This window comes from Lissotriton vulgaris, chromosome 2_1 (assembly GCF_964263255.1).
Source record: "Lissotriton vulgaris chromosome 2_1, aLisVul1.2, whole genome shotgun sequence".
Classification (NCBI taxonomy): Eukaryota; Metazoa; Chordata; class Amphibia; order Caudata; family Salamandridae; genus Lissotriton; species Lissotriton vulgaris.
The window spans coordinates 1,107,460,083-1,107,532,171 of record NC_141687.1 but is presented as its reverse complement, the minus strand read 5'-3'; the positions used below and the strand labels follow the sequence as shown (position 1 = coordinate 1,107,532,171).

Below are 72,089 nucleotides of genomic sequence, written 5' to 3'. Positions count from 1 at the left end.
GTTGTTTCTTCTCTGAGAAACAACCTCCATGCTATGGATTTGCAGGCTAGGGTAATGTGCACGAGCCCAGGTGAGACTGGAGGGCATATTTCCCAAACATATGGTGAAGCGCAGCACTACAAACCACCCTGCTGCGCCAAGCTGTGTCATTAGGAAAGTGTGGGGATTTGCTGTGTTTGTAACAATACAATGCATCCCTGTGCTTTCTTCTGTGGTGGTGCCCAATAGGCTGGCTAGCAGCAACCAACCAACCAATCAACCAAGGCTGCCTGCTTGGGCGGTTTGCTGATGTTTGTGCATCTGCACTGGCTGAAAGGACAGGAATCCACAATATCTTGTAGATATGGTGCATTCTGGAACCTTTTCTAATGTTGTAGGGCATCACAGCTAAAAGGCTTGCAGCACTGCCCTACTGCAAAATATTATCAAAATGCCCATTAGCCTTCCATTTATGTTATGTTTAACCATAGATAAGCCAGCATACAACCCTTTGGCATGCAGACAGTGGCACAGAGCACTGGGACATAGCTGCCTGAACTGCACGACATGACCTGGTTACCCACATTGCCCCTTATTGCAATTCACCCTGTTGCTGTTGTAGTTTGTCATAGCCAGCACTGTCCTGTCCCATAACTCCTACCACTGACTCCTCGGAGAGGACCACTGACACCTGATCCTCCAAGGGATCCAGCTGCTCTGGTGGCACTGGACTACCACCTTCTTTGGCACATCGCTCTGGCAAAACAGCTGTGAGTCAGTTCTTGTAAATATACCCCAAGGTCCATAATGACCTGGAGGGTTCTGGTCACGTTAGCTGGATCCTTACTCAGGCCACCCGACCCGAAAACTAGAGCATGGGCCAAAAAGCAGGGCAATTTTTGAGCCTCACAGAGTAGCAGCCATCTTGATGCATAGCAAGCCTTACCATGGACTGCATTTGATCGATAAAAATGTAAAACAGCTTTTGGAAAAATAATGATATTCACATTTCTTGGCAGCTAAAAGCTGTGAACTCGTCAATGCATTTAAATATCTGCATTATTCATGTAAACATTTTAAAGCGAAGTTAGGATCTTTTTCCCAGTCAACAAAGGGTGTTGGAGTCTGTGTTTTTCTGGTTTAATATGCTCTACGAAAAACGGGCTGGATAATTGGCTTGCTAGGTGAAATACAATTTGTTGAGAAGTGATTTAAGAACAAAATGCAGGTGGACAGGAATTTGCTATTTTAAGCAACAGGATAAAGCAAACAAGGAGATGCTGGAGTAGAAGGGACAGCTTCCTTCTGTAGCCCCTTCTCTGTTCCCTACCAACAGTCAAGACTGGTCCCTAATTTTGCAGCTGATGTTCGCACTGGTTGGTCACAACAGAAGCTTTCTTTTGTACTAGGGTTGAAATTCCCATATATCTCTACCCCTTCACAGTTCAATTGGGCTGGGGCATAATCTACATCATGCCAGAATATTTACTTTTGAAAGGTTGAAAGGACAAAGGCTGGGAAAAACATGCTGCAGTCTCTCTACTCATGAACAGGGGATGGACCTTACCTGAACAGTAGCATCTTTTCTATTTCTGATTTTAGACCTTGACCACCACGAGACATATGTCCCTAAGAGTGTCAAATTGCTCTGCTTCAAGTGTCAGACTCACATGTTTCCTTTCACTTTTACTTATGTGTGATAAGAGTGTAGAAAATTGGATTATTAGTTATGTTGCCTGCACAAGTAATAGGTTAACAATTCTCCTCACTATGTACCAAGCACTGCATTGTAGCATTTGACTTGCTCAGAGTAGTGAGGCAGAGCAATCCAAGTTTATTAAGACAAATATAAGTGCATATGAGGTTAGCTGCTACCTATGGATGTGAACCAGATAATTTGTTACTAGTCTATTTTTTGGGTTTTATTGATTAGACGTATATTCTACAGGCTCATTATTTTATAATATTCTTAAAGTTTAGGCTTTTACATGTTGTTACAAATGTAGGAACGATAGTACATTTTTGTATAGGATTGTGATTGTGAAGAGCTTTGATAGTTTTTTTGTATAAGCCAAATAAAAATATTTTACTACACAATAATTTACAAATAAGTACAACGGCAGATAGAAAATACCATAGATGACATTGCATAATCACCTTTGACCTCCTAAAGGGGGTCATGCAATCATATAAGTCTACTGGCTTGGTCAAAAGTTCAAGATAAACAAAAAACATGTTAAAGACATTTTTTGTACATAAATACAGTCATCAATTATAATCATCAGGTCAACAACAACAATTATCAGGTGAAAATGCACTTATTAATGTCACTAAAGCATATACACTTTGATCAATAATAAGTGTCAACATTATTATCTCGATAAACCTTTTTAAAATGAGCAAAAAAACTGTATCTGTTTACTTTTTATAAACTTGTCAACCATAAACTATTCTGCAAATGCGCCTCTTGGTGCGCTCTTTGTTGGGGGATGAAGTCCCCTTCCCTCTTGAGGACCCCTGGGAGCAAACTAACCCTCCTGTTACCTCCAGTAAACCCCACACAGCTGGATTGCTGAGAGGTGGTCAGAGGCCATGCCCCCTTTCTCCACTACTCTATGAACATGCCTCCTGGTGCAATGCTGCTTGGGCGATGAAGTCCAACTTTATTCCTGAGGTCCTCAGGACACAAGAGGACCTCATCACCCCACTAGCAGTTCGCAAAGAGGCGCATTTGCAGAGTGGTGAAAAAAGGTGCATGGCCTCGGACCACCCATCAGCAATCCCACTGTGCCACACCCATTTTTTTAACTGATTCAACCGAGTCACAAAATGGTTGCCAACACTTCCCTGTTTGAAGTGTTGGCACCCAATCGGATCTCAGGCACGAGATCGAGAGGGTTCACGGATCCTGTGTCCCTATTTCTATATCTGAGAAATTTTTACATTTTCCAGGAACTACTGAACGTATTTACACCATTTAATAAAAAGAGTGCTTCCAGAACCAAGAGCTACCTTTTTGCTAAATTTGGGGTGAATCCGTTCTGCAGCTCAGGCTGTAGCCGTGTCTAAAGTTTAATAAGGAAATTAACATGGAGATAACACATTTTGCGACTCTCCTTTTTTCTCACCCCCCCCCGCTTGACGAATCACCCAGAAACTTTCAACAAAGCAGCTAACCTGACCACACCATTAGTTTCGTCAAACGACAGCAAAGATATTGGCAATTCAAAAAATGCGTTTCCTATGTAAACTAGGTCCTAACTAATACTATATATATATCTTCAAGGTACGTAGATGAGGAGTTAAGAGTAGTAAGTTCAAATGTCCCTCTGTGCACTTATCTAATTTTAGCCCTAATTATTGCTAAAATCCAAAATGGCCAACAGGTAAGTAGCTCCGGCCGGGAGATCCCCAGTAAGGGATTGCCTTTTGGCATAAATCCCTGGGAAAAAAACGGAACACCTTACACCTTACAGCTCCATATCCATGGACTGCATTCCTGTGATTCTCTAAGGCCGATCGTCAGCTTTTGCCGATTGAGCTGAGGCTGGCCTTAGCAACTATGGAGAAGCCAGGAAAGACTGCCGCCAATAAAGCACAAGCATTATGACTGATGCATGGTTGAGCTGCTTCGGCAGCTGAGAGGAGATGGGCTGGGTAACACCCCTCCGGTGTTGTTCACGGCTGTCACCTACCTTCCGAGCATGGCCACGGTTGCGCAGCTTCCCGCTACGACTTCCTCTTTCTACGCCTACTGTGACTGCTGCTTTTTGCTCCGACCCACTTTCCTCAGGCAAAGCAGCGAGTGCTCGCCGTGATGCTGCCGCCTTTGCATCCCTGAGTGAATCCTTGATGACCCGGGAGAGAGCGGTGAGTTCCTGTCTTCCACCCTCTTGTTCCCCGTGGCTGCCCCCCCCATTGAATTCAGCAACCTGAAATTGACTTCCTCTCTGTTTGGTCTTTGGTGGATCTGAAACTCCTCCATTTTGTGCAGGAAGTCAATGTGACTGAGACCCGAGCCCTCCATCTTGGCGGAAATGATCGGATTCTGAGATCTACGCATGAGGCCGGTCTATCGCCTTTCGACGATCCCCCCTATCGGGTGACTATTTCCAATCGATAAGGATGATCCGTTCAAGATATCCACTTCACCCCTCTCTTTTGGCCCTCTCCACAACCAGGGTGCTCCAGTGCGATGGGCGAGACCGGCCCTGGTGCCGTGGATTATGCGTCCTCAAGCAATCATGTGGGTTTGTGGACATTGACTTTGGTGGAACTCCTGATGTTTAACCGTCTTCATTGCCTGTATGCCTGACTTGGTCTGATGTCCAGCTACGGCTCAATTCCCTTCCTCCAAGACCTTCTATGTTCCTTTTTGATGTGTTCTTGTGTTTTTTCTTTGTTCTCTTGTAACCAACTCAACTAATGTAAATGTATATTTTCTCCACATCTCTGTAAAGCACTCTGATACCTCTGGGTCTAGCTAGTGCTAAATTAAAATCTACAAATAAATACATTCTATATTTTGTTCCTTGTATGATGGTCATGATATTGTGACCCTTTTTACTTCTGGCTGTGTTACTCACTTCTAGGCTATTATGTGTGAGCTTTGCTGAGCAGAATACAGTGGCCTAGCCAGGGGGCAGGGGTGGCAGTCTGCCCCAGGTGGCACTGTTTTGGGGGCGGCAGAAGTCATGTCTGTCAACTACCACCACCCCCCTGCCCCCAAGAACAAGTCGTCTGTCAGCCACCAGCCCCCGAAAAAGTCATTGGCCGCCACATTCGGTATTACCTGGACGGCAAACTTAGGAGCCGTCCAAGATGACAGTATGTCTAGATACTCCATTCGCAGAATGTAACAGCGCCAGCAATAGAAACCTTGGTACCCAGCATCAAAGTCCCCCCACCAGGGTCTTGGAATCATGCCCACAAAAAGCCTAAAAAACGAGAGTCCCCTCCCCTAGGACCAAGATCCGTACATTGTCTGATATAAAACACCTGACCTCATGGCCCATTAGAACAGAAGCACCTATGTCAGACAACGAAGCAGCCATGCTAGCCTCCTCATACGACACTCCCTACGCAGACTTTCCTTAATCCAAAATCCAAGTGATCACAGGCCTCCGGAAAGACCTTCCCCGCACAATGCCCCTGAGATGCCCTGTCCTCACCGCCATAACTAGGGCGACCAAAATAAGGAACTGCCAGCAATCAAGAGCTTTTCACCAACTGCTTACTGATCAACTGCAGATCGGCCTCACTTAACGCAACGGAACTAACTGAGGCTATCCTCTCACAGGACATTGACATTGCATTCCTCCCAGAGACCTGGCTGAATAAGATAACTCCTCCTTGCCTAGATATGCTGGTACCACCCGGTTTCTCCCTTATCACCAAAGACAGGATAGATCAGGGAGGAAGAGGGGTTGCTATTATCCACAAGGATAGCTTGGTCATCTCGGAAACCACCTCTTTTGATTATGATTCATTTGAATGTCTCTCCTCCACCATCAAGACCAAAGATAGCGGTTCGCTATTGTGTCACCTGCTCTATCACCCCCCAGGTAGAAACGCCACATTTGGAGAACAACTATCCGACCTGATAGAGCAAGGTGCACTCGGAGATACCAACAATTTAATTCTCGGTGATCTGAATCTACGATGGAATGAGACAAACAATCCTCTAATTCAATTGCTATCCAGTCTCCTCTGTGATAACCTTATACAATACTGTACAGAGGAGACACATTACTAAGGAGCCACACTAGATGCCATCATTGCGCGAAAGAGCTCAATCACGGTCAACCACATACTTCCCGTCGACTGGTCAGATCACCAAATGATCCTATTTCATATCAATCACCCCACTCTCTCCCAACAACCCCCACAAGACCCCCATATGGATGAGAAACCTCTCCCAAGTGCCCCTGGATATCCTGGAAGATCAGATAAGTTCATTTCTCCCGGACAGCAAAGTCCACCTCTCCACCAATGACCTCACTGACTGGTACAATTCTGAGCTACTGTCCTTACTCGACAAATTAGCTCCACTAAAGCTCAAAAGAAGGAGAAAAATTCCATCCAGAACATGGTTCAACTCTGACCTCAACTCAGAAAGGAGAAACCTAAGAGCCAAAGAAAGAAAGTGAAGAAACAACTCGACCGCCATCCTTCGCGATCAACTGAAATCAGCCCGTAGAAAGTACAACAACCACATCAAAAACAAGAAATCCAGATTCTTCTGTGAGGCACTAGACAGTGCCAAAAAACAGACCGAAGGAGGTCTATAGCATCATTAGACAACAAACCTCCAAGCCAGTGTCCTCATCTGTAAAGGCGTCAAGATCGCAAAAATCGAACTATTATTAGACTTCAACAAATCACATCCCATGAAGAGCATCACTGCTGTACCTCCTGCTCTCTCTCCTGGCTCTTCTCCCATCCCCTAGCTTAGCTTTTGCCCCGTTTAGGAAACAGAGATAATCTTGTTGATCTCCACCTCCAAACCATCAGCGCATGTCTCAGACCCCATTCCTCCCCTACTAATAAAAAAAAATTAAACACGCTTTTGCGCCGCTATGGGGCAAAATCATAAATAGCTCCTTAAAAAATGGAGTGGTTCTTGATTGCCTTAAAATGGGGCAAGTCACCCCCCTGCTGAAAAAACCCGGTCTAGATTAGACAGATCTGAACAATTTCAGACCTGTATCAAACCTCCCCTTGCTCTCAAAAACACTAGAACAATGCGTACTTCATCAACTAACACAGCACCTGGACAACATAAACCTATTGGATCCACACCAGTCTGGTTTCAGAAAAGTTTGCAGCACAGAAACCGCGATTCTGAACATCATGGATGATATCCACGGATCACTAGACACTGACAAATGCTGCCTCCTCGTTTTCCTTGACCTCTTGGCAGCATTTGATACGGTGGACCACAAACTCCTCATCAGAGCCCTTCAAGAAAGATCTGGTCTCGGCGAGGTAGTTCTCAAGTGGTTTTCCTCCTTTATACACAATTGCATGCAAAAAATTAAAATCAAGAACCTCCGAAACCCAGCAAGTCAACAAGGGCGTCCCCCAAGGATCGGTGCTCTCTCCACAACTCTTTAACATTTACATGGAACCGCTCGCCAAACTACTCAGAATAGCCAACATCCGCTTCCACCTCTACGTGGACAATAAGCAGATCTATCTGGAAACTGCCTCTTTCAAAGACATCCAAAGACTAAAGGATGTCCTGAAAGATGTTCAAGAATGGCTGACAAACAACCACCTGAAACTAAATCCAGACAAGACCAAGACACTCCCCATCTTGAACAAGGAGGATAATCCTCAAATCACCGAATGGTTAAAGGCTAGTGATGCTCTCATAGGGAATCTTACTCTAGCAGACTCTGTCAAATCTCTAGGCATCACCTTAGACCCAAAACTGAACATGATGAAACACATTAAGAACTCGGCCAAAAGTGCATTCCTTAACCTTAGACTTCTGAGCAAAATCAAACCCTACATTCCAACCAAGCATCTCAAACTGGCCACACAATCTCTGGTACTGTCAAGACTGGACTATGGGAACACAGTCCTAACAGGAATTCCTAAATTGCACCTGGCACAGATAAAAACAATATTACATGCAGCAGCCAGAATGATCACTGGCATCAAAAAATCTGATCATATCTCCCCAGCACTCAAAGAACTCAAATGGCTTCCAGTAGAAATGCGAAGTATTTTCAGAACAGCCTGCCTAACCCACAAAGCCCTCCATACAGGCAAACCTGAATACCTGGCAAAAAACTCAAAAAAGCAGGCCAATCCAGGAATCTGAGAAGCTCTAACTTCCTCCTACTCATCCCACCTAAAACTAGAAGGAAAAGGACAGCGGATTGCTGTTTCACGGGAAACGCCCCCAAAATTTGGAATTCCATCCCCCCCCACACATCAGAACCATACCGTCCTTCGTGGAATTCAAAAGTCAACTCAAATCCCGGTTCCTCAACCGTTCCCTTGGTTGTAGATGACACGGGACAGCCAGCAACCACAGAGCTATGCAACCCCTAAGAATCTTTAAGCCAAAGAAGCTCTACACTACAATTACGCCGCTCTATACTCTTTCACTTGTTGATTGTTATATGGCTCATATGTCATGTTTCTGTTGATTTTATGCTATGTTACCGCTGTAAAGCGCTCTGATACCCTAGGGTCTTGACAGCGCTATAGAAAACTTCTTAAATAAATAAATAATGTCACCATTGTAATGTTGGAAAGTGGTGATGAAATTAAGGAGAATGTGAGCAAGCTTGAAAAGAAAGAGGTGAAGTGAGCACTGAAGTAAAAAGGTGTGAAGCCCTGAAACAGTATGCATGATGTTAGGATATCAGTGACCCTAAGCTGTCCTCTAACTGAGTTTAAGTGCTATTCAGAGCTTTTCTTTGACCATCTTGAGAAAAGGTAGTGGTTTTCTGAAACCATAAAGTGTTTCATTGCCCTTCTTCCCTTCCAAACTTTGAGTGCTGCAGGTTGTGAAATGGTCCTGAAGTACCTAATGATGTCATGAACTATCAGTGCACAGTTTGCAAGATTGAGGTAAGAAAGATATTTAACTTTTCTGATTTTGAAAGGTGACTGCCAGGGTGGACTAAGTGAAAGTGATGGATGGGTGTGCTCTGTGAAAGGAGGTTGAGAGTGGGCACATAATAGTAACCCTTATTATAACTTGCAAATAAGATAGACAATAAACCTTAAAATGGACTGGTTTCTGTAAAAGGACAGTAACTACAAAGTATTCACCACCATCATATACGAAAATAATTGAATGCATTGGAGTGAACAGCATTTATTTTGAATCAATTAAAGGGATGATGACTGTTGCATCTAGACTGCTGGCAACCCTGCTGGCATTCCAATAGTCATCTCCACTGGGTTCTAGGTTGTGGAACCACAGGGGCAGAGGGCAGGCGGTTGCCAGGGGTGCTGGGTCTCCCTTGAGTTGTTACTACCTATCATAATATGTGTATATCCTGCCTTGCTGATAAACTAGCCCATCCCCCTTGAGCTGTCTAGCTTTTCTATTTTTTGTTTCAGACTGTTGCTTTAGAGGAATATCGTCTAAAATAGTATAGCTCTTAACAGTGGCTTCTGGCAGGTTAAGGTCTTTTATCTCCTGCTCAACCACGGATATCTCCTGCTGAAACTTAGTAACTTTTCTATCAGCACTTTCTATTAAGATGTCTATTAGGGTAATGGAGTTGTGTGTTAGTGATTCTTCCCATTTCCCCACTTCCCCATGAGATCTGTATCCAGTTCATCATATGTGGGGAAGATTTGGCCTCCTAAACCCCTCTGTATTCTTTTAAGTCTCAAGTACTGTTTTAACGTGGTTCCGTCCCACCATTTTGCATTCTCTTGTTTTTTCAGTTTTTGTAGCTTTATGAACTTGTCTCTAAGACCCTCTTTGAGTGGAGGGTTAGTACTGGTGGTGGCTGTCTGGGTTGACATGCCTTTGGCCAAATTGTCGAACAATTCCTCTGCCGCTTAATGCCATAATGGATACCGCAACCTTTATTAGTGGTAGAAAAAAGAAAACAACTCAAGTACGAGAGTTTAGGAAGTGCTTGATTGACCTAAACAATGTTTCAGGCAGAAAGGTTTTTGTGTCAATGAAGTACTGGGCGCACAGCCTAATATAGGAGCACTGAGAAGCAATATCCGTGGTGAAAATGGGTAAGTGGAAAACATAATAACCACTCAAAAGTTAAACCAGAAAACTGGCAAAACACAACAATATACACACGAAGATACCCTATGCACACACAAAGTATTAATGTACACGTGGGTAGTTGTGCACGCAAAAGTAGACAAATGATGTGGCAGAGAAACGGTCCAATTCCTTAGTTCTTTAATATCCGCATGATTTACAACAGTCAGCCAACTCGTTTTTCATTGCTTACACAAATCTTCAGGAAACAACAAAATAATTATTTTTGAACATAAAAGTTTTATGCACACACATACCCGAAAATTGGATATCTATGCGGGGTCAGAGGTGACAGTTTAACTCTTTGCATGAATAACAGATTGGACGTTGTGTGCTCGTGATAATAAGGTGACACTGTGAAATTATGAAACGTCTCCTCAAAGATACATACTACAACACATATCTCAAAGTGGCTGCGTATATGCCGAAGGTCTATAGAGAGCAACAGTGTAAATAAAAAAAAGAAAAGAGACCAGAAAAGAAAAGGGAAGGTAAAAAGAGAAAGATAATAATGGTTGAGTTATTTGTAAAGTATTGGTCTTCTTTTATACTTTACAAAAAACTCAACCATTATTATCTTTCTCTTTTTCCCTTCGCTTTTCTTTTCCAGTCTCTTTTCTTTTTTTTATTCACCCCGCGTAGATATCCAATTTTCGGGTATGTGTGTGCATGCCATCACAATACGATCGGGCTCTGTGTGCCATTCTACACATACGTCTGTATTTACGAATTCACTGACACTTTTTTCTTCTTTTTTCGATCATTATAAATTCTAAAAACACCCTATGGCGTGCATGGGTCTCGGGATTTCTTTGGACACTCACCTTATGAACATTCAACCTTTTGGATCACCTTTTTAATGCTCGAACTTGTCATCACGTCACAAGTATGAACTTTTCTGGAATCATAATGTAAAAAAACTTTTATGTTCAAAAATAATTATTTTGTTGTTTCCAGCCCTGAAGATTCGAGTAAGAGATGAAACACGTGTCAGCTGGCTGTTGTAAATCATACGGATATTAAAGAACCAAGGAATTGGACCGTTTCTCTGCCACATCATTTGTCTACTTTTGCGTGTACTACTACCTACGTGTACATTAATACTTTGTGTGTGCATAGGGTATCTTCGTGTGTATATTGAACCGGAAGGGTATTGTGGGGGAAAACTGCCTATTTTGGGGCATTTCAAGTGTCAGTTATTCTTCAAAGACAGGAGTGCAAATTGAAAAGTGTATGTTGTGAACAAGGGAAGACCTTGTTGGGGTGGAAGTAACAAAAGGCGTTGGTAATAGTGCTGGATCCCAACCATCCTGACCAAGTATTATTAACTGCAGAATTTAATAGCACAATGTGGAGCAAGACATTTCTGGAGCTGTTCAGTGACAAGTTGGGTTGCTTGAAAAAATGTACGCACCGGATAATTTTGAAACCGAACTATGCACCTGTTGTACATAAGGTGAGGAATGTACCCTTTGTGTTGTGTGCTCAATTGAAAGATGAACTGGGAAGATTGTGCAAAGCAAATGTGATTGAGCCATTTGAAGCATCAGAATAGCTTATTCCAATCATTTTAGCGCACAAATCCGAAGGAAATTTAAGCATGTGTGTGGACTTGACGGATCTAAACCGAAACATTTGGGTAGACCGTCATCCCTTGCTGCGAATAAGTGAGATCTTGGCAAGTGTAAAACGGACAAAATATTTTTCTGCCATTGATTTGTTCCAGGCATATTATCAGAACCCGTTGCATGAAGAGTTGAAACACTTGACTTCATTTGTCACAGCCAAGGGGCGATTCCAATTCAGAAGCATGCCATTTGGATTAGCATATGCCTAAGCGGTCTTCCAGTGACTCATGTCCAGTATACTTGAGAAAACAGCAAATGTAATGGTGTCACAGGATGACATATTGGTGTGGGGTGCTGATATGGGGGCGCACAAGGAAATCTTGGATAAAGTTTTGGTCAAGCTGCAGGATGCTGGATTGACAGTAAGTGCAGACAAGTGTAAATTTGGAGTTTTACAAGTATATGACTTGGGACACACTTTGTCAGGCGAGGGTGTCAGACCAAAAAATAAATTGTTGTTTGTCATCGTAAATGCTCCTGCTCCTTCCAACAAGGTACAATTGCATTCCTTTTTAGGTTTAGCAAAATATTATTCAAAATTTGTGGCACATTTTGCTGACCAGGTCAACAGATTAAGGGCACTTATGAAGAAGGAAGTTCCTTTTGAGTGGTCCAACGATTGTAAAGTAGCTTTTAGCACCAAAATAATTTGGCATCATCAAAGCTGTGGTCCTCAAACTTTATGATCTGTGTGATAGAACTGTAAATATAGTGGATGCCAGTGCTTATAGGTTTGGAGCTGTTCTAATGCAGAAGAGGAACGGTTCTGAGCGCATTGTGTTATTTGCGTCACTCTCACTCAAAGGTGCGGAACCTACAAATTCTGTCATAGAGAATGGCATGCTGGTGGGGCATAAATAATTTCCAAACTTATGTGTGGGGAAACACATTTGAGTTGAAGTCTGATCGCAAACCTTTGATAGATATCTTCACAACAAAAGGCGCAGGTAGAGCCACACCAAGAATTGCTAAATGGCTATATCCTCTCAGGAGTACAATTTGCAGTTGGTATGTATGCCTGGACTCAAGAATTTGAATGTCAATTGTCTTTCACGGTTACCCTTGCAGGACCAAGAAGAGAATGACAAGATCTGCAAAGGTGAAGAGTGGTTGGTGGCAAGTGTAGTTGAAGCGTGTGAGACTGCAGTAAGTAAAGAGGAATGGAAACATTCTGTGTCTGAGGCCAACAAATTAAAACAAATGATCCAGGATTTAGTCAATAATTTCATGTGCCACGTAGAGGTCAAAAAGAAATATGATGAGTACAGTATGGTCTGAGTTGTCAGCAGTTGATGGTATTTTTAGGAGGTTTGATAGATTGGTTGTACCCACGAGCCTGCACACCAGATTGGTGGAAGTATTGCATAAGTTTCACAGTGGAATATCTGGAATCAAAAAACATGCTAGGGGTGAATTTTGGTGGCTGGGCATGGAGAGGGATATTGATAGGTATCTGCTAAACTGTGAGGCATGCATATGCAGTGATAAGTTCCACATGTCAGGAGAATCTCCCATCTTACCCACCAAATTGCCAGAAAGACCGTGGCAAAAAGTAGCTATGGATATATGTGGTCCCTTCAATATCATAGGAATCGAGGGCAAGTATGCAATTGTTTTAATGGCTTATTTTTCTAAATGGCCTGAAGTGGCATTTATGAGGCAAGTCAAAGCATTCGCCATTGTAGGATTTTGTGAGGAAGTGTGTCATAGAGAAGGTTATCCAGAATACGTGATAACTGATAATGATTTACTGCAGGTGAGTTCCAAAAATATTTATTATTTCAGGTGTACTGCTGTATAGAATCCCAGGGAAAATAGTTTAGTAGAGAGGTTCAACAGTGTTTTGAGAGAATGCTTGCAATTGGCTGAGGGATCTGTTAGCGTATTGCAGGGATGCGATTAAGGAGATGTTGTGGATTTATCGTGCTACACCTTATTCTGCCACAATGGAAACTCCTTTTGTTTTTATCAAAGGTCAGTAGACATGCACCTCGGTAATGCCTGCTTGGATGGGCAGGGCGATTTCGAGGCAAGTAGGCAAGGACAAGTTGGTTCACGGGATCAAGAACTATCAAAACAAATATGTGCGTAGGCATAATGATAAGCTTAAGAGAAAGATGAGAGAATTTAGGGTGGGTGACTGGCTGGGAACTTCGCTGTTGGAAGTCCAGAAAACTAACCTGTTAAAGTGGTCAAAGCCCAAATAAGTAGTGGGCGCAGTGGGAAGTTGTTTGTGCCTGGAGGATGGTACAAGATGGAATGTTCAGGGTGTTACGTTGTGTAATAAGTTGGAGCGGGAAAAGGACAAGATCATGGGGAGTGGTTCAACATCTGATGGTCAGACTGATTCCAGATGGGAATTCAACAGAGCGGAAGGCATTAAGTTCAAGCCAGTGTGGCAGAAAGATTTCATTTGCACTTAATGTCTTTTCACTTAATGTTAGTCAGTTCTAGTAATATGAAATATGTTTCTTGTTGGTTTGGTGTGTAAAAAACTTAAAGGGGGCAAATGTATGTTGCATCTAGACTCCTGGCAATCCTGCTGGCTTTCCAATTGTCATCAGCACTGGGTTCTAGGTTGCGTAACCACAGGGGCAGAGGACAGGCGGTTGCCGGAGTTGAAGAACAAAACTATGTGAAGATATACAAAGATGTCTTTGCCCTTTTTGCAGAAGGAAAACCTGAGGTATGTTTTATAAATCGGCAAAATGGAGGCACACATCCAAGGTAAGCTTATGCTGTATAATGATATACAAGGCTTTCAACTACAGGTAATAGTTGAACTTAAACGTTCAAGACGACTTAGCCTCTCGCAGCTAATAAAGTAAGACCTACTCTCCTGCTTTCACATCATAACACCAATGGGAAAAAAAGAAAGTCTCTTAATTTCTTGTGGTTACATGCCACATTAGCCATGTTAACCTTCATTCACCTGAAATCCAGGTTGTTCAACTTGAGAGATGAGACGCTAATTCTCTTCCCCCCTAAAAACCAATACTGGACCAACTGGATGTACAAATCAGTTTGTCAAGAATAGATTCCCAGGGGAAGGGGGAAAAATGGGACAAAATAATAAACAAAAAGGAAACACTCCCCTGGTTACGGTTCACGTTGATTAAACGTCACTCCTTTCTAGCTTAAAAGCCTTCAGCAAGTCTTACTTCTGGGAGCTGAAAAGTACATTTAAAACATAAGCAAATATGTTATCACACTACTCTTATAAAAGCCATGTCTTGTCTTTTTCTAAATATATGTTTATAACATTAGTCAAGAAGATACCTTTGTATAAAACGCGATTTTTCACCATGAGGAGTTTTTATGGCAAAATGCTATTATCCTTATCTTTAAATCTGTGGAAATAAAATGATAACAATCACTGACCTGCACAGTTATTCCAAATAGACTATATAGTATGACCTTTGCACTAACTTATTAAATATTAACTTCCAAAAACATGCGAACATATTCACAATGTTCACTGAGACTTAATATGCTCTCAATAAAGTTATTTTTCTCCTCTTGTGTTTTCTTTTTATGCTCAGATTTGTGATTGTGGGGACAGAAGAGTCCCGGATTATGCTCCGGGATTCAAAGGTAAGTAATCAGAAGTTTCATTAAGCACAAATATCTTTTCTTTCCGTTTTGTAGCTCCTTCGTTAATACCAAAGTCTTGATTCTGTAAACAATGTTCGGAAAATCAAAGAATACACACTCGCAAAATCAAATAGAGTTGGTAATTACCCTTTTTTCTTTATGCGCGCTTCTCTCTATGCAAGCGTTTTCAAAGATCTTACTTGATTTATGATTTCTATTTCTTTTGTTTCAGATCAGACAGGTTTTCCCTGGGGACCAGAAAGGAAGATTCACAGTGTTGGTGTCACCATGGAAACCCTGCAGAAGCTGGATCACCGCTGAAACCCTTCTCGCGCCTGGAAGGTGCCTTGAAGACTGCAGAGAAACGCACGGGACTGGAGCATCTCTGGAAATCAGGTGAGGAAGAGGATTCAACGATCACCAGCGTGTTATGTGGGGCCTTTTATACTATTTCTTTAGGTGGGGTTCTCCAGTTAGGGTGTGGTTAGACAAACATGGGAAGCATGCTTCAACTGCCATTAAGACAATGTGCTGAGTATGCAAATTAGCCCCTGAGCTCAAACCGAATATCCAGCTTATTCCTGCATCAGGTTGTGCAATGAGTATGCAAATGAGCCCCTGAGGTCAAACTGAATATCCAGTTTATTCCTGCATCGGTTGTACAAAAAATGTCACTTTGGCCTATGCTTGTGCAAAAGGAGCCAACTTGAAAACCCCTCATAGTAAAATATAAAACAAGGAAAATGATTCATGACAAAGTAAAAACAAAAGACACACAGGGCCAATCCTCATTACACAGTATGGGGCTGGGCTATGTTCTTAGTACAAACCCTAACAGTCTTTCCCCTCAAAGGTCACTCTATAGGGCGAGGTTTCTGTGGGAATCGCAAGTGAAATTGTTTTACCAATTTGGGAGAGTAAACAAATGAAGCTGGTTCCCAGGAATTTTCATCAGTAGAGTAACCTTTCCATCCTGTCAAATAATGAAGTTTTCCTTTTATTCTCTTAGCGTCTAAAACACCACGTACTTCATATTCCAAATGACCATCAATAGGGATCGGTGGGGGAGGAGGTTCTTGACTGGTTTCTGAATTATAAGGTTTCAACAGGGACACATGAAAGGTGGGATGCATGGAATAATTAGGAGGTAACTCTAATTGTACAGTAACTGGGTTTATGATCTTATTTATACAAAAATTTCCGATATAACGTCTTTGTAATTTTCGTGGACCTACTATGTTTAAATTCTTAGTGGATAGCCACAGTTTATCTTCTACTTGATAACTTGGAGCGTAGTTTCTGTGTTTGTCCGTTTGTCTTTTCATTATTTCTTTGTAATTATATACATGTTTTTTAGCCTTTTCTTGAATATCTAATAATTGATGGAGACGATCTGTGACTGCAGGTGTAAAGGATGAGTCTACTGATATTGGTAAGGCCTTAGGATGATAGCCATTTAAAAAATAGAAGGGTGTAAATTGTATAGCTGAGTGCACACTATTTTTATAAATGAATTCCGCTACAGGTAAAGGTTTATCCCATTTGCTAGTAAATTCAGCCATTAAACAAAGTAGCATTTGTAATAGTGTTTGATTTGTACTCTCTGTTTGACCATCGGTTTCCAGATGGAAGGCTGTAGACAAAGCTATGTCCATTCGTAAATATTTACGAAGGTTTGTCCAAAATTTAGAAGTGAATTGACTTCCCCTGTCACAATTTTAGTCAGCAGGCCATGCAGACGCACTATGTTTGCCATGAAAATGCTAGTAAATTCTGTTGCAGTCAGAATTTTTTGTAGTGGAATAAAATGTGCCATCTTGGATAAATATTCTACAGCTACCAAAATGGTCGTAAAATGATAGACTACTGGTAAATTCGTTATGAAATCTATGCTTATCGTATGACAAGGACTTGGGAGGGTTGGTAATGGTTGCAATACCCAGGCTGATGCTTTATGTGAAGATGTATCCCTGGCATAAATTGGAAAGGATGGCACGTATTTTTGAACGACTTTTCTCAAAGAAAGCCACCAAAAATGTTTCTTGCAATTATCTAGGGTTTTCAGATTACCAGGGTGACCTACTAAGGCTGAGTCATGATGCCAAGCTGAGACCTTTTCTTGTAACTCAATGGTTGGAATGAATAATAAAGAATTATGATAGAGTAAACCATCTTGAATAGAATTTTTGGGATTTTTTAACCATTCTTGTACATTTATATTCCGATGTTCCATCTTAACTAGCTTCATGAAGTTCGCGTGTACTATAGGACCCACTATTTTCTCTGTGGAAATAATGGGAGGACGTATTATATCTTTTTTAGATTCAGTAGTGTAGCCATATCTTGATAGAATGTCTGATTGGATTTGTTTTGACCCTGGTCTATATGTAATCACGATTTCAAATGCACTAAAGACATTTAACCATCCCATTTGACGAGGTGTGAGGGCCTTTACAGAACTACATTTTTTTAAATTCTTATGATCACTAAATATCATCACAGGATATTGGTTCCCATTAAATGATAGCGCCATTCAGTGAATACTAACTTTATTGCAAGCAATTCCCTCTCTGCCTCCATATAATTCTGTTTAGCAGGGAGTCATTTTTTAGAATAGAAGGCTACGGGATGTAACTGGCCATCCTGTTCATCTCTTTGCGAGAGAACTCCTCCCACTGCCATTTGTGAAGCATCCGCTTCCACAACGAAAGGAAGGTCAGGGTCTGGATGCCTTAACAAAGGTGCCAAAGTGATTTTTTCTTTTAGTTGAGAAAAAGCTTGAGCTGCCTTCTCTGTCCATGAAAATATTAGGCATGGGCGGAAAATCCGTTCCGCTCGCGGATTTTGCGGATTTTCGGGAAATCCGCAATCCGCGAGATTCGCGAATCTCCCGCAAAATCCGCAAATCCGCGAGCAGCGGATTTTGCTCGCACTGCTCGCACTGTTCGCGTGAGTTCGCGTGAGTTCGCGCCCCGCGAATAAGTGCAAAATTGCAGAAATACGATCTTAGCAAAACTGAAAGTAACTACTTACCAGGTTCAAAAGTTCAGGCTCATCATTAGTAGCCATTTCCTGTAGTGCTTCCTGAGGGGCCCCTCCAGAGTTCAGTTGCCAGTTGAAACTATTATGTGACCCTGCTCTGAACCTCAGAATAGTTACACATATGCCACAAAGGTCCTGAATTACAGCTAAGGGAGACAAGCAGGAGCCAGGCTGGAAGTTAAAATCCATTAATCAGCCCCTAATTCATTATTGTCAGTTGGGGCAGGGCAGGTGTTGTAACTAATTTTGCAACAATGAAAGCACTTAGCAAGTGCAAAAGATCACTAATCAGGGCGCACTAAGGAAGCAGGTGCCAGCTAAAAAAATATTCTGTGACACATTAATCAGCCCCAAATTAATTCAGGTCACTTGAGGCAGGGAAGGTGTGCTTTGCTTTGCCGAAAATAATGTACACTGGACAACCAGAGGGTGTGGTGATGAAACAGAGGGTGGCATGGGTGGGCCAGAGGGTGGCATGAGTAGTCAGAGAGTGGCAGTGGTGACAGAGAGTGGCAGTGATGAAGAAGAGTGTCCCAAACAGGCTGGACACGTAGAAACAACAAGTTCGCGAAACTTGCGACCCGACAGGTAAGTTCGCAATTTGCGAAAGTGTACAAACCCCTCGCGAACTGGCAGAAACACGGGCGAACACAAAAAAAAAAAAATCTGCAAATTCGCGGGAATTCGCGGATTTTGCGGATTGCGAATCCGCAAATCCGCAAAATTCACGAACGCGAGATCCGCAAAATTCGCTCATGCTTAGAAAATATTTGTCCCTTTTGAAGAAGTTTGATGATGGGTACAACTGTTTCTGCAAAGTGAGGTATAAAACGTCTATAGAAATTAGCAAAACCTAAAACTTTCTGTTCTTTTTTTACTGATGTGGGTTCTGGCCAATCTTCTATAGTGCTCACTTTTTAGGATCCATTATGATCCCTGCTGATGACAGACAATATCCTAAGAAATCAACAGTGTCAGTGTTAAAGACACATTTTTCTAATTTTGCGATCAGATGATTTTCTTGCACTTTGGCTAGTACTGCTTTCACTTGATGAATATGTTCTTCTCTATTTTTAGAATAAATGAATATATCATCAATGTATACAATAACACAGATATCAAGGAATTAATTCAATACTTCATTTAGAAAGTATTGAAAGGCCGCATGGGCATTACATAAGCCAGAATGCATGACTGTGTACTCAAATAAACCAAACTGGGTTTGAAAGGCTGTTTTCCATTCATCATGCTCTTTGACTCGGACAAGATGGTATGCCCCTTGTTGTACATCGATTCTTCATGTAATATGGTTGTCTTTTGTCTTAGTCCTTTCTTTGTGTTTTCTTGTTCTCTGTCTACCACAATGCCTATGTATGTTCTGACTTCTACCTGGAGAATTCCACTAGTGTCAGTTGGTGGTCTGGTCAGCTGGCGAGGTTTGTGTACTCGGCTGTGTCCTACAATAAATCTACATGTAATCAACTAGAAGTATCCTGTCATCTATGGCCATCTTATTTACAACATTTTGGCGACGAGGGTGGGATTCTGTGTTATTGGGGTTGGTGAGGAAAGTGTATTGAGAGTTGTTGTTGTACTTTCCTATGGCGCTGTTTTTTCCCATTGGTGTACCCTTCTTTGGGGAGGGGGTGGGGCCTGTTGGTACCCATGGTTTACCCTTTGTAGGGCATGTTGTAGGTTTGGTTTCAGGGTTTGAACTCTGTGTTGTACCCTTCTTTGGAGAAATAGTGTTGGAAGTTAGTCAATCTCCAAGTTAACCATCCTGTGCTGTCGTGTGGTGTAGCCTACTTTGGAGGGTGTGGAGTTGGTGAGCATTCAATACCTATATTAGTTCTCAGGTTGACTGGTTTAGTTTTTCTGAAATGGGTAGTAGTGTTAGTGCTGCTCTTATTAGTCATTGCCCATGTCAGTTCCCAGGTTGTCTATCCTGAGGTGTACCCTGTTTAAGGAAAGTTGTGCTATTACTTTCTTGGTGTATGTTGTGTTTCTCCCAAGGGTCTATGTTTATACCTACCTTTGTTAATAGGGTTTCTACCCGGTGTATCCGAGGGAGGGGGATGGAGTGTAATGATATTTCGGATACCTGGCATGGTTCTTAATTGGTGTTGTGTATCTTGTTATTGTACACCATGGGGTAGGTGTTGTCTGGTCGTTTGAGTGTTTTGTTTCACCTCACTCTTCATTCTTCATCCTGTGTCTCTGATTACTCTTTTGTCTTTGTGGTTGTCGTTGCAGTCTCTTGTATTGTAATCTTTGTTTTCCTTTATTTCTTTTCTTTTCTATAAAGGAGGGAGATGTGTTGTACATCGATTCTTCATGTAATATGGTTGTCTTTTGTCTTAGTCCTTTCTTTGTGTTTTCTTGTTCTCTGTCTACCACAATGCCTATGTATGTTCTGACTTCTACCTGGAGAATTCCACTAGTGTCAGTTGGTGGTCTGGTCAGCTGGCGAGGTTTGTGTACTCGGCTGTGTCCTACAATAAATCTACATGTAATCAACTAGAAGTATCCTGTCATCTATGGCCATCTTATTTACAACACCCCTCGTAAATCTAACTTATCTTAGATGGTGGAATTACGTAATTGGTCGAGAAAATTTGGAATTAGAGGCACAGGAATATTTATTTTTAACAGTGGCCTTATTTAATCTACGATAGTCAATACACACATGTAAGCCACTACCATCTCACTTAGGTATGAAACACAGTGGAGAAGAGACAGGAGATGTTGAGTGTCGAATGAATCCTGATGCTAATAACTCATCTAAATAAGTTCTTAAGTACTTAGTTTCTTCTTCAGACAAAGCATACACTCTAATGCTAGGGAGTGGAGCTCCAGGTATTAAGTCAATCTGGCAATCATACGAGCTATGTGGGGGTAGGGTACTTGCCTTTACTGGATCAAAAACATCTTTAAACTCTTGATATTCAGGAGGAATTATAGGAGGTGATGGCATGGTATTGGCACAATGTGAAACTGTCATAGAATCATTATGTGCTTCTTGATAACAATATGATTTGCAGTGAGAGGAATCTAACGTTACTGTCCTTAAAGTCCAATTTATTTTACAATTATATGGTGTTAACTAAGGTACACCTAAAATAAGACCAAACGTGGGTGTATCTATCAAGCCAAGACTTAAAACCTGAGTATAACCATTCTGACACACCATTGTAATGGGACAGGTTTGTTTTCTTATCAACCCAGAAGATAAAGCAGACCCATCAACAGCACAAACTGGTTCTGGTTGCTTTTAACATACTGTTGGAATTGTAAGATTTGAGCTAACTTAATATCCACAAAGTTACCTGTGGCTCCGGAGTCTGGTAAAACTGGAACTGAATATCTAAGTTGGGTGCTTATGATTAGAATGACCTGAATCAAAAAATGGTGAGGTATACGAGCCACTGTGTTAGATAGATGATGGGAGATCTGTGAATCATGATTTTTTGTACAAGTGACCTCCATTCTTGATGAGTTTCTTAGTTTTCCTGCTATCCTGAACTAGTTACTAACGCATTTATCTTTTTGGGTATTTTTGGCTTCATAGGACAGCCTTTAGTGAAATGTCCAGATCGAGCACAATATAAACATTAATTTAATTTTCGCCTCCTTTCTTTTTCTTCTGAGGTCAGAGGCCCTTAAACAGTTCCTATTTGCATAGACTCTGGTTCCGATGTCTTAGTATGTACCTCTTTCTTATCATGTTTTACTACAGAGAATCTAGCCTCCATTCTTGATTTATCCCCTTTTCGCTCTCCTAAACAATGGTTCAGTTTAACATCCAAATCCACAAAATCCAAATAATCATCCGGCAATTCCACAATAGGTGCCTGAGCATCTTTTAAATCATCTCGCTACCCTCTATAAAATAAGGAATTATGCTTTTCCTCTGGCCACTGAGTCTTGGTCAATAATCTATTAAACGTGGTTACATAGGGTAGCAGATCTTTGTTTCCTTGCTTTAAAACAACTTGTTGTCACTAGCTTGCACATATGTGTGTTTTGCAAATAGCTTAGTCATAGTTCTCTTAAATAACAGCCAACTATGGAAAATGGGATCATTCCTATCAATATATGGAATGGACAAATTGGCCACAGTACCTCCTAAATAGGACAGCACAAAAGCCACCTTGGTTGCATCGTTAGGGAATGACTGCGGTTTACAGATAAAATGTAATTGGCACTGACAGATAAAAATATTAAATTTCGAACTATCTCTATAAAATCGTTTTGGTGCATATAAAGGTACAAAATTAGGAACTGCCTCTGTGACTTGTACAGATGATGAAGTTGCATCAGATGTCATGAAACTGTGTGAGGTTTTCACCCTAACTTCTGTGTCTACAGAAGATTTTAAGGTTGAAGAAAAGGGGATGTCCCATAGAGATTGTCTTGGTTTATATCTTACTACCTCCTGACGTAATTCCATGTTTTCCTGTTTTAATTTGTTTATTTCTAGCTGCATTTGTTCCAACAATTGGGTTACTGAATTACCCATCTCTGAATCCTCATTAAGAGCCTGAGCCATGGCTTGGCCTTCTATTCTGTCATCCTGCAAGTCCTTATCCCTCAAGGAGAACTTAAATTGTTGTGAAGGCTTGTGCTTCTCTTAACCTTCACTCACCTGAAATCCAGGTTGTTTAACTTGAGAGATGCAATGTTAATTCTCTTCCGCCCCTAAAAACCTATACTGGCCCAACTGGATGTACAACTCAGTTTGACAAGAATAGATTCCCAGGGGAAGGGGGGAAAATGGGACAAAATAATAAACAAAAAGGAAACACTTATCTGGTTACGGCTCACTTGGATTAGATGTCACTCCTTTCTAGCTTAAAAGCCTTCAGCAAGTCTTACTCCTGGGAGTTGGCAAATACATCTAAAACTTATGCGAATATGTTATCACTCTTCTCTTAAAAAAACCATGTCTTGTCTTTTTCTCTATTTGTTTATAGCATTAGTCAAGAAGATACCTTTGTGTAAAACGTGATTCTGATTCACCATAAGGTGTTTTTATGACAAAATTCTATTATCCTTATCTTTAAATCTGTGGAAATAAAATGACAACAATCACTGACCGGCACTGTTATTCCAGTACACTATATAGTATGACCTTCGCACTAACTTACTAAATAATAACTTCCAAAAACATATGAATAGTATTCACAATGTTCACTGAGTCTTAACATGCTCTCAATAAAGTTCTTTCTCTCCTCTAGTGTTTTCTTTTTATGCTCAGATTTGTGATCGTGGCGACAGAAGAGTCCTGGATTATGTTATGTTATGTCATGTTAAGATAGTTTATAGCGCGCACAGCTGCCCCAGCAACGGGGCGTCCCGGCGCTTAAAAACAATACCACAAATACTGCATGAAAATCCCAGCACAGTTCAAAGACAGGGGACAGGGGCACCAAAGGAGCAAAGAAAGGAGAGCCCATAGTGAGACAAAATAGGTTTTTATCGCTTTCCCGAAGATCAGATAATTATCCATGCTCCGGATATGAGAAGGAAGGCCATTCCAGAGCTTGGACGCCAGTACCCGAAATGAGCGACCACCAGCGGGAACCCTCATCACGCGTGGTATTGAGGCCAGGTTTTTGCCAGCAGAGCACATTGAACCCCGGGAAATGTAAAGCGAAAGCAGGCCTGACACTATACCAGAGGAGGGAGATTTTGAAATCTTGAATGCAAATCAAAGGGATTTAAACTCCACCCGTCTCTCCACTGGTAGCCAATGTAGCCGCCAAATGATATTCGAGTTGGAACAATGACTTGGCATATCAAGGAGCATTCTTACGGTGACATTCTGAACCCTCTGTAGTCTTAATATCTTAGTCTTATTGACCCCGAGGTAGAGCACATTGGCATAATCTAAACTAGAAAGAACAGATGCTTCCACGATGGTCTGCTGAATAGAGGGATAAAAAAAACAGCATGGGTCTAAGGCAACGTAGAATGCCAAGACAGGTTGCCGCCACCTTCTTAGTTTGGGTTTGAAAACTCCATGTTGAGTCAACCCACACACCCAGGTTTTTCACCACTTTTTTGGAATAGGAGTGGGTCCCAGGGAGGAGAGCCACCAATGCCAGCTCCATAGCTCATGATCCTTTCCCACCAGCAAGACCTCCGTATTTCTGGCATTAAGTTGTAGACAGTTGGTCGTCAGCCACTCTGCTACAGCTGCTAAACCACTTTGAAACGTAGCAGCTTCGTCCTGGCAGCCATTGGAGAGAGTGACTACGAGCTGAGTATCATCAGCATATGACACAATCGTCAACCCTCTCCTTTTGGTTAGCAAGGCCAGCGGTAGAACGTACAGGTTAAACAGTGTAGGGCTTAGGCAGGGCCCTGGGGAACCTCCTGTTTGATGGAATGCAAAAAGGGGGAGCTGAAACTTGAAAGAACCTGTCTGAAAGAAAAGAAGAGAGCCAGGTCAGAGCGGCGCCCGTAATGCCAGCCTCCCACAGCCTTTGTATCAAGATTTGATGCGAAACCATATCAAAGGCGGCACTAAGATCCAGTACGATCAGTGCCGAAGACCGCCCTTCATCCATAGCAGCTCTCAGATGTTCGGATACGGCTAAAAGAGCTGATTCAGTACATAGATTGGGATGGAAGCCACACTGAGAGGAATCCAAGATGTGATTTTCCTCCAAATAGTTAGAGGGAATCGTGTTAACATGAGCCTCTGTGATTTTAGACATCCAGGGTAATAGAGATGGGACGAAAATTCTCCAACTTAGTTGGATCAAGAGTGGGCTTCTTTAACCCTTTCGATGCTGATGACGAGCTCAGCTCGTCATCACCCACGGGTGGCGTTTGCTGATGATGAGCTGAGCTCGTCATGTAACGCAGCTTTTAAAAAAAGCCGCACAGCGCAAAAATCGCCGCAGCAGCGATGCGGTTAAGAGCGGCCTAACAATAGCCTGCTTCCAAGCCCCGGGGACAATAGCCCTAGCCAGAGACAGGTTGATAACCTGGCCCAGCGATGTCAAAAGAGCAGGCAATATTCTCCTCAGGTGTTCCGGTTTCATGGGATCGGTAGGAGAGCCAGTTTCGATCTTCGTGCACAGTAAGACAAGTCCTTCCTTAGTAATAGGAGGAAAAGTGACTAATGCCTGAGCAGGAGGAGGTAGATCCTCACAGTCGCTAGCTAGGGTCGTTGATAGAAAGGTTTTATAGATGTTCTCCACTTTGTTCATAAAAAACATGGCTAGGTCCTTGCAGTGCTCACTAGAATTCACTATAGATGTCCTGGGTGTCCCTGCATTTTTCAAAGTAGTAATAATAGAAAAAACCTTCTTAGCAGGGTTCTGACTATTTCTAATCTCCTCCGAGTAGTAGGAGGCCCGTACTTTCTGAACCGCCCTGTGATTTTTCTTTATAGATTTATGATAATTGCCTTTCAAAACAATATCAAAATCACGCCTCCATTCCCGTTCCAGTCGTTTGCATGCTTTACGCATGGCCGGTAGGGTACCATTGTACAAAGGATTAGACTTGGTCATTCACCCCTTCGACCACTTAGCCGAAACCAACTCATCCAATGGAAGTTTAAGCGAGTTGGTAAAGGCATCATTGGTCCGATCAGGCTTGTCTGGCCAGCAAGGCAGACTCAATGAGAGGCATGTGCCAAGTTGATCAAAATTCAGTTTGTGCCAAGGACGACGGACAGTACAACACTGCTGGGGCCTACAGAGTGGCACCCCTACAAGTTCCATGGTGATCAAATAATGATCAGTCCAATCTAGAGGGGTAGGGGTTGAAACAGAGAGAACCGGAAGATTAGAAAAAACAGGGTCCAACAAATGGCCTGCAGAATGAGTAGGACCAGGGACCAATTGAAGCAGTTGGCAGGCTGCGAGGTCCATAATAAAGTTAACTGCATCCAGATCATGTGGATTGTCAAGGTGGAGATTTAAATCACCAAAGATCAAAAAGATGGCATATCTCATAGCCAGAGTACCTACTAAGTCTACCAACGCAGTACTTCCCTCCTTGGAGGGACCCGGAGGGCGATAGACTATCGGCCCAGACAGGGTAAAAATGGGGTTGAGAATAATCCCAAAGCGACCATATTCAGAGCCAACTACCTCTTCCTTGACCAATGAGCATAGGAGATGGGCTTTATAAACAACTGCCACCCCCTCCCCTGGACTCTCGGTTGATGGTGCAAATACTATAGCCAGAGGGAAGCGCAAAGCCTGGCTCAGCTAACGTATCAGCTGACAACCAGGTTTCTGTCAGGAAGAGAGCATCCAGAGACTCATCTTGAAGTAGATCAAACACATCTAAATAGCATTTCACCAATCATCTACAGTTAAGGCTAAGTATTTTAATGCTTTGTCCTGACCCCTACATTTGTGTAGGCAGGCTACTCATGATAACTTCCGAGTCATAGTCACCAATCCTACAGCAGAAAGAGCCCATAGGAGTAATAGGAGAACAAGGACAGACCGTATCCATTGAAGATTTTATCATCATGAGTTTATCACGGGAGTAAGAATAAACAGTTTCCCCAGAACCGGCAGGGTGGCTGGCAGCTGGCATTGTCCTGGCGCGGATGGGCGCAGACAGGCTTGCCTTTGGCGTGCCATCGGCGCGCCCGCTGCCCACGTCCGCTGCGCGTTCGGTCCAGCATGATCTTAAATAAGGCAGCAGTCAGCCACTAGACCGCGCAGCACCGGAAGTGGTTTCACGTGAAGAGAGCCTCAAAGTGAAACTAAAGAGGCACTCCCCACCGCACAAACGGTACAAACTGTGACCGACGGGGAAGCCTCACAAGAACATAGAGAGGTCAGCCCCCAAGAGGTAAGAACACACCGTTTGTTGAGCAATAGAATGTAAAGCAGAGCACAATTAAAAACAATGTTACTGACAAGGATTAAAAATACTGTAGCTGCAGATGGTATAGCTGCAAGAGATCACAGAACCAACCCCGTGCAGCAAGAGTCACAACCAGCATAAGTGTAGCATTTATGCTCAGGGAATCAAAGGTAAGTCATCGGAAGTTTCATTAGGCACAAATATCTGTTCTTTCAATGTTCGGAAAATCAAAGAATACACACTTGCAATAACAAATAGAGTTGGTAATTCCCTTTTTTCCTTTATGCGCACTTCTCTCTATGCGAGCATTTTCAAAGATCTTACTTCATTTATGATTTCTATTTCTTTTGTAGCAAGATCGGACAGGTTTTCCCTTGGGACTGGAAAGGAAGATTCGCTGTGTTAATGTCACCATGGAAACCCTGCCGAAGCTGGATCACCGCTGAAACACTTCTCGCGCTGGAAAGGTGCCTTGAAGATTGCAGAGGAACACACAGGACTGGTGCTGCTCTAGAAATCAGATGAGGAAAAGGAATCAACGAGCTCAAATTAGTTCTTTTGTAATGTGGGGCCTTTTATACTGTTTCTTTGGGTGGGGTTCTCCAGTTAGGGTGTGGTTAGAAAAACATGGGAAGCATGCTTTAACTGCCATTAAGACAATGTGCTGAGTATGCAAATGAGCCCCTGAGCTCAAACTGATTATCCAGTTTATTTCTCCATCAGGTTGTACAAAAAATGTCACTTTGGCCTTTGCTTGTGCAAAAGGAGCCAACTTGAAAACCCCTCAATGAAAAATATAAAACAAGGAACATTATTCATGACTAAGTAAAAACAAAAGACTAACCCTGGGCAAAGTACTACGCTATGCTTGCGTAGTTTACAAAGTTTGGGCTACAACACAATACGCGAATTGCACGTAGCACAGTGCAAATATGTTGTAGCACAGTGGTAATTTTTTGCTTGCTTGTGGTCCTCAACGTCAAGTTTGCGACCACAAGCGAGCAAAATGACTTTTTCCTCATTCGCAATCAGCAACATCAAGTTGCCGAGCGCGAGCGTGGAAAATAAACCTCCCAGCGAGATTCTTAACGTGAGGAGGTCAGGTTTCTCATTCCGAGTGGTTGCGTATGCTCGCAACCGCACGCGATGAGAAACTACCAGTTGAGGCAGCTGCCGCTCAAGTAGAAATCTACTAGAGCGGTAGAAAACAACTGCTTGCACTGTGCAAGATGCGGTTTACACTGATTGCACAGTGCGGACAAGCATCCGGCACTGTGCAATCAGAATGAACAGCATTTTGCACAGTGCACTACGCAGATCGCGTAACTCGTGTAGTGCGAAGTGCACTTCGCGTAGCTTCGCGTAGCTTCGCGTAGCACTACTATGCCCAGGGTTACAAAAGACACACAGGACCAATACTCATTACACAATATGCGGCTGGGCTATGTTCTTAGTACAAACCCTAACAAGCCAAGACCTTTTGAACTTACTCAAATATGTATAACATGCTAACATGTGGGGCCTTGCAACTAACTCTCTTCATCCATTGGTTTGTTCTTGTGTCATTTACATTTTGCTTCTGCCCACTACAGCATTCTCCTTAGATACATTGTATTAGATATTAAAAGGCATTCACATCATCTGAGTGAATAGGTTATTGCTGAAATAAACACGACATTACAAACCGATAGATTTTGACTGGCTTGAAATGCCTGAGTTTTAAATAGACTGTGACTGTGCTTACATTTTAGCACTAGAAAAAAAGCTTTCAAACAGCTGTGTTTAAGCTGTCTCACTGAAAAGAAGCTGTCTGACACAACAAACGGAGATTAAACCTTTTAAGACATTACAATGCAGCAAAGGGTTTTTCTTCTGAGCAGTCGTGGGAATTGACACCTGCTGGTCAGAGCACATCTGAGTTAATAACACATAGCTATTTCTGGTCAAGCCACACAGGAAAACTGCCGGGTCTACTAGATCTTAACTTAGTGCAAACCTAGTATAAAGGCATATTTTAAAGACTGCTGATTTTAAAAGTTAGAAAAAACAGTTTCATTATTTTGGATACCAGAGAAAAGGTGTAAACGTAGGGATTTCCTTTCTTGTTGCCTTTTTACATAAGCACATGTGTGGTTCTGATGTTAAATAATTACTGTCCTTTAAAAGTGACACTGACTTTTCATGTTTCAAGTAAGGCTTCTGTGCTTAGGGTTATAAATGAATACATTTAAAGGCGAACGGGAAGGAATGAGGCTTGCTTTTCATATGAGGAACAATCAAAAGGTATGGTGATCATTATTAAAAAAAAATATTTTTTTGACTATATGAGGACATTTTTGCTATTAAAAACAATTGAACTAAACATTGTTTTGGATCCTTATAATATCTAATACTCCTACTGTAAATAATATTGGACTCCTAGCATCACAGTTTGAATTTTAGCACCATTTTAACCACAATGTGGGGAATAAAATGTGAAATGTCACTTTACCCAGGCATACAAAACTCTTTTTATAAGGGTGTATCTTATACATTTCTGATCCCCCATCCTGGGATATCTAGAAGACACTCTGGGGGTCCCTAATATGCCAACACATTGTAGGGTATCCATTTTTAAGTGCCAAGTGCCCCTACCACCAAAGGGCAAAATAAACTTTTTAAAAGCAGTCCTGCCACTTAGAGCAGTTTTCAAACTGATCTCAGGCTTCAGTAATGCACACATGTAAGTATAGAATAAACAGCTGACCTCTATACTGCTAGACTTAACACCACACGCTGCACACAAATGAAAATAAGTATAAAAAAACAAGCAGAAGTGATTATCCTACCTTTAAATTATTGGCAAACAGGTACGGAACATGACTGCCCTTCAGCTGTGAGTCTCCATCGATGCTTTGAATTGGAAAGTCCGCCTGGCGTAGCCCTTCTCAGGCAGGGGATAACAGGTTTAAGGGTCAGAGGCCAAAGTCTATTTTTGGAACTAATCAACCCTACTGAACGTGCAATTTCCACATAGATAGCCACAGTGGCAGTATGTGATTTCTACATTACACTATGGAAGCTTGTAATGCTGAAGAGTAGTTTAATCAACTGATTTCTTTGTATTACTTAAATATCCTGATTCTCACACTATAGGGTAAAGCAATATAAGTAATGTTATAGGTAACATTAGCTAAAGGAAATATTGCATATTCTGTTAGGAGCACTTGGGGATATCACTGTTTTCTTGAGACATAATACAAGTGTAGGAGATATGCAGGTGGGGTTTATTCTATTGAATAACATTATCAAGGGATAGCAGCGTTTGTATATGCAGAGAATAGCTCTGCCATGTATATAGCACTAATGATTTTAGTTTAAAGATTACTGTGTAAGGCTACAATAAGGAGGCAATGGGATTTAGTTTGCATTCATGCGCCCTCATGTTACACTAGCACAATTGCTAAAGGAATTGGTGGTTGGTTATTAATGTTTTCTAACTAGCTCAATGTACTATTTACCTCCTACAAGTTTGCTTGTGCCAGCTGCCAAAACTAGGGGTAGATAGTGTCGACAGAAGGTAAACCTGTTTCAGGTTTCCTACTGTTGAAATGGGGGAAGGAGGCTAGCTCCGCTGCAAATTAAGGGTAGGCAAAATTATGTTTTCTCTCTCTTTTTCTCACTCTCTTTGGAGCCTGTCTAAGATGTCTGGGAATTGGCCATGAGACATTTAATTGGCAATTCAGTAATACTGTTTTAAAATTAATTGGTAGCATTAATAAAATGAATACATAAATATGCCATGTTACTGCCCATCCTGTCTGATGAAATTATGAAAGGATGAGTAGTCTAGGTTGCTGTTCCCTTATTTGACCTATAAGGGGAACTAGATGTGGAGTAGTTTTTGTTCTAAAATTCTCAGGTGATAACACCATTATTGTTTATGTTATTCTCATGCTACATACAGTTTTGCAAGGGGATTGCTAGTCTTTCTATTAGCTAGTCTGTGTAAATAAGTTGACAGCCCTTATTAGAGCTGGTAAATAGTTTTTTTATTCCTTAAAGATAATGTTGCTAAGTCCAGTGGTGAAAAGTAGAATGTAAAAATGTCATAATGTCAGGAAAGACACCCACGTGATCCTATGCAAAGATGTTTTAAGGAAAATATTGTTTTATAGGAGTTTATTTGTCACAACATGTTCTGCTGGAGAAGTTTATGTTGAGTTTTGTTAGTTATTTATATAATGTTAAATTAGCAGTTTTAGATTTTCCAGCTGCGCCTATAACATGAGAGCATGGTCTAAAGTGTACAATGTAGGAGTCGTCATGTAAGAAAAAGTAATGCAAGGTTTATGAGTAAAAGTGTAGAACATTTCCCTTTTTCTTGAGGTTCTTCAGATGAATAATATAGGAACACACAAATGAAAGGATTTGGAGTAAGCACTGGGATGTGAAGTGTGTACCCCTGCCACTGTCTTGGGCGAAATACGGGGTCACAAATCAGAAAGGAGAAGTCGTGGATAAAGTTTTTGATGCCCAGCTGAGAGTCACAGACCAACCAGAATGGCAAGGAGGCTTTTGCTTGAGGTGACCCCCTTTGAAATAAGGGTTGCTTCAGGTAATTCAGCATCACACCTCTGAATCCTGGTCTTAAAGTGAATGCAAGTCTGCACTTTTGTTTGTTGGTCAAGAGATACCTGGGCACACTGGATACAATCTTTGACCCCAACAAAAGAGCAGTGCGTCAGGGGAGCAATACAGGAGTTAGAGAAGAGCTTGAGTTCAGGGTACAGGTGCTGTGCCCTTGGTGCCTGTTAGATTAAAGTGAAGACAACTGGTGCACTGCCTGATACACCGGACAGGATCCAAGAGGATCCTGAAAGAAAGACTTTTTCTTATCAAACTGGGCCTTGACTGTTTTTCTTGAGTTGCGAGTTGTGCATCTCCATCGTGGGAACAACAATACCCTTTCTGTGAGGCTCAAATGGAGACAGGGAGAAGACTCCCCTCTGGCTGGTTGTACAGTAGCTTCAATTTCCCAAGGACTTCTTTTTGTTAGTAATGTACCCTTTTAGTCGTTCCATTTTTGAGGAGGAGCAGCCCTTTGCGGCTACTCGTCCTAATTCTCATGGCCCTGTGTGGTCCTCCTAGTCCCTGCAGCCTGGATTGTTTTTGTAATAATGCTTTAATATTTGCATCAGCAATAATGTTTATTCTGCAAGAGAAACGTTCTTCTGAGCAGTTGACAAATGCTACTTTGCCCTTTCCTTGAGTATAATAATTGATTCTCTAACCCTCATAAAAGGAACACTGGAATAGTCTATTGAATTTTTTTTTATTAGATATGTGCAGTTGGCTATTCTGAAATTGAAATAGATGGTCACTGAAATACATAGGAGCCCTGAAAATGTATTTTTACATAGAATTGTACTAGATGGTTTTGGGATTTACTTTCTGCTTAGGGTTGGGAAAATATTGATGGTTCTGTAGCCATTACTGTTTCCCTTGTACTCCTGCTTATACCTTATCATACCAAGCTTAATGACATGTTTCGACTGTATTTGCCCACCTAGCAATGGATTAGAATATTGATGAATTTATGAGAATAAATGTGCAAAAAAAATTCTATGTTCATTCTAGATCATAGGAATGTCTTTAGCTCATGCTAAAAGGACTATCTGTTAAAGATTGGAGGAAACACTGTTAGCATGAGCTGAAAGCCATTATGTTCTTGGCAGCCATTTTAGTTAGCCTTGTGCTGGCCATGTGCTTTCTCCCTCTTCCAGAGCCTTGCACATGCTCAGAAAGACCTGTAGCTGCCAGAATGCTCTTAGTGTGTAACTGTCAGGCTATTCTTACTGATAAGCAGTTTAGTTCCTCCTCCCACTTTGTTGAGCAAGCAAATTTTTTATACCCATATTAGTCAAATAGTGTACTTGAATGTGCCAGGACCTCCCCTTGGTTTTATGCTGACTGTATAACAGATGCATATATAAGGCCCCTGTTCTCAGTACTCCTTAGACTGTCTCCTACAGTGGCATGAGGGTACTGTATGACGCAGTCTCCCTTATGTGAGGTTAATAAATATGTTCCTTTGATATTACAGCTTCTGTGCCAATCTCTTCTTTGTTGGTTTTAAGGACCAGGTGTATCAGTGAACCCCTAAAAAGGTTTTTCATTTCTACACTTCTTTCTTTGTTCCTTATTTTCTTCTCTCTTCCCTTCTCTCTTTCTTTCTGCATCTCTTTCTTTTTTGGTCTTTTTTCCTTCTGTCTTTATTTGCCCCTCTTTCTTTCCTTCTCTCTTTCCTTCACCCTTCCTTCACCTTTCTTTCTTTCTTTCTTTCTTTCTTTCTTTCTTTCTTTCTTTCTTTCTTTCTTTCTTTCTTTCTTTCTTTTTTCTTTCTTTCTTTCTCTCTTTACTTCTTTCCTGTTTCCTACTTTCTCTCTTTCCCTCTCACTTTCCTTCTCCCTTTCTTTCTCTTCCTGTCTCTCTTCTTTCTCTCTTTCTTTCTTTCTTTCTTTTTCTATCTTTTTTCATTTCCTCCTCCCTTTCTTGGTCTCTTTCCTTCTCTCTTTCTTCCCCTTCTTCTTTCATTCTCTTTCTTTCCCTCTCTCTCTTTTTCTATCCTTCTTCCTCTTTCTTTTTTCCTTCTCCTTTCTTTCTTTCATTCTTGCCTTTTTCATTCTTTCTTTCTCTCTTCCTTCTTTCTTTCTTTCTCTCTTTCTTTCTTTCTTCCCCCCTCTCTCTCACACACACACTCTTACCCCTCTCTATCTCTCTAAAAGGCAAGAGGCTTGCAGCCAATACCAAATTGACTGACGTTTTAAGTTGTTCCTTATTGTGGCTGGGAGTTCTATGGTAATGTGTGTGTTTTTTAGACCAAAACATTTTTTGGGCCTGTAGAAAATATTTTTTTTTAGATTGATGGGGGCTCCGCATGTTCCTAAACAACATAGTTTTGCAAAAATCATGACAATTCAAAACAAGAATTGCCGGAAGGCTGGCGGTCAATGCTGGATCTATTGGTTTTGCCAGTGCTTGTTTTTGATCTGAATCACTGGAATTGGCATAATCTAACCTTAAGTGAAACATATTTAACTATAGGCAAACGCACCAAGCCCAAATGCTGCATAAAAGCTGCATGGGGTGGAAGAAGTGATCTCAAGAGATGGAGTATTTTCTAACAACAAAATCCACACAATGAAAAGGAGTCCATAAAAAGATCAAGCACTGTGAGTCAATAGAAAAGAAAGCCACAAGAATTCCCAAATGCTGCATTGTTGTCACTTCTTTACATACAAGCACTCTGAACTATAGCCGTGGCATATGCAAACATGTAACAGTATGGCCATAGCAAATTCTATGTATTATGAATTTGCTGCACTCCCCTATTACACTGTCTGTTACATAATTTGCCAACGTTAACAAATTGAAAACATTTCAAACTCAGATGTATCAAAAGTTATTACAATTTGCTGCATGTGGGGATTAAGCATGTGTCAGACACTAAAGTTAATTGGCCGCCTTAGGCTGCTGTTTGATAAATCAGCCCTTTGAACAAGTCACAATGTAGTCAAGAATGCCTAAACATCACTGCTGAATGCACTGGGGGCAACCTTTTGTCTGTGTCAAGATACACAAACATGTAGTTCATAAATTGAATTTGAATAGGGAGGATAGATGTATTCCTTTCTGTCACATTTTTTGCTTTATCTTCACTAATACCACAAGTCCAGATCCACATCTGGCACTGTTATCAAAGTGCCTCCTATTGAGGCACAGACATATTTGATATAAAATGTACTAGACGGTTCAGTATAGTTTTTTAATGGAATGAGAGGCTGCCTTGGTGTGGCAATATTTTCCCTTCCTTGCGTTATAATTTAGCCAACACTGCCACCTTATTTGGTCCTCCATTGGCACCTAATTTCACTAGATCTGAGAATAAGCAATCACCAATTTAGTGTACACCACTAGGAGTCGTAGAACTAAAAACGTATTTACTATTTCACAGTTTTATATTGAGGCTGTTGCTCCCAGCCTTTAAAATAAAATGCTTGGCGAACTGTTACACAATAACTTAGCAGCATGCTCATTATGGTCTGGCTTGACAGCGCAGCTGTCACCAGACAATTATGTGAGCATCACTAGAAAGGGTATTTGGCTCCATCCACATGTTGGGAGCCAGGAGGTCATGTTTTGATTGGGCCGAGGTAGTGTGCTTCCACAAAAAGGTGCTTGCCCTCCAAACAGACTTGATCATTCTGTTTATCCAGCTGCCTAAGCTTGAAATTTCAGGGGCACTCACACGACTTTGGAATGCTGTTAAAGTGTCTTAGATAACTATTATGTTCTTTTTATTTGGCAACAGCACAGATAGGAGAAGGACAGTCATTAACCTACATGTATTTTTAGGTCTGGATTCACAGTGCAACTGTCACCTGACTGTGTAACTTACACCAATGTTATTCAAAGTCCTTTGCTTCCACACAAATTCTCTATATTCCTTTGTTGTTTACTTGTAACGCTCCTTATTATCATACAACATTCCTTGAAAGCAAGACCTATTGGCATTGTGTTTTATTTGACAACCTTAGGTTGGTCTTCCTTCTACCTTTCTTGTCTTCTTTATCCACTTTTTCTAACCTCATTTTGCGGGGATTGGAACTCTGCGCACTTTACCACTGCTAACCACTGCTAAAGGGATTGTGCTCTCTCTCCCTTAAACATGGTAATATCAGTTCATCCCCAATTGACATACCTAATTTACTTATAAATTCCTCGTAAAGTGGTACTCCCTGTACCTAAGGCCTGCAAATTAAATGCTATTAGTGAACCTGCTGGACTGATTGTGCCACCCACTTAACTAACCCTTTCACCATTTCTCAGGTCTGCCATTGCAGAGCCTGTGTATGAAGTTTTAAACTGCTATGTTAACTTGGCAAAAAAACATTTTGCCAGGCCCAAACCTTCGCTTTTATACATATGACACCCCCCTAAGGTAGGTCCTGGACATCACAGAGGGTAGGGTGTGATTAATTTAAAAGGCAGGACGAGTGCTTTTATGTTTTACATGTCCTGGTAGTGAAAAACACTTACATTTGTTTTTTCACTATAGCAAGGCTTATATTTCCCATAGGATAACATTGGAATTACTTTATTTTTTTTGTGTCATAATATTTTATTGGAGTTCAAAGATAGGCAATTTCATAGGTTACAAAACAATATAGTAAATATAAATCAGTATGTGACAAATAATATACACCTGTAATATATTAAGGAAGATGAAAAAAGGAGGGAAAGGATAAAAGGAGAAGGGAAAAAGCTATATATAGGGAGGGAAAGAAAAGAGAATTAGAATTTCAGGAATCGCACAGAAAGAGGGTCCGCACCTGCTGGAATATTTGTTCTTGGTCTTGTATTTATTTATTTATGTATGAGCTTGTACCGCGCTGGAATCGACTCCCGAAGGAGTATCTCCGCGCCAAGACAAGAAAACAGCTTAGAGATGGAAGAACTGGAGAGCTAGAGGAGGTGCTAAGATCGGAATAAGAATGTTTTTAACAGTTTCCTAAATGTCAAATGATTGGTGCACAGCCTAAGGGAGTCAGGGAGTTTATTCCAAAGGCATGGGCCCAGATAGGAGAGTGCTTTTCCACCCTGTCTAGCCCTTCTAATGGTTGGAATTTGAAGAAGGGGCTGGTTGCTGGAACAAAGGTTGCGCACTGGGTTGTGGGGAACAAACCTACCAGCCAGATATGCAGGGCCCAAACCATGTAGGCCCTTGCTGACAACACAGCAGGTCTTAAATTTGATCCTTTGACAGATTGGCAGCCAATGGAGTTTTTCCAGCAACGGTCGTGAGGGGGATCTAGGCGGTGCGTTTAGAACTAACCTAGCGGCAGTATTTTGTACCACCTGGAGCCTACTAAATAGGCTATCATTTGCTGAAAGCAACAGTCCGTTGCAATAATCCAGGCGGCTGAGCATGAGGGCCTGAACAAGGGTCTTTATAGCAGTATCTGGTAAAAGAGGAAACACTGTACGAGGAAGTCCTATTACGTGAAAACAGGACCCAGCTGTTTGATTTACGTGTTCCTTTAGTGAAAGACCCTGGTCTATCCACACACCAAGGTTCTTAATAAATTAAATATAAATTACCTGTTCATAGGATGCTGTCTGTATCATCGCAACCATCCAGTCCTCTTTGGAGGGAGGGCTAGGTGATAATACAGCCTTAAAACACATAGTTTAGCAGCAGTAAGTGAGCGTGTAAGAGTCGACTTTGAGGTTGTGAAATAGTAGGAAAACTTCTAAAGTCATGTAGCAAAATAGTGGCAGGTGTGAAAGGGAATGAAAGAGGAATAGTTTCTAGTAATGTAGATCCTATTTGCTGCCGAAATAGTTTTATAAAAGGACATTCAAAAATTATATGCAGGAGGTCACAATTAGCTTCAGAGCATCTCCAACACCTAGAATACGATGATAATCCAGCTTGATGCAACTTTAAGGGAGTCCAATGCCAATCATGTAAAGTTTTAAAAACACAGAACTTTATTCGTGCTTCACGAGTGCCCTTATCCAGAGCTTCAAATATGTCTGGCCAGGTATCTTCGTCTATGGTGATATGAAGCCGTTCCTGCCATTTATCACGGAGAGAAGCAAGAAGTGGCTGCAAATATAAATGGTTAATCAGAGATCTATATAAACCTGAAATGACACCTTTCCATGGGATTACTTTATTACATTTAATGAGTGATAACGTTTGTATGGGAGCAGGTATGCTTTTCATGTTTGGTGTCTGAAGAGGTGTACTTTAAAACCCTCCTTAATGGTAAAGACTTTAGGAATGTTGGCTTTTTCTGGTACTAACCATTTGCTGTACAGCCTGTTACTTGGTCACATGACTATGTGTAGTTCGCAGTAGGCCTCTGTGCATTTCTCCTAGACAGCATCACAATAAAGAGTCTGGATGTTGGCAGGATGGGCCATATAGCTTAATGGGGCCAGAGCTGTCACCTACCACACTTGCACTTCAAAGGTACTGACCTAGTTCACAAAAAGGGCTTCACGCTAGCATATTGTGCCCCCAGACTGACTGCAACTAGGTCAGGGAGACAGTACATTTCAGACACCCGTGTAGGGGAAAACCCCAGACGCTTTTACTTCATCAAAGAGACCCCCAGACCCACTCTTCAGTACACTCCTGGACCTGTGGCTACTACAGAAGAATGATGCCCTGCTGTCCTGCTGCTTGAGGCCAGCCTGCTTGCTGAGGAAGAAGACTGGACCTGCACCCATCATCCAAGGTGGAAGTGACTTCTAGGAATAGCTGACTGACCTCTTGTTCTACACTCCAGGGACTAATCAAGCTCTAGGGGCCTCCCTGCAACTACCCAGCTGATAATGCTGCACTGAACCTGCCCCATGACCGGCCTGAGTCTGCTGGCCGTTGCTGGAGTGCACTGCTTATCCCTCATAGGTCCAGGACACTTGGTGTGGTATGGGTTGAGCTCCTCCTTGAACAACAGATGAAATCCTGATGTTTTGAGCTCTTCGCAACCACAAACAGGCTAGTCCACGCCAAGATCTTGCCGCCCCTGCTGACCGCCAGCATGAAACTCCGGTGACTTTGACTCTTTGTGCTACAGTGACTGCCAGAGATGCCTGGCAATGCGAGATCTACGCTTTGTGCTACAGCATCGAGAGCCCGGGATGACCACTGATGTGAAGCTCCAGTAATGACCATCTGTGAATCCCGAGGGGATACCTGAGCTACAGCAATGACTGTTTGTGACGCCCAGCATGTTGTTTGCTATACATTGAAGACCGTCCGCAAAGCTCTCACTGCTCCCCAAGACCCCCTCCACCACGAACTGGTCTCTTTGTGCTAGACCAATTCCCTGCATCCAGCCCATGCTCCATTGTGGTCGGCCCTGTAATGCATTAAATGTTACTCTATTTTTCTCAGTTTTGTGTGAGGATTCTTGTGTTCTGTTTTAACTTGATTATTATTTGAGTGCTGCATCAATACTGCAAATATTGCATTTAAGTTAAGGCTTTGTGCCAAGCTACGAGAGGTTTAAGCATAGTTTAATTTAGTGACTTTTTATGGTTCACACTGACAAGGATTGTGGTTGTTGCTTGAGAGGGGTTAACAATCCCCTCAACCAATAACCCAATTTATCACAGTTATTATCAGTGATCTCATTCTCTACTACAAGAGTTTGCATGAGGGACTTAAGTGCTGAGTCTATCATATCTGACTCTTATGAACTATGCTGTTAGAAAAAGAAGAGAAGTCAAGCGGGCGAAATCAACGGGCATTATTTCAAAAGGCACTTCCACTTGCAGTGTTCAAATTAAAACAAGTTACATTTCTGCTCTCAGAATATATAAGCAGCCATGCCAATGTCTGAGGCATGTCTCACAGACAGATCAGCTGATTACACAGGCAGTAAGTGGAAGGACAACAAACACTGGCAAAGCCAATAGGTATCACCTTTGGAGAGGTTATTTTTTTGTTTTCTCTATTAAACTGTACTTATGTGGTAGTTATGTAGTTACAGTAGTAACTTTATGAAACACTTCCTACAAAACTGATTGGCCACACATGTGCCTCAGTGTCCGCTTTTACTAGGGCTAGATTTCTCAGGACGTGGTGATGGCAGATTGCACTACTCTGCCCCGTTTATGGCATCTCAGAGGGTAGGCAAGCGAGCTAGTCTCTGTGCTGGCCCGCCACCGTTGTGAAAAAACGTGCCTTTCGGAAGAGGCGTGATGCTTTATAATATTCCAGTCACACTGGCCGCCATTTTCTGTGACTCTGAATGATATAATGCATTCCTGAAACGTGAATATTTTATTATTGCTGCACAAATCAGAGCAGGATATTACCGCACTTCAGATATATTCTTTTTTTTCTATTGCAATTGAACAAATATTGCTTGTAATGTCCTTTTCCAGTGTAGAATATAGTTGTTCCTTAGAGTGAGTGCACAAAGTAAAATGCATTAACAACCTGTCTACAGAGTCGGGCAAAACCAGTAAATGAGTAAACGAGCATTTGCAATGTAATAGGTCTCGCATTTGCGAGAGATAGAGCTATTGGCGTTGTAATTGGCAATGTCATTTACCCATGTGTTTTTGTTTGCAGTGTAGGGGACGCATAAAAAAGAAGACGACTGTTCTCCAACCTGAGCCTGGTAATAACAGTCAGCCTTGTCCATGACTTTAGGATCTTTAAGAAGAGACTAGTGGGCAGAGTACAACACCAGGCAAAGGCATATTTACGTCTTTGCAGTTGTTACTAGCTGGTGGAGTGGCATGCACACAAGTGAAAGTGAGTCACAGTGCCATAAAGAGAATTTTGGCTTAATAGCTAGTCAATCAGATGCTTTTAAGGGACTAAATGATGAGCCATTAGAACACTTGTGGCTTAGGGGATCCCACTTTCACGCAATAAAGCATACCTCTCAAATAGTTGGCTCGCGAAAGAGCATGAAGCCGATTTTTAAAGTGGTGGTTCCATGTAAGTAAATGAAGGAAAATGGTTAGAGGGCGATATGGGATGGAAGAGGGTGACCCTCCCAAACCCTAAGGAAGCACATTGCTATAAGATGAGCCAATTTTATTGAAAAGACGTACACCCTTCAAGCGAATGTGTGATAACAGGTATGAAAAGTTACCCCTGGTCATGATGAGATAACTCTCTGCATGTTCTCTTTACTGTCCAAAGGTGGCAGTGTCGTGTATACACACAGAGGAGCTGCAAATTAGCAAGTCCTGAAGACTCTCTGAGTGGTTGTAGGTGGTGAATTCTGGCCAAATCACTTAATCTCCCCATGCCTAAAAAATTAATAAATTAATGAGAGAGTGAAAAACTTTGTGTAATGTAACTGTCAGTTGCTCATGTAAATTGCTATAGCACCTACTGTAATATTGGAACGTGTTAATGCAGTATATGTTGGAATGGCTCCTCAAATTTTATTACAGTAGGGCCTACGCACAAGTGACTGCCCTGAGTCCCTCCCCAACCCTGGGGAACTGTGTTTAATTGACTGAAAATCCAGCACAGCCGTCCTGTTTGAGGACTGCGCTATTACTTTGGATTCAATTCATCTCCTGGCCACTCTGCATATATGCCTTTTTCGAAATGCAAGTCTATAAGTAAAGTATACAGTACTGTCGGACACCTGTTGCCGTCATGCATAACAATACTGAACTGACCTAATACTCAACCCAGTTGGGCAGAGACCAGGCCAGTGGCAGAAACTGGTATGGCGTACGAAACCAAACGGGTCATATGCCCAATCCTGTTGTGTCATTGCTGCGTCATTCGCTTACAGTCACAGCTATTAGTATGTTTCTGTTTCCCTGCAATGTTGCTAGTCCACTACACAGCAAATGGAAACTAATGACCGACAAAAGACACATTTGCTTTTAGCACCTGTTTGACCACACCAGCCACACAAATTAATGCTAGCATGGCTTCGATCAGGGCCTTGATAAAACCACAGACAAACATGACAACTTGTATACATTAACTTAACTCACGCCATTAATATAAAGTGTTAAACTGAGCTAAGCAAGCCATGCTCTGGCTTGTGCCTCCCATCTATTAGGACTAACACAGTGTACTCAATTGCGTGTAGATCTAAAGATTTAACTAACTGTATGAAAGTAAACGCACAACTAAATAACATCACAGTTATAAAATTGACCTGCATGGAACCATACTACCACAAACTAAATTCGAATTCGAAGGTGAACAGAAAGACTAAAGGAGTGTAAATTACCCTGCAACTTCTAGTAACGTGACAAACCCAGTGGGTAGTCAGAAATTCAGTAACCCGTTTTTCCATAAAGGGCAAAAGAAAATATGCGTTTGTAAAAGGGTATTGTATTACGGCAGTTATTGTGTCCACTTGAAACAGATATAGAAAAGTTGTCATTTCAATTTCAAATCCAATGCCATTTTCAATTGTTCAAACTTTCTGCTAAGATCCATCATCGGGGAGGTACATGATGTGGAATTATAAGCCAATTATGTTGTGCCCATCAGCACTAATGTTCTCATCAGCCAGCACTCTCAGCTGAAGAGGAGCCAGGTGCAGTCAGCCATGGAAGCAACAAAGGAACAATTAGTCGAGGAGGGAGAAGGGTGTGTGTGGCTCAGAAGTCATGGAAACGGACACATCCCGTAGACAGCAAGAGGATTTGCATGGTTTCTGTAAACACTGGCAATGCCACTGCTAGCTTTGAGATTGCAGAACAGTAGCAGGCAAGGGCACAGAGACTCTGTTTATTCCTGTTCGAATGCTACATTAAAATGCAAGCAGCTACGGGTGCTAAAGTTGAACAGTAACACAAGCAGGAAACCAAGAAAAAAATGGTCCCCCAAATGACAGATAAATAAACAAAGTATAAAGATACAGAACTTGGTCCCTGCTCCGTGATAGGAAATGAAAAGCACAAAGGAGGGACAAAGAGGAAAGATTTTGGACGGACAATACATGTAACAAATTCAAAGCAATAGTTGTGATGAAAGCCCACAAACTGTATACAACAGGTCTCGAAGGATCAACCTCAAAATAGATATTTGGAAGCACAAAAAATAGGAGCAAATATGGAGAGATGGGTTTTTGGGGAAGGGAAGCAGCCCATGTGTCAGGGAGCTAGAAAACACATGCACTAAAATTTTGTGCGGAAAGGAATAGAAAGAACGTAGGGGCATATTATCAAGGACAGGCGATACAGTATCGCCGCTTTTATCGGCAGGAAACTGCCGATAAAGCGGTGATAATGGCCTTGATAATATGCTCTATGAATTCCAATCGAAACCCATGTTAGATGTGAACACATCTAACATGGGCTTCGATTGGAATTGATAGAGCATATTATCAAGACCATTATCGCTGCTTTATTGGCAGTTTCCTGCCGATAAAAGCGTCAATACTGTATCACCTGTCCTTGATAATTTGCCCCGTAGTTCTCTAAATGTGATCAGTGGAAGTATAAAAGCAATCCAATCAGCATGATGTTAAACAGGCTATACTCCAAGAGATTGAAAAGAAGAAGAAAGAGAATGCAAGCCATTAAATAAGAATCAAGCAATTGAGAGGAACAATAAAGCCAACCAATGGTAAGCGATGGATGGGCTATAAGTCCATTGTACACTTTTGGTAAGGCCACAAAATGTTTTCAGTTACCTGATGACTTTCACTGTCTGGTAGGCAGGACCTAAAAATAACCTCTCACACACAAATGGAGCCATGGATTTAAGGCCTGGACAGAGAAAGCCTATGAACAATCTGGGCACAGCTTTAGATAGTTGATGAGAAAAAGGAATTGAGGGAGCAATACATTGAACATTAAACTGCTGACACAAATGGAAATACATAGCAGTAATAAAAATAATGAAGTACAAAACAAGGGTCAGAGAGGACTACACACTGTGGCAGTAGAATAAACAATGACTGCAGTGCCACAAACATACCATTTACCGTGTCCCCAGAGAGCACAGGTGGTGAGTCCAGTGAAGAGCTGGGTAAGTAGGTGGTCGGCGGGTCTAGTTTGTATTATCCTTGTAAAGTTATCTTAGACTTGTAGTTGTTATTATTAGTGATAGTAGTAATACCAGTAGTACTAGAAGTTGTCTTTACAGTGGTAGTATTAGTCATGTCTAGTAGTAGTTTAGTATGTAGTAGTAGCATTATTAGGTAGTAGTAGAATTACTAGCATTGACATAGAAGTAATAATAGCAGTTACTGTAGTGTCAACCGCAGTAGCAGTTGTAGTAGTAGTAGTAATAATAGTAGTGGTAGGAGTAGTCAAATTAGCAGTAGTATTACTAAAAAGAGTATTATTAGAAGTTGTGAAGCTGATGGTTGTGTTGGTAATAGTAGTAATAGTCGAAGTAGTAGTGTTCATGTCAATTATGGTACTAATAATAGAAGTAGTAGTGGTAGTGCCAATAGCGGTAGTAGCAGTAGTGGTGGTGGTGGTAGTGGTAATGGTATCAGTGGTTTTAGCAGTATCACTAAGTCTTGTCAACCGTGCAGCAGGATTTCTGATTTCTGCTTCTGCACATTGTTGTTACACTCACAGTGTCACAGTGTCAAAGTCCTGAAGGAAACTATGATTGCTACACACGGAAGAGTACACTGGACACACTTGGAGGGGTGGATCAGCTATCCTGAAGTTGCGGAACTGGCATAGGAAGGTTGTATTCTCGGTGCAGTGTCTTGTACACAGTTCCTGTGTTATCCCCAATGGAATGTGGATTACCTCTTTGGAATGTAGCTCATTCCATCATCCTCACCAGTGTAGTTGTCCATCATTTTTCCCAATCAGAATAATAAAGCGAATTGAATAACAACGCAGTGCAATCCGTGGAGCTTGCCTCACTCCCGCAGGCTCCATGGACTGTGACAGAGCCTTATATTACGGAGCTTACGCGAATTACTTGCATGTTTAAAAGTAGAACCTCCTTGAGGGGCTTATTTATGGGCCCTTGCATCACTTATGCACCGCCGGTGCGTCTCTTATTCTGACGCACCAGTGGTGTAAAAAGTGATCCATGTTGCTCCATATTTACAAAGTGACCACCTAGGTAGAAGCGTCACTTTGTAAACTCCTTCGCCACATTATACCTGCACCAGGTATAATGTATGCAGGGGGGCATTCCAACGCAGGAAAGGGTCGTAGAAGTGCAGCAGTGAAATCTATGAGAGTTCACTGCACCACTTCTAGGACGCAAATGTGTCAATATCATACGCCTTGCTCATGAAAGGCGTAAGACTGACGCAGGCACATTTACCATGGGACTTGCCCATGTGTAAATGACCTATTGTTGAAGTTGCGTCACTTTCGGGACACACACAAGCAATGCGTCATTTTCGCGTCTACAGATACGTAAGAAATACTGACATATCTGTAACTCCTTGCATCCTGATGCGTCACACTGTAAATATGATGAATCATTGGTGTCGCAAGAAGGATGCAATGAAAAGTGATGCATCGCTGTTTTCTCGGAGCGATGCATCACTTTTCATAAGTGAGGACCTCAGTTTTCTATCACAGGCCTCATGTGTGTCAATAAACCCTCATATAATTGTATAGTACTGGCCTCGATCCCTAATGCCTCACTCGTATGTATATCACTTGCCTCGTGCGTGTCAACACTCCTTTCCTCGTCATTAGTCGTCAGTCAGCCGTTGGAACTGAGAAGTGATAGGGCAGGGAACCAAAGCAGATTAATAGAATGCTAATAAATATTAACCACACACTCTGATATTTAATAAGCATAAAATTGCTGCTTGTGTCACCAGGGCTAGGCAGCAGGAAACCTGATGAGGTAATTCCAAGGAGGCACCGCTCTGTATTGACAAAACGTGTGGGTCGGAGACCGTCACCCGGATTGGGCAATGACATTGTTGCTGTACCAGCATGCCCTTGATTATGGGATGCAAACTGTGGGGTGCCGGTACCTGTCGTGTCGCCATGCCTGACTCTGTCTGTGATTTCCGAGTCAGGCATGGCAAGAAGCGGAAGGGAGGAGCGAGGTGCAGGGGCACCAGTTGCAGTGAGGCGAGATAAAATAAAGAAGTGTATAACTCCAGCTCGTGTACGCGTATCATTTGAGCGTGGGACACGAAAACTGGCAAGATGGAAGGACACACCTCAGAAGCACACGAAGAAAAGAAACGCTGTTCGTGAGGTGTTGCAGCCCCTAAAAAAATAGCGTTACCATCAGAGTAAGCGTGCATGGTAATTCAGCACACATTCCGGCCCACAACGAGAGCGCCCTGTGGAACAAACCCCCGGAGCCCATCTACATGAACAGTGCACAGAATTGGGGTAAGAACATTGATTCCCCACCAGCAAAGTTGGCATGCAGAGATTGGTTCGGCGGCCATTTTGAGGTCAGTCATACCTCCTAGGGAAGCATTGCCACCAGCCTGGCGACCATTTTAAGGTCAGGCAAAGAACAAAAAGTCCCCCTGGACCCGCCAAAAATATATTTTGAAGTCTTGTAGACGCTGCTGTGAGTTGTCAGGGTGGGCAGTGAAGCCAACAGTACTTGATCATGACCACTCAGCCTGATTCCTCATCTGACGCACTGCCAGGTCCAGCTCAAGCCATGCCACACGGATCTATATTAATGAGGGTATCATTCCTGCATCTCCCCAAACCTCTGATGCTGACCTCTGGAAACAACATGGGTCCTAAGTGGAAGAGCTGGTTAGAAGACTTTGAAGACTTCATGAAGGGCTCGCAAGTCAGTGACCCTGACCATCAACTCATAGCCCTACGGAACCTGGTGGGTAAAGACATCAGACAAATTATCCAAGAACTACCTCCAGGAAATGCTGCATCGTACACAGATGTGAGAGATGTCTTAAACACAATGGGCCCGATTCACAGAATGAACTTAAGACTCAATCCTAAACTTACTACTATTTTGGTATTCACAGAATGCACTTACTCATTTCGGTATTCACAGAATGCACTTACTCATTTCGGTATTCACAGAAGGCACTTACTCATTTCGCTACACACAGAAGTTAGTAGTCCTAACTTTAGGACTCCTAAATGCCTTATGTGAATACCGAAAGTCTTAAAATTAGGATTTTTCTCAGTTTAGTAGAAGTAAAGTTAGGACTCCTAACTTTAGGACTCCTAAATGTGTTTTGTGAATACCGAAAATCTTAAAATTAGGATTATTCTCAATTTAGTAGTAGTAAAGTTAGGACTCCTAACTTTAAGACTCCTAAATGCCTTCTGTGAATACCGAAAGTCCTAAAATTAGGATTTTTCTCAATTTAGTAGTAGTAAAGTTAGGACTCCTAACTTTAGGACTCCTAAACTGAGAAAAATCCTAATTTTAAGACTTTCAGTATTCACAGAAGGCTTTTAGGAGTCGTAAAGTTAGGAGTCCTAACTTTACTACTACTAAACTGAGAAAAATCCTAACTTTAAGACTTTCGGTATTCACAGAAGGCGTTTAGGAGACCTAAAGTTAGGAGTCCTAAATTTACTACTACTGAACTGAGAAAAATCCTAATTTTAAGACTTTCGGTATTCACAGAAGGCATTTAGAAGTCCTAAAGTTAGGACTACTAACTTCTGTGAATACCGAAATGAGTAAGTGCCTTCTGTGAATACCGAAATGAGTAAGTGCATTCTGTGAATACCAAAATAGTAGTAAGTTTAGGATTGAGTCTTAAATTCATTCTGTGAATCGGGCCCAATATCACAAGACAGTGACGAATGTGCGTGCATGGTGGCAGACCCACACCGGCTAAAGAAATATCCCCAGTTACACATTCAAATGGGATCATTCTGCCAAATTTGTTCTAGACACAGGAGCATCTCTCAACTACATCTGCACGACTGAATACGAGAGGCTGTAGCCGAAGCTAGAACCAGCCGCAGTGCGCGTCTACACATGGATGTCCAATGAACCACTGCCATGCTTAGGATGATTCCCCATATCATTGACCTACAAAGACAGAACAATTCAGGCTCAAATTCACATAATAGAAGGCCCTTAAGATGCTGACTGCCTTCTCAGCTTACCTACAGCAGAACGTCTGAAGCTTGTAGAGATTCTATTCAAAGTTAACGACTCGCCCAACATAATAAACAAGTTCCCAAAACTATTTTCGGGCCTAGGAAAACTAACCCATGTCAAAGTCAAACTACGCATCAACGAACAAGTCATGACCCTAGCTCAGCATCACAGGAAAGTACCATTCCATCTCCAAAAGGCAGTTGATGACGAACTCCAAGACCTGCTGACAGCGGACATCATAGAAAGGTTAACCGGACCTACTCCATGGGTGTCTCCAGTAGTAGTTGTACCCAAACGAAGACAAGAGAACAAAGTACGCCTGTGTGTGGACATGCAATCCCCGAACACAACCATCGAATGAGAGAGGCATCAAGGATCTCACATCAGTGGCATGATCACTCATTTGAATGGAGCGACAGTTTTTTCGACAATGGATCTCAATAAAGGGTATCATCAGCTCGAGCTCAACGAAAAATCCAGGTACATAACCATGTTTACCACACATCAAGGGTTCTTCAGGTACAAGCACCTCAATTTTGGTAACTCTTCAGCGGCCTTTCAAGAGGCCATCCGGCGAGTAATCCATCACATCCCAAACTCATTCAACTTCAGTGACAACATCCTTGTATTTGGCGCAACACGCGAGGACCATGAAAAAGCCCTGGATTGCGTGTGCCATGCGCTTCCAATGCCAACCTCACACTCAACTGAGACAAATGTGAATTCCATAAGTCAACTCTCAAGTTCTATGGTCACATTTTCTCCAAAGACGGCATGAGACCTGATCCTGAAAGTCTCTGCATTGGCCGACACTTCGCAACCCCATGACGCCAGCGACATTCCATCTTTCCTGGGCATGTCCAGTTACTGCGCCCGATATATCAAGGACTATGCGACCATCAGCTACCCGCTGCGACACTCAAAAGACAAGCCAAAATTTCCACTGGTCCAATGCATGCGAGCGTGCCTTCAATAAGATCAAAAACGCTGTGAGCTCTGCCGTCTACATGGCATACTTCAACCCTAGACGAAAGACTGAGATTACAGTAAACGCCAGCCCCGTCAGACTTGGTGCCATTCTAGCTCAGTATGATTATGAAAAAGATCAGCGTCATATTGTGGCCTATTCCAGCCGCAGCCACACTGACACAGAGGAAGCATACTTGCAGCCTGAAAAGGAAAGCCTGGCATTTGTGTTGGCATGTGAGCACTTCCATCTGTTCGTATATGGGAAACACTTCATGATCATCATCGACCATCAGGCCCTAATAACCATATTAGGCAACCCACGTGCGAAGATGTCTCCACGGATCGAGAGGTGGGGGATTTGATTGCAAGACTATAAGTATACCATCATTCACAAACCGAGAAAGGCTGAGAACCCTGCGGACTACATATCACCCCCATCCCCAAGCGCTGACGCAGACACATGACTCTCTAGCCGATGAATACCTTCATGTTGTTATCGATCCAGCATGTCCACCTGCTCTCCCACTGGATGCCATCATAGAGGTCACTTCCAAGGACTCCACACTTCAAGATGTCATGCAACGTATCTGCACAGATTCCTGGAGACATTTGGATGATAAACACACCAAAATTGCCATCAATATGCAAGAACTCTCATCTTTCAGATACGTCAAGGATGATCTCATGATCAGTGCAGACGGGTTACTGTTGAGAGACAGAAGGATCATCATTCCTCACCAACTAAGACAAGGGACCGTCAATCTAGCACACGAAGGTCACAGAGGTGTAGTGGCCACAAATAAAGCACTGCGAGAGAGTCTGATTCCCATCCCTCGACAAGATGTTAGATGCCACACTTCAAGATTGCCCACAATGTTAACTTGTAGGGCGAGAAGAACCACATGCCCCACTACAGATGTCTCAAATCCCAGACAGTGTGTGACAGCAAGTGGCTGTGGACTTCTTCGGCCCGCTGAAATCCAGAAAATATGTCATCATCATCATGGACAAATATTCCTGATTTCCTATCGCACACCAGATTTCATCCCCAAAAGCATCCGCCGTCATACCTGTCATCGATGAAGCATTCGCAGCATGGGGAAATCCCAAGGTGGTGAAGACAAACAATTGGCCACCCTTCAATGGGTATGAGTTCCCAGAATTCGCAAACCACCTGAATTTCAAACATCGGAAAATCACTCCCTTGTGGCCCCAAGCCAATGGGATGGTTGAGCGTTTCATGGTCACCCTAAAGAAAACTATACAATAAGCTCAACTGACTCAACGTGACATCCAACCAGCACTCAATGAAGTAATGCGAGCTTATAGGACCACACCGCACAGCACTGCCAACAGATGTCCTGCCACCCTGATGCTCTAAAGAACCCCGCGCACCAGGATACCGACCTCGGAAGCAGTCACACACTCCAAACTCCCGACCTCGGACCATGAGACACTGGTGAATCTCGACAAGACCAAGAAAGCAAAAATCAAGGAATATGCTGACAACCGTCGACATGCCAAGGTGTCCGACATCTGAGAAGGAGACTGGGTACTGGTGAGGCAAGAGCGGAAAACCAAAGCTGACAGTCGCTATTATGCCCACCCGCTCCGAGTAATGAAGAAAAAAGCTCACAGCTGCCACTGGATCCAAGAGGACCACGAGAAATGTGTTGCACTTCAACAAGTGCATTCCAGCTGCATACGCTCGAGAAGACGAAGCTGACTGGGATACAGACATATCGAGCCCAGAAACAGACAATCAAGAAGAACATCATTGTGTGACTGACACAAATGAAGTGAGAGAGAGGCGTCTCTCTCTCTCTCTGACAGCAGAGAATCATCCGGAGACCAGCTCGACTCATTGAGGAACTCAAAGAAGGCCCATGGGACAGTTGACAAATCAAAAAAGGGGAGATGTTGTGTCACCATGCTTGACTCTGTCCGCAATTTCCGAGTCAGGTATGGCAGGAAGCGTAAGGGAGGGGTGAGGTGCAGGGGCGTCAGTGAGGCAAGATAAAATAAAGAAGTGTATAACTCCAGCTCGTGTCCGCGTATCATTTAAGTGCGGGACACGAAAGTACCCACTGTTAAGTACTGCATCTGCAGCGTTTAAGTTTAGTGTGTCAAGGCATCAACAATGGTGGAGGCGGTGGCGGGCGAGGGTTCTGTGAAATAGGCAAAATAATTCTGATATTAAGAGGATGACTACTCTGCGACCCCCCCACGCAGACGAGGCAATGTTCCAGTTTGATTTTGAATCATTTTACATTGGTTGTGTGTCTGTGCTTGCCTGTGTGTATGTACGCGTGTTCACAGGTGTGTGCCTTTATGTATCTGAACTTTTGTATCGATATGCATTGGGTGTGTGCGTCTTTATGTAGCAGTGTGTATGTTTACGTTTATTGATATGTGCATGTTTTGTGTTGATGTGTATGACTTTCTGATTTTGTCTATGAGTGTGTGTAGTAATATATGTGCATGAGTGTGTCGATGTATATGACTGGGTGTGTATGTGTGTTTGTGTGTATGTGTGTGTGTGTGTGTATGACAGTCAGCCGGCCGGGTCAGGTGGCTTAGTGGCCTAATGCATCCACTATAGGGCCCTGTGTCCCAACTCATAGTCACAGGGTAAAATCCCAGTGGGTCCACGCAACCTTTTTGAGCTGGGTAACAATAAACATCTGTTATTCTGCACCAAGATACCCTTCTGGGTGACCGTGCATTTTACAAAATACACATGTTATGTGTGTGTGGTCCTACCCATTGGCCCTAGGACATTCACAGATGAGGAGGGAAAGCAGATATGCTCCCACAGCAGAGCCCTAGTCTGACCTTCATCTCCCCAGTTGCCCTACTGCCTGACTTTGCCCCACAAACCTCTTCATAGTCCCTGCACCTATTTACAACCTGGGGTGAAGATTGGGGGCCTGGTAGGGAAAGGGGGAAAACCTGCATTTTTGGACCAATTAAATCTAGGTCAACGTGTCATTTCCCATTTTAGGATTCATGTCTCAGAATAATTAAATGCAGGTGTGTCTGCAACAACTGGAAATTATAAATCTGACCTACAATATACCAGCATCTAAATCCAGCTTATTTGTAAGGAGGTTCTAAGGGTCAAATTATCTTTAGATGGCACATTCACCAAGATGTAACATTCAAAAGATTGTAAACGATCATGAAAGGGGTGAAAGCTTTGAAAAACAATGAAAGATTGGGTACCTTGGTGGTTTGTAATTTATTAAGGGTTTTGGTCAAATTTCGACAATAGGCCTGAGGACTGTTTCTCTTTTGGTTGAGATTTGTACCTGGTCTAAGGTCATTGATTTTGTGGTTCTTCCACGCCACGACAGCGACCATAATGCCCTGGTACTTGATTTAGGCTTCCCTGAAATGGGCATTAATCAGGGTGAAAGAGTGACCAATTGGGAGACCCCAATAATATCTAATAATAGAAGAAGGCTTAAATGACCATCCATCAAAAAATCCCCTGAACTTATGAGTTCATTGTACCAAGCCGTTCTACGGGCACTTGATGATCTAAGTGGTCTGTTAGAACAGGGGCAGGAACCACCTCCTAAACAAATTCATAACATTCATACAGGCTTAGTAATGACCCTCACATGATTACTTAATCCCCCTATGGGCAAATTAAGGAAAAATAGGAAGACTAGCTCATGGTTCGATGCCAACTGTAAGGTAGCCAAGGTGGCACTCCTGGCTGCCATTAAAGCTAAGAACAGATCATTCATCCAAACTAAGAGGCTCGAGTATAACAAAGTACAGTCTGATACCAAACAGACTTGGGAGAATTCCAAATGGACTGCTATTAAAAATGCCCTTGGATCCAGGGATATGAGGGAATTTTGGTCCATCGTTCGCTCTGGTAGCAAGGATGGTCGAAAGGTTGATGTTTTTAATATTGCACCAGAGAGTTGAGTTGAACGTTATCAAAAGTTGTACGCCCCTCCGACTGAAGACAGTTCCCTAGTGGATGCTCCTGCACAGATACTTTCCCATAGTCTCTTTCAACTGCGAATCCATAGAGTCTAAAATCACACTGAAGGAGCTTGAAACTGCTATAAAAAGGCTCCCAGCTGGCAAGGCGCCTGGTCTTGATAAAATTCCCGGCGATCTTTTTAAAGATAAAATAGGGGTCTGGGTCCCTTATCTGTATATCCTATATTACAGGGCTCTATTCTACTCACTACTTGGGTAGGAGCTAAGATCATACCGGTGTTTAAAAAAGGTTCCCCACTTCTCCCGGTTAATTACCGTCCAATCAGTCTAATCGACGTAAGTCAAAAATAATTTGCACGTATTATTCTCGATCAGCTTCAGATTTGGATGGAGGAACATCAGATCCTCAGCCCTCTCCAGGCCGGTTTTAGGGAAAAGACTTCCACGGTCGACCAGTTACTAAGACTCCAACCCCCAGATTCATCAAAGGGCCGTTTTGCGAGTCCTTAATCGCGATTTTTAAGGAATCGCTATTAAAGACTCGCAAAACGGGATGCATGTAGAAATCGCAATATTTTTTGTGATTTCTACTGCTTCCTTATTTGCGATTCGGTAATTGCTAATCGCAAATAAGGAATGGCTTTCCCATTCATTCCTATGGGCCTAAAGGCCCGTAGGAATGAATGGGGAGTCATTCCTTATTTGCGATTAGCAATTACCGAATCGCAAATAAGGAAGCGATTTCAAGGGTGCCAGGGTGTCCAAAGGACACCCTGTAGCACCCCTGAAATGCAAATGTACACTGGTGTTGCGCACACACATGTCCAAAGGACATGTGTGTGTGTGTAACATACAACTTAGAACAAGCATTGGAAATGCAATAGGTCTCACACCATTAGAGTTAGTGCTTTTAGAATTGTTTATGGGGTTTTTTTTGTAAATGTTTAGCATTTTTGTTTCCTGTAGCCAATGCTAAAGAATTACAAATAAAAAAAGCCATAAACATTTTTTAAAGCTCTAACTGAAATGGTCTGAGACCTATTGCACTGTGTGAGGGTGAGGGGTTGAGGGTGAGTGAGGGTGAGGGTGGGTGAGGGGTTGAGGGTGAGTGAGGGTGAGGGGTTGAGGGTGAGTGAGGGTGAGGGGTTGAGGGTGAGTGAGGGTGAGTGAGGGTGAGTGAGGGTGAGTGAGGGTGAGTGAGGGTGAGTGAGGGTGAGGGGTTGAGGGTGAGTGAGAGTGAGGGTGAGTGAGAGTGAGGGTGAGTGAGGGTGAGGGTGAGGGTGAGGGTGAGTGAGGGTGAGGGTGAGTGAGGGTGAGGGGTTGAGGTTGAGGGTGAGGTGTTGAGGGTGAGGGTGAGTGAGGTGTTGAGGGTGAGTGAGGATGAGGGTGAGTTAGGGTGAGGGGTTGAGGGTGAGTGAGAGTAGTTGAGGCTGAGTGAGGGTGAGTGAGAGTGAGGGTGAGTGAGGGGTTGAGGGTGAAGGTTTGAGGGTGAGGGGTTGAGGGTGAGTGAGGGTGAGGGGTTGAGGGAGGGTGAGTGTGGGTGAGGGTGAGTGAGGGTGAGGGTGAGTGAGGGTGAGGAGTTGAGGGCGAGTGAGGGTGAGGGTGAGTGAGTGTGAGGGGTTGAGGGTGAGTGAGGGTGAGGGTGAGTGAGGGTGAGGCTGAGGTGTTGAGGGTGAGTGAGAGGTTGAGGGCGAAGGGTTGAGGGTGTGAGGGTGAGGGGTTGAGGGTGAGTGAATGTGGAGGGTGAGGGGGTGAGGGTGAGGGGTGAGGGTGAGGGGTGAGGGTGTGGGGTGAGAGTGAGGGGGTGAGGGTGTGGGGTGAGAGTGAGGGGGTGAGGGTTAGGGGGTGATTGTTAGGGGGTGATTGTTAGGGGGTGTGAGCGTTAGGGGGTGTGAGCGTTAGGGGGTGTGCGGGTTAGGGGGTGTGAGGGTGAGTGTGAGTGAGGGGGTGTGAGGCTTCGGGTGTGTGACGTTGCGTGAGTGTGTGTGAGGGTGTGAGAGGTGTTGTTATGCAGAGGGTGTGTGACGGTGTGTGAGGGTGAGGGTGTGTGAGGGTGAGTGTGAGTCATTGTGAGGTGTTGAGGGTGAGTGAGGGTGAGTGAGGGGTTGAGGGTGAGTGAGGGTGGGTGAGGGTGAGGGGTTGAGGGTGAGTGAGGGTGAGTGAGGATGAGGTGTTGAGTGAGGGTGAGGCGTGGAGGGTGAGTGAGGGTGAGGGTGAGTGTGGGTGAGGGTGAGGTGTTGAGGGTGAGTGAGGGTGAGTGTGGGTGAGGGTGAGTGAGGGTGAGTGAGATTGAGAGTGAGTGAGGGGTTGAGGGTGAAGGGTTGAGGGTGAGGGGTTGAGGGTGAGTGAGGGTGAGGGGTTGAGGGTGAGTGAGGGTGAGTGAGGGTGAGGGGTTGAGGGTGAGTGAGGGTGAGGGTGATGGGGTTGAGGGTGAATGAGGGTGAGGCGTTGAGGGTGAGTGAGGATGAGGGTGAGTGTGGGTGAGGGTGAGTGAGGGTGAGGGGTTGAGGGTGAGTGAGGGTGAGTGTGATGATGATCTCATAGATGTGTCTCTGGGAAGGGTGCCTGGTTACCTCACTGGTAGATAGGGCGCTCAATGATACCATGTACTCATCACCTGGCTCTCAGATGTCATGCTGTTCAGCTGCTGAAAAAACCTGTGACACAAAGCACACTGTTTAAAAGCAGAGCACTGTAGCATGAGATAACCCAGCTGAAGAAAGAAGAGACGGGAGAAAAAAATGGAAAGACTGAAAGATCGAAGAGGTCTTTGGTCTACATTAGTAGAAGCAGAAGATTCTGATGTCCAAATCCATATACTTGGTGTGGTAAAGAGATCAGACATGAACACGCATAGGGAAATGAAGAAGGAGTAGGCATACAGGCCATAAGCACTATGCGCGACACCGGCAGTTTAGCAAGCAGCTAAAAAGTGTGCTATTATCAGAAATCTGGTCCACTGGCATGCTCAGTTATAAGGAACACAACTGCCTACAAATTAAGGTAGCCGTTAATTGTTTCCTAAACCACTTTTGGGTTTGTATGTAGAGGCATCATAGGGGTAGGCGTTCTAAATTTTGGGGGACAAAGCAGAAATATAATGTAGAAAAAGATTGTACGATACACTTTTCATACAATACACACGCTGACCTGAATCATCTTTAATGCTAGGGCTTCAGTGCTTACAAAAATACACTCACATTTCTAGCATTGAAAGCTTCACTACAAATACCTCAAAGTGGAGTTAACTTATGGTCAATAAGCACATTTCCTAGAAATCCCTATTTGGGAGGAAAGCTCACTATGTGTGGACAGAACATTGTTCAGAGATATTACGTGCTCTTAGTTTACTTATCCCCAGACTCCAATGAAAGTCACTGGACAACACCCTATTTTTTCGCGCCAATCTCCCTTTTAAAAAGTATAAATGCAAAACAATCTCAAAGCAGGCACTACGAGGAAGAATAAGCAGGCAACGTTTGAGGAAGAGTAGGGAAACTCGCAGAACACCTGAAAGCCACACAATGAAAAGATCTCGCCTTGGAACGAGCAAGCTGGCCCTAGTAAATGAATCACTGATTACATCAAAACCTGAAAACCTGGCTTGGCTACAGGACGTCAACGAACGAAGTGTTCCTGGAATGAAGACTCCTCGTTTCTGGGTCTCGAAAATAAGCCACCACTTGCCCAGAATAGGGCAGGAAGAAAACAGTCTCTAAAAGGTCCAAGGTGAGCCCGTGACCGGCAACGAAAGCGGAACCCACCCGCAAAGGTCAGAACAGTATAATGGTGGCCGCCAGCTAGCGCCGCCGAGACTTCGTGCAAAGCGGAGCCCACCCGCTATAAACTAGATACGTTGCCCCAACACTGCGAGCGCGCCAGAGGTTGTCCCCTTAATGAAGCAGGACCAGCGGAGCCCACCCGCGGCCTGCCTGTAGCGACCCCTGCCCCCGGTGCGCAGCGTGTGACCAAAGCTGCTGCAGCGGTGGAGTGAATGAGCCCGCAGCGTGAGGAGAGTTGCCGGGCTCTGAAAAATGAAGCGGAGCCTACCCGCAAAACAAGTGAATAGTGTCCTTAAGCTACGTCGCACAGTGCCCTGCGACACCTACTGCACACCCTCACCCCGCGCAGCAGTGAACTGAAAGAATTTGCTGCAGTGGGGGTCAGAGCAGAAAGTCAAAGCATGCCGCCCGCGGCTGACGGGAGCGCCGCCAGCACCTCTGCGTGTGCCGTGGAGGAAAATGCCTGCTGAAGGGGGTGAGCAGTACTACTGGCAGGCCGTTCCCAGAGTATGGGTGAAAGAAATCCGTGCCCCAAGAGGTGTATGCCAGCAAGGTACGTTCCCAACCCAAGCGGAAACGAAGACCACAGAAAAGTAGCGAGATCTGGGAGTTTCCGAAAATCAACTCCTGCCCCTTCTCCCTACGCAGCGTGGGTAACGAGCGATACAGCGACGGGGCGAGGAGGGAGACAGACGATGGGCCGGTATAGCAGCACGAGTGGCACAGGAAGACGAAACAACGCCTGCCATTCCTGACGCCGCAGTGGAAGGCCAAATTGCTGGGGGGTAGGGCAGGGGAGGGGGCGGAGCGGGGAGAGGGAACCGACGGAGGGAAGGCCAGATAAGGGGAGGGGAGAGGAGAGTAGGAGGAGAAGAGTAGGGGAGGCACGGCCTAGCGGCCGTGCAATCAAGAAGTGAGGGGGCGGGAGAGTAGGCAAGGCAGGCGGCTGGGGGCATGTGCACGCGCTTTAAAGTTCAATGCGCATGCGCATTGAGCTTAAAAGTCACGGGCACTGCAAGGAATCGCCACGATTCCTTGCAAGTTGGACAAAGAGTGGATAAGCCACCATAGTCTCGCTTGCTCGATGCGCATGCGCATCGACAGGCGAGACCTAAAATGAAGCGGAGCCTACCCGCAAAACAAGTGAATAGTGTCCTTAAGCTACGTCGCACAGTGCCCTGCGACACCTACTGCACACCCTCACCCCGCGCAGCAGTGAACTGAAAGAATTTGCTGCAGTGGGGGTCAGAGCAGAAAGTCAAAGCATGCCGCCCGCGGCTGACGGGAGCGGCGCCAGCACCTCTGCGTGTGCCGTGGAGGAAAATGCCTGCTGAAGGGGGTGAGCAGTACTACTGGCAGGCGTTCCCAGAGTATGGGTGAAAGAAATCCGTGCCCCAAGAGGTGTATGCCAGCAAGGTACGTTCCCAACCCAAGCGGAAACGAAGACCACAGAAAAGTAGCGAGATCTGGGAGTTTCCGAAAAGCAACTCCTGCCCCTTCTCCCCACGCAGCGTGGGTAACGAGCGATACAGCGATGGGGCGAGGAGGGAGACAGACGATGGGCTGGTATAGCAGCACGAGTGGCACAGGAAGACGAAACAACGCCTGCCATTCCTGACGCCGCAGTGGAAGGCCAAATTGCTGGGGGGTAGGGCAGGGGAGGGGGCAGAGCGGGGAGAGGGAACAGACGGAGGGAAGGCCAGATAAGGGGAGGGGGGAGGAGAGTAGGAGGAGGAGAGTAGGGGAGGCACGGCCTAGAGGCCGTGCAATCAAGAAGTGAGGGGGCGGGAGAGTAGGCAAGGCAGGCGGCTGGGGGCATGTGCACGCGCTTTTAAGCTCAATGCGCATGCGCATTGAGCTTAAAAGTCACGGGCACTGCAAGGAATCGCCACGATTCCTTGCAAGTTGGACAAAGAGTGGATAAGCCACCATAGTCTCGCTTGCTCGATGCGCATGCGCATCGACAGGCGAGACCTAAAAATGCACCAAAGTGCATTTTTCTAAGTTTTCGCTATTTACCACAAAGTTACACTTCGCAGTAAATAGCAGCCCCATATTGCGAATTCGCAATTTTAAAAAGGTTCATGAATAGCATTTAAGGAATCTCTAATAGAGATTCCTGAAATGCTATTTTTCGCAATTTAGCAATTTCTATAATTGCGATTTTTGCATTTGGGATGATGAATCCCAAATGCAAAAATAGCGCTCGCAAAGGGCCAGATTCTCAGAATCTGGCCCTTTGCGAGCCGATTTCAGCTTGATGAATCTGGCTGCAACTTCTTTACTGGAAGACCGTGAGAGTAGAGGGTGGCAGCCTCTACCTAATCTTTGTTGACCTTAAAACGGCCTTTGACCTAGTGCCCTGTAAAATCCTCTGGGCGGTTTTGAAGGACATAGGGTTTCCAGCATATCTCCTCAACATCATTAAGAGACTTCCCCTAAATAATTTTGCCCAAATTATGAGTGGTAAATGGGGTAGTCTTACACCTAAAATCCCAGTCAACCGAGGAGTCAGACAGGGGTGTGTGTTGGCGCCCACCCTTTTTCCCCTCTTCGTCAAGGCCTTGATTGCCCACCTTAAGGGGGTCAAAGACATTGATGCCCCCAAACTGAACAACGAGCAGGTGGTGGCATTGTGGTTTGTGGACGATACCCTCCTATTGTCAAAATCATCCATGGGTATTCAACGCGCCCTGGACAGCTTTGTAAACTTTTGCCATTTAAGGGGGTTGGAAAATATTATTCAAAAAAACAAGTTTATGGTCTGTAATCCAACGAAGACCAGATGTTGCAACCCCTCTTTAAATGGCATAGCTTTGGACAGGGTAACAGTCTTTTAATATTTAGGTTCTCACCCTTACTGATAAAATGGACTGGGCACCCCAACTTGCAAAGGCCAAACTTAGATTAGCCCATATCACGGGTGGTATTCTGAAAATGCACAGAGAATCCACTTTTAAGCCAGTTGCTCCCATCATAGAAGTTTACAAAGCACAAGCCAGGGGAGCAATTTTATATGGGGCTGAATTCTGGGGCCATCGCCCGGTGGATGGCATTATCAAGGCTGAAAATCAATTTTTAAGATTGCTGCTGGCTCTCCCATCTAGTACCCCTTTGACTCCTATGAGAATGGTCTTGGCATTTCAACCTATACAAGATGTAGTCGCACTACACCCTGTCATATACTGGCGCAGACTGCGGGTGACCCCTGAATTATTATATTTTAGACGCGAATCGGAAAAGATACTGGGCCTGAGAAATTGCCATGGTTCGCCTTCTTAAAAAAGGAGAGTAGGAGACAGGGCATACCTGGTCTATGGTCTAATCCTGCTGTGGTCTGCGCACAGTTGTCGAGCACAGATCTACTTAATTTAGATCGTAGGTCCAGAATCTTGGCCATCTATGATATCCCCTCCCTAGGCCCACTCAGTGAAAAGTTTTTTAATTTGAAAGATGAATACATAATTGAGCCCTTTCTTGACGAGATGTTACCAATTACAGCGAGGAAACATTATCTTCAATTCAGATATGGTACACACCCGCTTAGAATCTTCTCCCACAAATGGTCCACAACTAAACTAATAGAATGCCCAGCCTGTGGGCCCAAAGAAGATTCTGAGTCCCATGTCCTTTTTTTCTGCCCTACATACAAAAGCATACAGCAACGTTGGCTTATCCAACTTTGCAAAAACATGGGGTTCAGATATCATAAAGAGGCCCTTAGAATACTCAAGAGTAATACTTCCACCCCCGTTGTATTCTCAGTTTCCCGTTTTATCGATGCTGTGTGGCGTAGGAGAAGATCCTTTCTGTAGAAACTGTTATTAGCTTGCTGAACTTACTTATGAATTTATAAAGTATATATGCTGTATATTTTTAATGTATTTATATTTTTATATTCATTGTCATCCGTTTGTGTTTTTTATCAATGTTATGAATGGCTATTATGTATCTTTTATGGTCTTTGACCAAAATAAAGATTTCTTGACTGACTGTTTATCTTTTTTGTCTCAACACCATGTGTCAAGCGAAAAGGTTGGAGATATCTCACCCTCACTGAACGACAGCCAAGGTCTTCCTTTGTGTAGGAGCTTAGAACAGATCCCAAACCTAGCCACAATTTGTAGAACAGAGTACTAATCCAAAAGTAAGATTTAACATTGTGTGTTGAAGGACTAATGCGAGAGACCTAAGACTACCCCATCCTTCCTCATCATCATTAAAATATAATTTTATGATATTCATTAAGCTATTCTTTCTTTACAGTAATAACCTGGCTGGATACCCATTTGTATTTTATTTGTAACAATTGCACTATATCGAGATTAGCTAAACCTTCAAACCCGCTACCCATGAGCTAGGCTCTGACTGCTTGCTCAAGCAACCTGGAGAATCAAAGAGGCTTTTCATCTAACCACCGGCACCATAGGGTCAGGAGTGTAAGGATCTTTTATATTAATAAAGTGTCCCTACAATCTCAAAGATGTTATGGGAAGCCGGGAGGTTCATATTATACTTACTTTTCCTAATTTAATTCAAAAGCAGCCAAGATAACAGACTACAATTCCCATAAAGCTTGGGAGCTAATAGCCAATGAGAAAAGTAGAAACAATAAACCCATCAACATTCACTATTAAGTTTAATTATCTTAACCACAAGCAACAAGTCCTCTTTTCTTGCTACTCTTATCAAGATAACTTTATGTTATAATATATCTTGCTGTAATTGATGACTTTTTTGTAAGGATTGAGACTATGTATTTGTCTGTTTCGATTTGTCATTCATTGCCTTGTACTTTGAATGAACTTTTATCTTTGTACTTTTTCTATGTCTCTGCCAAGTGCTAATCTGCTTAACATTTTTCTAACTGCAGTAAGCGTTGGTAAACTTCTTTGGGCCTTTCTCTGTCACCCTGCGTCTTTCTCCCCTCAAAGTCGCAAATGCCCATTACCATGCCACCCGTTGTGCAAAGTCCGTGGAGTGCTGCCACTTTTTCTGAGAGTTCAGTTCAGCTATTAGTAGCCTGTGAGGCCACTCTGTTTATGTTGGCTGCACTACACTTTCTCCACAGAAATATTGTAGAAGCGCAACAAACTGTGAGGGGACCGGTCTACAATACATGACGGGAAACATCACTTACAACACAACTTTTACAACGCAGTGCCTTTACGACGCAACTTTTACAACGCAAACCATTACAACGCATTGCGCTGGGGGGCGCTCTAGGATAGGGAATAGGTTTAATTTACTGTCCAACACCTTCCCTACTATCCACGGGGATTGGAGTTGGAATAGTAAATTAAACTATTCACTATCCAGCGCCCCAAAGCACTATGTCTTGTAATGGTATGCGTTGTAAAACCCGCGTTGTAAAAGCATGCGATGTAAAAGCATGCGTTGTAATGTCGTACATCCTACATGACCAACGCATCATTGTGCTAACTGGGGTTTCACTTAAAGATGCCAGGTTAAACTGTTATTCCTATTTTAAAAGGAAGTATACCTTTTTTTTTTCACCATTCACTGGCCCATCAACAATATCATTTAATAGTGCACATTTAAAGAAGATCATTTAAAATAACAACCTATATAATATTTTAGCCTTTGACGTATAATATGTTGAGTTTATAAATATTTATTAAAAATTCCTTACACCAAACCTCAGCATTCTGTACTGATGATGAGGAAAGTGAATGTTTCAGAAATGTTTTTAATTTTTCATTCAGTTATTTGTCAGGCAAGCTGTAATTTCAATAATGAAGGATTCTTCTGAAAATATCGAGTTTTCTATTAGTTCTATGGTATGCACACGCTGTTCTTTGGTCCCTCTTAAAGCAGAAATCAAGAAACACAGGCCAACGCATGCCAGATTTAACACTAATTCTCCTTCACTGAGCCTTTCGGAGAATTCTTCTAAAGATATCATGCTCAGGTCAAAGATACAACTATTTCTAGCAGACTGCCTCAAAGAGGTTCGCATCCTTTAAAATATGAGACAGATGTCTGAGATATTGATTAATAAAGAAATACCTTCTTCTTTTGGACCGCTCAGTTTTAGCATACACAATTTATGGTTGACCAATTATATGACACCGATGATGATTGTTATTTGTTCGATTAAAATGATGACAAAAATGATCAATATGTTTTTTTCCCTCCTCCTCCTAAACAAGTTCAACATTTTGGAGGATGATGATGAAGTTCCCAAAAACAACTTGATGATTTTGGATGCCGCAGGAGCTCCATGTTTCATCCCAAATCCATTTTTAATCTTAATTCACCCAAGTGGTTACCGGCAAAACATGTAGAACAATATGTTTCAGCCAGGCTCCCTCTCTATAGTAATGCAACAGCAACTCCATCCATCAACCCTAATATGCAAGTATCCTTTGGCAAATTTGGCAAGGATCCTAGAAAGGGAATATTCAGAGCATGCTCAATGTTCCGAGGTAAACTACTTGAGGCAACCCAGCAAACAGCAAACTGGCAGAGGGGCAGTCACACTCCTGCAGCTTCCTTAGTTCTTCTCCTTGGCAGAAAGGTTTCTTGTTCCAGAAGTGATCCAATTTCTTGGGATCAGGGTCCCAATAATAAATCCTTTGTTCTCTGAAGTCAGAGAGGCCTCCGCCTAGTCCAAACCAGTTCCTGGGCACTCTATTTACAAGACTCTTTCTTTCCTTTCACAGTGCAGTGCAGAAACATCAGACACCCCACAGGAGGTAGAGACAGCATTGTGGAGGGAAACCCCAGCCCTAGAGCAGTTTGTTGACATGATTCCCTCTCTTCTTTCACAGTGCAGGGCAGAGACATCAGACGCACCACAGGGGGTGAAGCCAGCACTTTGGGGGGCGGGCAAAGTCCTATTCAGGTCCCAGGTGCACCACCTCCCTCCCATCTAGATGCAGATCTCTCTATTCACCACTGGGCTGACTTATTCTGTCTCTTGGAATTGTCTCTTGAATTTCTACCATTTTCCCTGAGTCAGTTAGGATTATAAGATGTAATAATCTAACTGCCCTTTCTGGCCTAAGGAGAACAGGTATCCTTACAATAGTGAAAAACGAAAATGGCTGTAATTCACTATTAGGACATTTCAAACACATCAGGGCTTGTCCTACCTTATACTTACAATGCACCCTCCCCTTGGGCATACCATATGGGTGTCTGACAAGCCCTGGGCACACTCAATGCACTGTACTAGGGTCTGACAAGTAAACCAAACAAGCCAATCATGGAACCCCTAATCCATACATTAATTTACTATAGGAAGAGCATATGCACTTTAGCACAGATCAGCAGTGGTAAAGTGCCCAGAGTCAGAAAACCAACAAAAACAGGTCAAAATTAGAAGAGGAAGGCAAAAAGTTCAGGGATGGCCCTGCAAAAAGGGCCAAGTCCAACAGATACCAACTGCTACAGGATTAATTTCGAAAAGAACAATATCCTCCTGGGCACAAGAAGAGGTGTCAATGATTGGAGCACTGTTCCTTGACAGTACATTAGCGGATCATGAGATTTGTACTCATACCCAAGGGATCCCTCCGGCCCTTTTTCTCCTACACGCAGCCATTTCCCTTTACATCAAACTCTGTTGGTCTCCTGATGGTATTGAACCCCCTAAACATGAACTGGTGAATGCAGTATATATAATGGGAGAGGGACGCCATCTCACCCGCTGGCTATATAGAGGGATTCGGTCACACGCAGACATCTTATTGACCCCACTCCGCACTAAGTGGTCTCTGGAACTAGGAAGGGAAATGCTGGACAAGGAATGGGCCTCTGTTTTAGAATTCCCTGAGAAGGTGTCCCGCAACGCTAAAATCAAATATGCACAGTGCATGATATTGTGTAGGGAATACCTCACACAACATCATATCAATCACATATTCCCTAATGCTTAGCGCACTTGCCCTATTTGCCAAGAGGCGGATGTAGACCTACTCCTTATATTACGGGCATGCCCGCGCTTGGTTGCACACTGGCAGACAATTAATTACAGACTGCAGGAAATCACCGGTATGGCCGTTTGGAAAATGGCAGAAAGCTGCCTACTGGGCCAACATACATGACCCAAGCGGCAGAAGGTCCAGCACAGATTTGCCGATTTGACCATAATAGCGAAAAGAGCTATCACAATGCGCTGAGAATCGCCTTTCCCCCACACCACTCTCTTGGCAGACTGAAACAATCCGCTGGTGCACTGCAGAAAGCGCAACTATCAGACAAAAAGAATTTCGAGGGCTGCGTAGGGTTGCTATCTCGCTGGAGTGGGACCAAATGCTCGAAACATTTAAAGCCATATACATACTAACTCCTTCAACATCGCAGACCAGGCGCACATTATCCCCATCTCCTGTGTCACCAGAAATTGCATTGACTGATACACAGTAGCACTGTAATATTTCATATCCTTAATTGTCTTCTGATCTCTAATCATGGATGTTCTGTATTTGATTTTTTCTTTTTATTGAATGCATACAATCTGTTATCGTATCATGCAATAAACTAGTGGACCAGAGAATTGGGGGTAGTTCTACATCTTGTATTCAGTAGATTATAGTATAGATCATTAGATAAACGCAAGTTTGTAATAATTAGTAATTCTCTTTACATCAGATATCTGATTCACTCAATTTTGCTGTTCCGAGGACCAAAGGTCACTATGTAACCATAACTTTTGTATAAGTATATTTCTGTTATCATGTGCACTTCGGACTGGAAAATAGGGGTCATGACTAGTGCTTTGCATTAATCCTTTGCCGAAAGGAGCGTCTTTATATCATATGTATTACGATGACTTGAAAAACTCAATAAAAATATGTTTAAAAAAAATGCATGTCGGACAATCTCCATAAGCAAAACTTACAGGAAATTCCCACAGTTTTAGTGGGATGATCAAACTTATCAGTTCATTTGTCTTTTCTTTTGGCTAACTTCAGCACGTTGGTGCTTTATGAAGGTATTAAAACTGGTGGCTGCTTCAAGATATTATATTAATAATTTCCTTAAACTACAGTTTGATCATGGCTCAAAGCACATTTCCATCTCATTTCCACCTTTCATTAACATTCTCCCTACATCAATGTCTAGGATTCTTAACCTACTGGGAAAAACCTTCTCTAATTCCATCCATGACTACAGAATTCTTGATGTTTGTAGTAGATTCTAAAAAAACAATCTTATAACTGCCTAAGTTGAAGGTAAAAACTATTCAGATGGACATTTTTTAGGATTTGGAAAATCCTGAAATCTCTTTGAGAGTACTAGCACAGATAGAAGGCCTTCTGTAATCCTAAATTCATACGATCTTTCCAGGTCCCCTCCATTATTGAGCCATACAACGACTAAAGATCTGACACCTCCAAAAAGGCCTATTCCACGCAAATGTAGTTTCTTTGTATCAGGATTGAGGGCCATATGTATCATTGAAATTCGCATTCGCAAAGGCCGAAATTCGCAGAATTTTGGCCTTTGCGAATGCGAATTCGCAAAAAGGTATGTATGTAGCAAAATTAACTGCAAAATAAGGAATCGCATAAAATGCGATTCCTTAATTTGCGATGATGAAAAATCTGCGAATTACCTGCGAATACCTACATTTGCGATTTCTTACTTTGCGAAAATCGCAAACGGAAAATCGCAGTACAAGAAATCGCATTGGTATGTATGAAAAAATCGTAAATTGCGATTTGTGGAAATTCGCAATTTAAAGAATCGCACTTACCACCAAGTAGGAGCAGGTGGTTACCAGGTGCAACCTATTTAAGCGGCAACAGAATGCAACAGACTTCTTTCCACAATGGCGGGACTTTACTTGATAGCCAGGAGGATGCGACTGAGAGCTGCTGCCCAGAGGAGGAGACGCCAGGAGAGGATATTCCGTTTGCGCGTCACCATCGACCAGCGCACTGATGAGGATATCTTTACCCATTACAGACTGGATGAAGACAGTATTCATGATTTAATTGAAGAACACAGACCCTACCTAGAACACCCCACACGCAGGACACAAGCCATCCACACTCACATCCAGGTCCTTTGTTCACTACACCTGTTGGCTTCAGGTAGTTTTCAGGGGGTGATAGCCACAGCAGTAGGGGTTTCACAAAGTGCCCTTTCGCGCTTTTTCCATGCGTTCCTTGATGCCATGGTACAGACGATGCCACACCACATTTACCTTCCAACAAACCCACAGGAACTGCATCAGACCAAACAGGATTTTTACCAAATTGCCCAATTTCCCCATGTCATCGGGTGCATAGATGGGACGCACGTTGCAATATCCCCCCCCTTCCCACAATGAGTACGTGTTTAGAAATCGTAAATCTTACCATTCCCTGAACATACAGGTGGCGTGTGATGCTAAACACATCATAACGGACATTGTCGCAAAATACCCTCCTACATCTTCCGCCACAGTGGGATACACCGTAGTCTCCTAAATGGGGACTTTGGCAATGGCTATTTGCTAGGTAAATGCATTTGCACAGTATACACACTTGTCAAGGATTGCATGTGCTGGACAGTGTCTAACCATATACCTTCCCCCCCTCAGGTGACAGTGCATATGCAGTACGTGACTTTATTCTGACGCCCTACCTCAATCCCGCAAATGCAGCAGAGCGGCGGTACAACAGGGCACACATTGCAACAAGAGGCACCATCGAGAGGACCTTTGGTATTCTCAAAAGCAGATTCAGGTGCATACACAAAAGTGGAGGGGCATTGCAATACAGCCCAGAAACCTGCTGAAAAATAGTCGTCGCATGTGCCACCCTGCACAACATTGCAACCAGGAAAGGCACACCGGTGGAGGTCAGTGACTCTGACACATCTGATGTGGAGGGTCCATCTCAAGGACGCATGCCTGGCGGTGTAGCAGGGGCAGCTGTTGGCCATCAGAGGTGGGATGAGATTAAGCATGGGCGAATTTTGCGAATCTCGCGTTCGCGAATTTTGCGGATTTGCGAACTCGCAATCCGCAAAATCCGCGAATTCTCGCAAATTTGCGGATTTTTTTTTTTGTGTTTGCGCGGGTTTCTGCCAGTTCGCGAGGGTTTTGTACAATGTCGCAAATTGCGAACTTACCTGTCGGGTCGCAAGTTTCGCGAACTTGTTGTTTCTACGTGTCCAGCCTGTTTGGGACACTCTTCTTCATCACTGCCACTCTCTGTCACCACTGCCACTCTCTGACTACTCATGCCACCCTCTGGCCCACCCATGCCACCCTCTGTTTCATCACAGCACCCTCTGGTTGTCCAGTCAGTGAACATTATTGTGGCAACACAAGCACTCCTTCCCTGCCTCAAGTGACCTGAATTAATTTGGGGCTGATTAATGTGTCACAGAATATTTTTTTAGCTGGCACCTGCTTCCTTAGTGCTTCCTGATTAGTGATCTTTTGCACTTGCTAAATGCTTTCATTGTTGCAAAATTAGTTACAACACCTGCCCCAACTGACAATAATGAATTAGGGGCTGATTAATGGATTTGAACTTCCAGCCTGGCTCCTGCTTGTCTCTCTTAGCTGTAATTCAGGACCTTTGTGGCATATGTGTAACTATTCTGAGGTTCAGAGCAGGGTCACATAATAGTTGCAACTGGCAACTGAACTCTGGAGGGGCCCCTCAGGAAGCACTACAGGAAATGGCTACTAATGATGAGCCTGAACTTTTGAACCTGGTAAGTAGTTTCAGTTTTGCTAAGATCGTATTTCTGCAATTTTGCACTTATTCGCGGGGCGCGAAATTGTACTGGGAAGCCGCTAACTCACGCGAACAGTGCAAGCAGTGCGAGCAAAATCCGCTGCTCGCGGATTTGCGGATTTTGCGGGAGATTCGCGAATCTCGCGGATTGCGAATTTACCGAAAATCCGCAAAATCTGCGAGCGAAACGGATTTTCCGCCCATGCTTAGATGAGATTACGCGCAACTTTTTTTAGGTAAGAGAAAATGACACAATGCTAATGTACAATTGTCAGACTGTGTTTATTCCTTAACATCAGGATTGTAAAAGACACACAGGCTGAGTGAGAAACAATTTCCTTCATAATGTCCAGCACATGTTAATGCACAGTGCATGTATCTATTCATGGTCAAGTGTCCCTGCACAGTGGTTAGCTGCACCAATCCAGTGGTCCCATTGATGAGTCCTTACTAGCGGCAGGGGCTCGAAAAGCTCCTGTCTGGGGATGCACTTTGCCTCCTTCACTTCTTTCAGGCGCCCTACTGTTGCGTCCACTACGGCGCCTATCCATGGTTGGTGGGGGGGTGGTGCTGCTCCTTACAGATAGGGCATCATCATCATTTGGAGTTACGACTCCTGTCCCTGTGGTGCGGATTGCACGCAGTTCATCTACAGCTGTAGAGATTTGGAGCAGGGCCTTTCCCATGTCCTGGTTATTGTGCGCAAACTCGCGCTGCATGCTGATGCAGCGTCTAGCTAGTATGTTGTTGGAGGAGGCCAGGCAGTTTACAGCACGTGTACACAGGTCCAGGCGCTGCATCTCCCTATGCCTTGCTGCACGGTCAGCCCTGAGTTCGCCACAGAGTGCCTCCGTGGCACATGTAACGCTCCTGAAGCCTGCCCTGACTTCCCTATGGTGTGACTTGAAGTTTTTTGCTTGCAGGCGCTGTACCTGCAACATATTCAGCTCAATCCTGGCAAACACTGACCCATCCCCAGGATCTACAGCACTTGTTGCAGCACGGGACCTGCGCCTGTTTAGGACTTCTTGCATTGGCTCTGCACGGCGGTGCTGTTGTGTTTCAGGTTGTGTGTCATTGCTTTGCCCATCCCCATCAGTGTCCTGGCCCTCGTCCTCCAAATCGGGGTTGTGGTCTCACTGCAATCCTCCTGCAATGCTTGGGGGGTTCACTGGACTAGCCCCGTCCTCACTTTCTTGCTCCTGTGCAGTTGCTGTTCTGGTAGGGGAATTGCCCTGTCTCCCACTGCTTGTTACCTGATTTGAAGTACATGCTGTGGACGTAAAGGCATACATTTAATTTCTGTTCTGACTAGCACTTGTACATTAATAAATTTCACTTTTGCCAATTACACATTTCATGTGTCTCACTTTCCTGATGCACGTATACATTTGGGGAATGGCTGGGTGAAAGTCTACCAATGTAATGTGCATGTGACTACATCTCCCATAATGCATTGCAGTGTGCTTTTGTATACCTGCACTGGATTACTACTTTCTTTCTGCCCCAGGTTCGCTGCTGGGTGTGTGGGGGTAGTTGGGGAGGGGTCAGGGGTGTGAAAGCATGCCTCTTCCCTTTTCCTGGTCCTGGGGTGTCTGAGCTGTCCAGGTCAGCCACTCCTATGACGCTCTGTGGAAGTAGTGTTGCCTCCACAAGTTCCTCCAATGGTGTTGAATCTGTGGTAGTGGAGGTCCCTGTACCAGTCTTCCTTGCTTGCTTCAACCTGGTAGCCACCTTTTTTTTGCTGCGCAGGCGCATATCATACCATCGTTTGCGGAAGTCTTCCACACTCCTATGTGTCACCCCAACCGCATTCACCTTTTCCCGGATGTCTGCCCATATGCGCCTCTTTCGTGTTTCAGGCACCCTCAGTGATTTCTTCCCGAACAGCAGTTCATTGCTTGTTACCATTTCCTGGATGAGGACTTCAAGCTCTGCTTCAGAAAATATTTGTTTTCTCCTCTTCTGGTGTTCCTGCTGCTGCTGCTGGGGGGTGTCCTGGCTGGGCATGTCTCCTGTGTCCTGCATGTTCACAATGCACTGCAGTGTTCTCTCTCCAACACTCCTTCACTCTGGTAATCAGTAACACAGGTGCAGCATGGGTAGACTCACTTCCTGGTTGTGATGTCATCAAGCTGCACCTGAGTTTCTGATTTGCTGATTTGGAAATTCGCAATTTTGCGTTTTTTTCTGTTGAGGAATCGCAAAATTTCGATTTTTTCCCATAAAAAATCGCAATTGAGGGAATCGCACATCAAATAGCGATTTTTAAGAAATCGCAATTTTTGGCGATTGGCTTCATACATACCAGTTAGCGATTCTGAAATAGCGATTTCTTAAAAATCGCAATTAAAGAATCGCTAAGTGGTACCTCGATACATATGGCCCTGAATCTTTAATGAAATCTATACTTTGCTTAACAACTGGCCAGGAAATTATGCATTTGATAAAAGCCTTGGCTGGAAAAGAACTGAGACTTTAAATCCGTAACACTACTTCCTTTGATCTCACACAAGACCCCTCTCTTCCATCCCTTTTATGCATCTTTCAAAGATATTGATTTCTAAAAACATCACACTAGAACTGATTTATCTCACAGGTGTGTGGGTCATCTCTCTCCAAGCATTATGTCTTCATCCACTTCCTGTCTCAGTCCTTACTAATATGTGGTCTGTGCACATCCAGACATGCATCCCACTGCCCACCTGAAAGAAATAAACTGCATAGCATCCTAGCAGTAAGAGATTGTGCCACACTGCTTGGGACTTTAGAGTCGAGTCAATCACAATTCCTGTTTTGTATTTGCCTGACACAGACTCCATGGTCATTGGGGCACCCGCCATTTGTTGTTTTTGTTTTCTACAGGTCTGCTACTCAACAAGGGCCTAGAGTATGGATTTGTAAGGCCCAGCAAGCTCTGCCTGGGCAATCAACTTTGTCCATGGTCTGGCATGATATACGTTGTTGTGGATGTGGACTTCCTCCTGTTCTTTGCATCTCTTCATCGCCATGGCTTGCCTAGTGGATTGATTGTGTCTGGACCCCAGTGTCAATCCTGCAGGGGTCCTAAGGGAGGGTTTGCTGGGATGCTGATGCTGGGACTGTTCTGCCATTCATGTTACCTCCTATTTTCTGTCAACCACTAATTGGAGGTACAGAGCAGTGAGGTACATCATGTTCGTTTTCTCTATTCTTTGTGTAACGGGTGCATGCAGGTCACAGCCAGACTATCTTCTGATTGCCCAGGAGCATGGGATTTCTACAACAAATGCTAGCTGGCTTTATGTGGAGGTGTACTCACTCCAGGGCTAGTTTGTCATATTGGTCAGGGCTGCCTTCAGCATTTCAGTGTCTCACATGTCTGGAGGGCCTGTGTGGCTAGCTCCCACTTTGGTTTGAACCATGGTTTGAATGCTTGGAAAGGGGATTTGTGACATCTCCTCTCTATGGGCCTTTTGATTCTGTTTCCTTTGCACATTTCTTCAGTGTTGGTGTTCTCCAGGCTGTCGAGTCCTTGTCATGAATGCTTCTTTACCAAGGAGTATATGAGCGTTCTTAGGGCCCGATTCACAGAATTAACTTAAGACAAAATCCTAAACTTACTACTTTTGGTATTCACAGAATGCACTCACTTAGTTCCTGTCTGTCAATGTGAAGGCCTGGGCTGCTGGTAAAAGGGTCGAGCTGCGAAAACATACTTGCTACCCCTTTAAGTTCAGGCTCCATGTCTTCTTCTCTAAATAAATTCAACTGGACTGATGTGGGGACTCGTCTGGTAAGTGCTCATCAGTCACATTTGTTTGGTCATTAAGTCAACTCCCAATTATGGGCCTTATAGACTTCTGCTCATCTCAAGTCTGTAAATTGAGGACCATTAATTTGTGCACAAGCAAAACCTACTGTTTCATCCAATTCTTCTGTGATTTAAATAGATGGGGATGCAGTGAATGCTCAAAATGCTGAGGTGCTGAAGGGGTATTTTCTGAAGTAAGATAGTCTCCCTTCATTCCTTTTCGATTAAGATGAAATTCTGGAGCAGTCCTCTTGGGGATTTTCAGCATCCATACCAGTTAATACGGGTGACTCTCTGCTGATCTTTGATGTTGCTGATTATGCTTCTTCCTCTTCTTTTGTCCCCTACTCCTAGCAGGAGGTGAGCCTTAGCATGGGAGGAAACTTCAATTCCTGTGTATTGTCTTCCATGCTATGTTTGTGGCTCAGTTGTTCCACTTTTCATTTACATGGTGTATATATTGGTCT

General features: G+C 43.4%; 1 non-coding gene across 1 annotated transcript; it reads right to left on the bottom strand.

Moving 5' to 3' along the window:
• Nucleotides 1-41,193: 41,193 nt before the first annotated feature.
• Nucleotides 41,194-41,336, bottom strand: LOC147731679 (small nucleolar RNA SNORA16B/SNORA16A family). The gene has a single exon (XR_015308834.1). It is a non-coding gene; the product is annotated as a small nucleolar RNA SNORA16B/SNORA16A family (small nucleolar RNA).
• Nucleotides 41,337-72,089: the final 30,753 nt, after the last annotated feature.